The sequence below is a fragment of the Dysidea avara genome, chromosome 7 (genome assembly GCF_963678975.1).
Source record: "Dysidea avara chromosome 7, odDysAvar1.4, whole genome shotgun sequence".
Taxonomy (NCBI): Eukaryota; Metazoa; Porifera; class Demospongiae; order Dictyoceratida; family Dysideidae; genus Dysidea; species Dysidea avara.
Genome location: NC_089278.1, coordinates 25,872,498 through 25,933,947, shown reverse-complemented (window position 1 = coordinate 25,933,947; position 61,450 = coordinate 25,872,498). Strand labels below are relative to the sequence as shown.

Genomic DNA, 61,450 nt, shown 5'->3' with positions numbered 1-61,450 from the left:
GCATGGTGTGCAGGGCTGCCCAGAGAAATTAAGGGGCCCAGGGCAAAGAGTTAAAGTGGGGCCCTTGACCCAAGTTGTAAGGTGAAGAACAAAAAAAAAAAAAAAAAAAAGGTCACAACCTGCTGGCAATGACAATAACTACCCATCACCAACCATATCTCCTTACCTATAAGCTTGCTATACTGCTCCTCTGAAGAATACTGTGACTGCTCTATTAGAGTATTTAGATCTGACTGCTCTATTAGAGTATATCGATTTTTTAAACAGGTATTCAGAGGGCCTTTCATGGGGCCTCCTGGGGCCCCTTTCAGGCTGGGGCCCAGGGCAAAATGCCCCAGTTGCCCCCCCCCCCCCCTGTGGGCGGCCCTGATGGTGTGCACATTTCTTACACCATTGTGACATTGTCACTGGATGTAGCATTTTCGCGGAGAAATAGGGGGGGCAGGATGGCAACCCCCCCCCCCCCCACCCACACACACACACACACACACACACATTTTTACAAGTGGAGGGGCAGTGCCCCCTCACTTTTCCAATACCCAGTTGCTAAAATAAAGCAATTGTTGTCGTCAGTAGCTAACTTACTTTGCCTTGATTTACTAGAATTTGTGCTAAACGTTATACAAGAATGGAATACTGCATGAATCAGTGCTGGGAGTGCACGAGATCGATATACTCTAATAGAGCAAGTCACCTAACTACTCTAATGGAACATTCAGAAGATTTGGTTCTGCTATGCAAATGATTCAACCTGTCTCCATTAACACATTAAATCCATACATAATCAATAGCATGAGTCTGTCTGAAATGCCTTAATTTATTGCTGTATGTGTCTACAGTAAGTTATCTTAATGATAGTCCTTGTTATAATATTATAGGAATATCCAATTTGAGTGCACATGTATTGCTAAACATACTCTTAGATACAATCTCAAAGCATTCAAATATCATAATTTTCCTGTGGGATATGCCCCCAGTATTGGCATGCTTTGCCTGCTGGTGTGCTTCACGCACTAAGGTACGGTTAATTATTTTAAAACACTTTGTAGCTTAGAGACACTCCACATGACTTGCCCCCCCCACTTTTGAGTACTGTTCTCCGCCCCTGCTAATGTCATCTAATCAAAAACAGCCAAGCTGTAAAAAAAGGTGCGGCCCCCAAAAAGGCCATGGTGAGAAAGATGTGAAATCCAAGGTGGCGGCCAAGAAATGGCTGTGATGGTAGGTAAATGGTTACATTTTAATAACAACAATTCAGGTGAATTTGGTGCCAAGACCAAGCGGCACAAAATTCACCTGAATTGTCGTTATTAAAATGTAACCATTAACCTACCATCACAGCCATTTCTTGGCCGCCACCTTGGATTTCACATCTTTTTTCACCATGGCCTTTTTGGGGGCCGCACCTTTTTTTACAGCTTGGCTGTTTTTGATTAGATATCACTTCTTTTTGTATTTGCATACTGCAAAGCCGGCCTATGGCTGGCTTTGGGGCTTTTTTAACCCATGTGTTTTTTTTCTTTACTACAGGAAGAAGAAAAGAACTTAAAGAAGAATTTTAGTACTTCAATTATTTTTGATTTTATTAGTAATTATACAAATTATATACATATATTTATTACATGCCCATTATTCCCCACAGGATATTTTTTTGCAGCTGGTCTCTCTACAGGGTATTTTGTTTCTAGCTGAACTCTCTACAGGTGATTTGTTTGCAGCTAAACTCTCTACATGGTGGTGTCTTTGTAGCCGAACTCTCTACATGATGGTTTCTTTGTAGCTGAACTCTCTATAAGGTGACTTCGTCTAGCTGAACTCTCTACAGGGTGATTTTTTTGTAGCTGACCTCTCTGCAGGGTGATTTGTTTGCAGCTGAACTCTCTACCTGATGGTTTCTTTGTAGCTGAACTCTCTACAAGGTGACTTCGTCTAGCTGATCTCTCTACGGGGTGATTTGTTTCTAGCTGAACTCTCTACAGGTGATTTGTTTGCAGCTAAACTCTCTACATGGTGGTTTCTTTGTAGCTGAACTCCCTACATGATGGTTTCTTTGTAGCTGAACTCTCTACAAGGTAACTTCTTCTCTACAGGGTGATTTGTTGTAGTTGAATTCTCTACAAGGTGGTTTGTATGAGGCTGAAGTCTCTACATGGCTGTTTCTTTGTAGCTGAACTCTCTACAGAGTGATTTGTTTGCAGCTGAACTCTCTACATGATGGTTTCTTTGTAACTGAACACTCTACAAGGTGACTTCTTCTAGCTGATCTTTCTACAGGGTGAATTGTTGTAGCTGAACTATCTACAAGGTAACTTCTTCTAGCTGATCTCTATACAGGGTAATTTGTTTGTAGTTGAATTCTGTACAGGTGGTTTCTTTGTAGCTGAACTCTGTACATGATGGTTTCTTTGTAGCTGAACTCTTTACAAGGTGACTTCTTCTAGCTGAACTCTCTACGGGGTAATTTCTTTGTAGCTGAACTCTCTACATGATGGTTTCTTTGTAACTGAACTCTCTACAAGGTAACTTCTTCTAGCTGATCTTTCTACTGGGTGATTTGTTTGCAGCTGAATTCTCTACATGGTGGTTTCTTTGTTGCTGAACTCTCTACAAGGTGAATTCTTCTGCCTGATCTCTCTACAGGGTGATTTGTTTGTAACTGAACTCTGTACAAGTGCGTTTTTGTGGGTAATCTCACTGGAGGTTGATTTGTTTGTAGCTGAACTCACTAAAGGGTCATTTTGCTTGTAGCTGAACTCCTTGCATTGTACCTAGTTTCTAGCTGATCTCTCTACAAGTTGATTTGTGTGTAGCTGATCTCTCTGCAGGTTGATTAATTTGCAGCCGATCTCTCTACAAGGTAATTTGTTTGTAGCTGAACTGTCTGTAAAGTGATTTATTTGTAGCTGATCTCTCTGCAGGTTGATTTGTTTTAGCTGAACTCTCTACAGGTTGATTTACTTGTAGCTGAACTCCTTACATTGTGTCTAGTTTCTAGCTGATCTTTCTACAGGGTGATTTGTTTGTAGCTGATCTCTCTACAAGTTGATTTGTGTGTAGCTGATCTTTCTACTGGTTGATTTGTTTGTAGCCGATCTCTCTACAGGGTAATTTGTTTGTAGCTGAACTCTGTACAAGGTGCTTTTTTGTAGGTGATCTCACTGCAGGTTGATTTGTTTGTAGCTGAACTCACTAAAGGGTGATTTGCTTGTAGCTGAACTCCTTACATTGTGTCTAGTTTCTAGCTGATCTCTCTACAGGGTAATTTGTTTGTAGCTGAACTCTCTATAAGGTGATTTGATTGCAGCTGAACTCTCTACATGGTGGTTTCTTTGTTGCTGAACTCTCTACAGGGTGTTTTGCTTGTAGCTACTCTCTACAGGGTGATTTGTTTCTAGCTTATCTCTCTACAGGTTGATTTGTGTGTAACTGATCTCTCTACAAGCTGATTTGTTTGTAGCTGAATTCTCTGCAAAGTGTTTTTTTTGTAGCTGACCTCTCTTCAGGGTGATTTGTTTCTAGCTGATCGCTCTAGAGGTTGGTTTGTTTGTAGCTGAACTCTCTACACGGTGATTTGCTTGTAGCTGAACTCCTTACATTGTGTCTAGTTTCTAGCTGATCTCTCTACAGGGTGATTTGTTTGTAGCTGATCTCTCTACAAGTTGAATTGTGTGTGTAGCTAATCTCTCTGCAGGCTGATTTGTTTGTAGCCGATCTCTCTACAAGGTAATTTATTTGTAGCTGAACTGTCTAAAAGGTGATTTGTTTGTAGCTGATCTCTCTGCAGGTTGATTTGTTTTAGCTGAACTCTCTACAGGGTGATTTATTTGTAGCTGAACTCCTTACATTGTGTGTAGTTTCTAGCTGATCTCTCTACAGGGTGATTTGTTTGTAGTTGATCTCTCTACAAGTTGATTTGTGTGTAGCTGATCTCTCTGCAGGTTGATTTGTTTGTAGCCGATCTCTCTATAGGGTAATTTGTTTGTAGCTGAACTCTCTATAAGGTGATTTGTTTGTAGTTGATCTCTCTGCAGGTTGATTTGTTTTAGCTGAACTCTCTACAGGCTGATTTGTTTGTAGCCGATCTCTCTACAGGGTAATTTGTTTGTTGCTGAACTCTCTACAGGGTGTTTTGCTTGTAGCTGATCTCTCTACAGGGCAATTTGTTTGTAGCTAATCTCTCTACAGGGTGATTTTTTTTGTAGCTGACCTCTCTTCAGGGTGATTTGTTTCTAGCTGATCTCTCTACAGGGTGATTTTTTGTAGCTGACCTCTCTTCAGGGTGATTTGTTTCTAGCTGATTGCTCTACAGGTTGATTTGTTTGTAGATGAACTCTCTACAGGGTAATTTACTTGTAGCTGAACTCCTTACTTTGTGTCTAGTTTGTAGCTGATCTCTCTACAGGGTGATTTGTTTGTAGCTGAGCTCCTTACATTGTGTGTAGTTTCTAGCTGATCTCTCTACAGGGTGATTTGTGTGTAGCTGATCTCTCTGCAGGTTGATTTGTTTGTAGCCGATCTCTCTACAGGTAATCTGTTTGTAGCTGAACTCTCTATAAGGTGATTTGTTTGTAGCTGATCTCTCTGCAGGTTGATTTGTTTTAGCTGAACTCTCTACAGGGTGATTGCTTGTAGCTGAACTCCTTACATTGTGTCTAGTTTCTAGCTGATGTCTCTACAGGGTGATTTTTTGTAGCTGAACTCTCTTCAGGTGATTTGTTTCTAGCTGATCTCTCTACAGGTAGATTTGTGTTGATTTGTTCATTGCTGATCGCTCTAAAGGTTGATTTGTTGCAGCTGAACACCCTGCAAAGTGTTTTGTTTGTAGCTGATCACTCTAAAGGGTAATTTGTTTGTAGCTGAACTCTCTCCACAGTGACTTGTGTGTAGCTGAATTCTGTGTAACTGAATTCTCTAGAGAGTGACTTAATTGTAGCTGAATTCTCTACACAGTGCATGACTTGTTCATAGCTGAACTTTCTTCAGTGTGACTTGTAATGTTCTGAATCTCTATAGTGATATATTTGCTTAACTCTCCACATGGTGACTGTCTTCTTGCTGAACTGTCTATAAGATTAACTGTTTGCAGCTGAACTCCCTACAAAATAACTTGTGATGTAATAAAATTCTATAATGGAGTAAATAAATTAGCCGAATACTCTATTAGGGTGACTGTTCTATTAGAGTATCTCGATCTCGCATTTGCTACACCGAGTTGGCTTTCGAATCATAACTCAGTGGTTTGCAATCCGATTCTTCTGTACTACTGCAAGGACTTTCTATGAAGATTATTCCAGCTATACACCGATTTTCAGCTCATTGCTCTAAGCGGTTTGCCTAGTAGGCGTGAAAACTAATACTTTTTTATTCATAAAAATCGATCGCGTAATTGTGACACAGGTTGGGTTTTGTGTCATATCTCCGTGGTCTTTATCTCGATTCCTTTCAAACCACCAAAAGGCACTCCTACGATGGTTACTCCATCTACATAGCAATTTTCAACTCATTCCATGAAGCGGTTTATCCTGTAGGCGTGACAACAAATCGATCTTGTTTTACGCGAATAATCGGTCATAACTCCTGAACCATTCATCGGATTTGTACCACATTTGATGCTAGGGTTCACCTTTGGACTCCCTTGCTGTGTGCCAAATTTCAAGGCGATCGGAGTACGCGTTTGCTTGTTATAGCAATTTTTGCAAGTGTGCGAAAAGACGAAGAAGAAGAAGAAAAAAAAAAAAACGAAGAAAAAAAAACGAAACTTTGGCAGCTCGTATCTCGGAAATGGCTGGAGCGATTTCCTTCAAATTTGGAATGTAGACTCCCTTGGCTGGCGGGCAACTGTGTAGCAAATTTGGTTCCAATCAGATAAGTGATCACCGCGATACAAAGGTGTGAAAATGACGTTTTCGTTCTTCCTGTCAATATACTCACGGTGTGGCGCGCCGGCTTCTTGGGCCGCACGACACACTATCGTGTGTCTTGATATAGATGAGTAGTTTTGTACATTGAAAATTGGTTGTACAAAGACAGTGGCATAGCTACCATTGAGACAACTGAAGCAGCTGCCTCGGAAAATTGAGCGGTGTAGTACTGCAAGGATCATAATACTCTAACAGAGCAGTCACTTGTGGTCAATTTTACCATGCTACCACATTATTATTAATTTGTTTGCATATTTAAAAGTTTTTGTAACACTTATTTGGTACTCTTCTAAGACAAGTGCAGCAGTGACATAGTGTTGATATATATTCCCTTCAAAAAGTCAACATTGGTGGGTTTTGACAGTGAAAGTCACATACCATTAAAAGCTTGTATTCCTTTATCTTGGAGTGTCCCATCTGACTATATAGATGCATCTCTAAATCTGAGATGGTGGACATACCAAAGCAAAGATGATCCCATGTCAACTGCATGTATGCAAATAGTTGAATGTTGCATGGGAGTAGTTGTAAATTTGTCATTATTTTGTTTACATCAAAAAATCAGATGACTATTAATGCTCATAATGAGAGTGAGTGGCTACAGGAATTTTTATGCCTGGTTTCCAATCCAGACGTTTAGTGATGGCTGGACCTAGCTACATAGCATTACAGCTAAAATTATGTAGAAGGGAATGTATACTTTAAAGTGAGAAATGTGCAGAGGATGTCAATTTAGTAAGCCTAAACCCTCTCGAGTTTAAGAGCAATTCAAGCATGCAGTTTATCTAAATATTGGGTGACTGTTATATTAGGGTATTATGATCTCACTTGAAAAAGTTCTGGAAACCTCAGTAATGCGCTGGAGTCTTCTCTGATTATCTACAGGACTGAAACATCGTACAACAGATGACCTGTGTACATGGGTGTGTTGCATAGCAAGTGCACATACTAATTGAATAGCAATTTTGAATTTATTTTTACATTAATAATACATGCATGAATTTATACTGAAAACTATCCTAGCGGCCACCTGTATAGAAAGGCCACCTCTCTAAAAGGGCTAACTTTAAATTCTGGTGAAAAATAAGTCTTAGGGAAAAGTTGTATTGATTAGCATTACTTTCATGTTTTAGCATTGCTTTAAAGCCATTTTGAAGTTCAAAACTCCTGTAGTGTCTGGGGGTGTGCCCCAGACCCTTCTGAAATTACACATGTCCCCATACATCAGGTCTAGGAATCACTACAGTGACTGGAGAGTACTATTGACTAATTCGTGATTGCTACCTGGGCTTCTTCAACCTACATGTGGATGTATCACTGAATAAATTCTAACTTCTGTCACAAAACAAAACAGTACATACATATTAAGTGCATGTGTAAATTATTTAATAACAATAGCTAATGCAATCATTATGCTATAATTTATACTTAGGCTGGTACCCTGCTATTCCATGGTCATGTAGACATCCTAATAACATCAAAACATGCTCTCTTGTGTGAATAGCTGATAATGTAACCCTTAATCGGGATGTACCCTTAGGCACTGCTGGAGGACGTAATGTCTTGACAAAAAATCCCTTTAATGCTAAGTCATGTGAGACCTCTAAGGCTTTATCTTCATGATTAAGAATTATGGGTATTATTGGAGATCTATCTATAGGCTTGTACTCTGGATTTAGACCATCCACAAACAAATCTACCAGCTGCCAAAGCTTCTTCCGCAGTGATGTTCCTTCAGAACTTAAACCAACTTTGATGCTAGCTATTGCAGATGCTACCACAGGAATGGGCAATGCAGTTGAAAACATTAATAGACGTGCTCGATTTATTATTAGTTTTGAAAGGTTTTGGGAGCAACATACAAAGCCTCCTAGCAAACCAACTGCTTTGCTCAAGGTACCAACACGACAATCAGCATAGTTGTAAAGGGATTGATCAGTCCTCCCTCCATCTCCTTCCCCTGTAACTAAAGTATCATGAGCTTCATCTAGAATTAGCAGTAAACGATCTCCATATGTCTGCTTTAATGTGGCCAACTCTGGCAAAGGGCAAAAGTCACCATCTACAGAGAAAAGCGAATCACTGAAGACCACAAACATGACATCATCATTTATGTAACGAGAAACATTTTCCTCGACTACGGAAATATTTTTGTGTGGGTACACAATGAGTCGTACTTGATGCCGTCCCATTTGCTTGCTTAAACGACAACCATCAATGATGCTGGCATGATTATACTCATCTGAGAATATGATTAGCTTCATAGAGGATTGTTCCAAAATAGCACTGGTCAAACTTTGTAAAACTGCTAAATTGGCAGAAAATCCTGTTGGAAATAGAACGCAATTCTCCTTATTCTTCACTCTTGCTAGTAACTCACACAATTCCGCATGGTACGACGTGTAACCACAAGCTAAAGGAGACCCACGTGATCCTATTCCGTAAGTTGACATTGCAGCTTTCTGCGTAGCAGCGCGAACATCAGGATGGCCTGAAAGACCCAAGTAATCATTTCCCGAAAACATGAAGAGTTTGTTTGCTATCGATGGTGTTGTTACTTCAGAAGAAGATGGTTGACTCATCGGCCACAGTTTCATTTCGACATTCCTTCGCTTGACAAGTTCTATGTCTTCACTTATCAGATTTTTCCAATTCATGAGCAGTTTTGTTGAGGAGCAAACACAGAACGACTAAGCAGAGATGATTGTTAACTCCACTGCCACGATAATGGAGCCTCAAGATGAATCTCCGTAAATATCCGATGCTTGATGTAATGCTTTTTTGCCATACATGTGACGAGTATATAATGCTATCGCAAAATTCTTACTGAGAGCAGTGAAAGAGTTTAGAAACAGTGGTTGCTGGTAGTAGCAGTATAAGAGTGTAGTCACAAATCAGCACTCCAGAATGGATAACGATATATCTAGGCTGCTCCAGAGCAGTTCCATGGTCAAAGTTATATCTATTTTAATGATTTTCTTAGTAGCATATCTACTGTTTTGTGTGCTGAAGAATGCAGTCTGTTATTACTGGACAATGCATTGTACCTTTAAAGGATTACCACGTTATCCCAAGATGCACTGGCTATGGGGACATTTGGTATGAATATCTGTATAGAGTATTATCATACAATATATACCTCCATACATGGCTATGTACGTACCTGTGGAAAGCTTTCTTACCTGTGTGCGCACTTGTATTAGCATAGCCTGTTATTGTAAATTGCAGTTAATCTATAGTATTGCAGCCATTGTATATTTGTGGTTATAATTGTAAGCTAGCTAGCATTATTCCTTATTCATGTGACCAGTGTTTAAGTTGATTCCTATATATAGATTCCCATTTTAAACATTTTCATACAGGCGGGCAGTCGTTATTCATTATGGCTAAAACCTCGAGCAAAATCCTGGAACAAGTCCACTAATACAACAATGAACATTAATTTTGTGAATATTTGAAAAACTGGAATAGCAGTATAATGAAACTTTTGTGGCACTGTGTTGTTTACTGTAATGCACTTTAGATGCAATTTTTACTGTGCAAATGTGGTATTGATTATCAGGGTATATTAAACATTTTATTCATTACATGCTTGCATGTGCTAACATGTAGCAGTGCTGGTGGTGATTATTCATTATGTAATCTCCTATTACAGACAAGTTGATGAGGTAAAGTACCTTGTAATTTCCCTTTATGTATACACTGACTGTTATGTGGCTTTTGTGGCAACTATTTTTATTTCATTTAATGTGTTGCCTCTGTAAACTGAAACCTGATCAGAGTGGCCTGCATCTTATAAACAGAAAGTTCATTTTTATCATAGCAGTACGTATATCCCAGACCAGCTAATTTGCCAAACTGTTTGTTGCTGTTTGTGAATTGTTAGTGTTGTGTACCTGTGTCAACAGTGGACACAATGGCTAATAGTTTTTTTTTGTTCAGTTTAAATATTGAGAACTAAGTAGGACCACTCATCCAATGATGCTACAATGCTGTACACTCCAGATGGAACAGCTATATGGAGAAGATCACATGGTATACTATAGCAACTACCACTATATGTTTTATAGGCAAAACCCAGGGATACCATTACCAATCCTCCTGTGAATTATTACATGCTGGTGGGTTCAATCTATCCATCCATTCTATATTACTGAAAATCCATAAGAAAATACAGAATCACTTCGACCATACATTTCCATTGGCATAGCCCAGCTTAGGGATACCTTATACTCATTCCTTGTGGACGAGGGGCCATACCTCACATGCCTAGGGCCAGTCATCATGACCTACCTACACATGTAGAAACTGTACTTGCTTATAGATGTGCGCACACGCGTGTGCACACACACAGAGCCTACAGCAGCCGTGTAACACAGCTATTGTTGCCCAGCGAATGAGCACTTGGATGCCTGTGCCACTCAGGCACTTGAGTCTTGTGCAGGTAAATCCTCCTGGAGCAGGGCTAGTAAGGACTGTCCAGGTTTCATGGAGGGAGGTCGCAGAACCCTAAGTTCCACAACAACCCCAACACTGCTAAGCAACACCACATTGGCATAACCAGGCACTGAACCTGAAACCTTACAGACACAGACACACACACACACACACAGATGCGTGCAGATGCACACCACTCCAGAACTGTACAAACAAGCACAAGTGAGCTGGGACAATTAAGGTATCCCATACATCCAGCCACCAAAAATTAAGTAACTAAAGTAGTAACATGAGTCATTGTTATGGCTCTGAGTCAGCAGTTGCCAAGCCAATCAACAGTAGCCAGGGTTAATATTTTAATAAACATGTGGTAAACATTATTAAGCTGCTACAATTCTTGGAAACTGTGGCAGCCATAATAGTGCTATTGAGAGCCCATTGAATAAGTATGCTCCCTCACAAAATATAGCATACTTAGGTGTGTACTTAAAAACTATTTTGATACTTAGGAATTGGACCTGTGCAGTCACTCTAGTTATTGCTATGATGGTCTAGAGTATAATCAAGAGTTAAGGATTGATGATTATTTGTATGGGAGAGAGTATTCAACTGTCAGTGTTGATAAAGTCAAGCTTTAATCTTTGTACAGACTCATGTGTTACCTTAACTCAGAGTGGATGTACTGTATAGCGGGAAATTTTTGAAAGGTTAAATGTTTGGAAATTAAAGGGTGCTTGAGTTTGAAAAAAACATTTTCGAAACAGTTCCTCTTTATACCGCGCTGCACGTAGATAATTAACTAGAAAGATACGGGAAGTTAATTGGAGGAAGCTATCAATGGTTGTATTGATCACGTACGTATTTAGAATTTGCTGCTTTCATTGTTCAGCATAGATATTGATAAAGGCCTATCTGGCTTTGGTAGAATCGGATCTAGCTACCTCTTCCTCCTTCGTCACTTGAACCATGCGGACTTTGCATGGTCTTAATTCATCAAGTGGCCTGCAGATTAAGCCTTGACTGGTTAGCTTTTTTCAGCCCCCTAGATATTTGCTATCATTTTAGAATAATGATTTTCTCAAGGTCTTAGGCTTCAAGACTCATGATGTCACTAGTACTTGTGGTACAGCTTACATCGTGTTCGCCTTAATTCCAATGGCCCAGTGCCATGCCTATAGAAGTAGAAAACATGTGCTCAAACTTTGATATTTTCTATTGTCATACACTTTGGCTAATATAGGTCCTATAGCTAGCTATTTCTGATAAATTACAAAGTAAATGCATTGTTATTTTCAAAAATTTAACCTTTTGAAAATTTCCCGCTATACTATAGTTCAGTTAAATACTCTAAGGGAACACAGGGTAGTAGTAATATAGGGGCCACTGGGCAGTTATGGAAGTTTGCTATGCCATCCTAAAAATGGACATACTCATATCTGTAATAATTTTATGGTAAGTGCTATGCCATTGTAGGAACGTGTGAGAAGGCTAAAAAGCCTGTAATACATGGAATCAAGAATTTAGCTGGAATCTTTTTCTGGGCCATTTTATTTGTGCATACAAAGTTTACACATTTAACTGTTTGTACTCAAGCAGATCCCACACATTAGCCTTCTCACAGGTCCTATCCTTAACTGTAATGGAATTATGCTTGGCTGAAGCATCAGTCAGCTAGTTAGTCAGCAGGAAATCAGTTAATTAAAAAAAAACATTCTACAGAAAATTGCACCCTTTAATTTCCAAACATTTAACCTTTCAAAAATTTCCCGCTATACAGTACATCCACTCTGAGTTAAGGTAACACATGAGTCTGTACAAAGATTAAAGGCTTGACTTTATCAACACTGACAGTTGAATACTCTCTCCCATACAAATAATCATCAATCCTTAACTCTTGATTATACTCTAGACCATCATAGCAATAACTAGAGTGACTGCACAGGTCCAATTCCTAAGTATCAAAATAGTTTTTTAAGTACACACCTAAGTATGCTATATTTTGTGAGGGAGCATACTTATTCAATGGGCTCTCAATAGCACTATTATGGCTGCCACAGTTTCCAAGAATTGTAGCAGCTTAATAATGTTTACCACATGTTTATTAAAATATTAACCCTGACTACTGTTGATTGGCTTGGCAACTGCTGACTCAGAGCCATAACAATGACTCATGTTACTACTTTAGTTACTTAATTTTTGGTGGCTGGATGCTGATTGTTGGAAGAGTTTAGAATCACTCTGTGAGCATTTTTGGGCTTGGTTATACCTAACCAACTACCAAGCTGTCATGAAGGGAGAATGAGGCTAGTTTTAGGTTGGTGAGAAAAGCCCAAACCTTCATGATCCCTACTATACAGTACTACCATATTGTATGATGTGCTGCTTCATCCATTATAACTTTTTAAGTTACTTGTAAATATCTCATTTCAGATTTTCAGGAATCAAGATGAGGGTTTGCAGTGGATGGTGGAATGTACTAAACTACACCCCAAAATGCATGTTGCTCATCTCGGTCATCTCTTCTATGTGCTGTTTGTTCATCATCCTGACACTGCTAAGGAATTTTTCGGATCAGGTTGTGTAGGGTGTGGGCGTGTAGGGTGTGGGCATGTACATGTGTGTGTTTGTATGTTTGTGTGTGCACGCTGTATGTTGAACCCATTTTCTTTTTCTTTGGGCTTGCAACCCAAAGAAAATTTTGTACTAGAGAGTGACTAGATTTGTTAACTAGGGGTTTACATGGCTGTTGAACAAACGTCTTAGATAACAATGTGATTTTATCTGTACTTATGGAAGATGTTTTAAGCAATTGAGAGATAATATTGTCACATAATATGTGTGCGTGCATGTGTGGGTGTGTTTGGCCTTGATTGATTCATGTCTGATATATAGCTAGAGCTCATCTATTGTGTATACAGAATTCTGTCCAAGACTTTCTGGCTGATAAACATAGTTTTTAGGTATTCAGAGCACCACTTTAAATGTATGTATATCAGTTGTACTGGGCATAAATTATATAGTCACTTTCAAGTATATAGTGCAAAGATTTTTGGCCAAATATACTGACCAACTTTCGCAGAACCCTGCATGTGTATAACTTTATGAAAGGTACACATTTAAATCGTTGTATATATTTCCCTCTTATATAGAGCCAAAACTTACTCTGTTTTACTACCCACTGTTGCCTTGGCTAGGTAAGTGTATGCAGAAGATTTGACATTATTATTGCAGTTTGAAAACAATAGGGCATTCACTATTAACTAGCAATGGAGCAAAGTGGCATCGCAAGCGACACTTGTTGACTCCAGCATTTCATTTTGACATACTAAAGCCATATGTTGCTGTGTATTGTCAGTGTGTGGACATTTTGTTGGTAAGCAGGTACACAGCTTATTCAGTGCCTCTTGTGTTATTCTAAGGAAAAATTAGAAATTAGGGATCAAAGAATAAAACAATAGTGAAACAAGGGAATAGCAAAAAAAAGTAATGAAACAAGAGGGGTTGCCTATACCTGCAGATATACTAATGGACGTATTCCTCTATGTACTTCAGTCTATAAATCATGACTGAATTAGGGATTAGATGTCCATTAGCATATCTGTAGGTATAGGCAACCTCTCTTGTTTCACACATTTTTGTCATTCCCTTGTTTCACTACTTTTTTTATTCTTTGATCCCTAATCCAACTTTTAAAAAAATTCTAATTTTTCCTTCTACTTGTTCATTTACTTTTAATAACATAGTTTTGACCAATGAATCTGCGCATACTCTAAAGAATAGTGATAAAATTAATTTTGCATTTGAACATGCACCTCAACAATCAATTAAGTGCAGTGGCCATTACTTCAGCTATGTTCTGTACATTCCACAGCAATATAAATTGAGAACAGCATGAGAAAGATTTTCTGCAATCACTTTGGAAATACAGGCAATAAGCGTAATAGCTGCCACCACAGCCATAGGGAAGCCATATCACAGTACCGTGAATTGACACCTTGCAGAACTGGGACACAAAGGAGGATAAAGGTAAGTCCATGATGTGTGTATTGTACATACTGTGGTTGGCAAAAAGAGATAAAATCAAGCCCGTAGCCTTATGAATTGTCTAGTTATGCTTGGCTGAAGGTATCAGTTAGTTACAGAACTTGCTAGGGTCACTCTGAAGGAAATTTTGGGCTTGGTTATGCTTAACCAAGCTGTTTTGAAGGAATATTGAGGCTTTTTTTAGTGATTTTGAAGACAAGAAAATCGAAAACTTTATGATTCCTAATATACAGTACTGTACTACTGTACTGTATGATTCCTTAGTCTTTCACTTGCAAATAAAGTAGTGCATGAGGATATTTTAAATGAATGGTATATATAATATGCTTGGATATGTGTGTAAATATCAGACAGTTCCTACTGTATAGTAGGGACCACAAGTGGGTGTTGCCCATGAAAAAACATCATCCAAAACCAGCCTTACCTTTCCCAGACAAATGATGAGGTAGTATTAATTAGGCAAAACTAAGCCGAAACAAGCGTTCAGATCAACCTGAAATGCTTTCAACAAGTTGCTATGGAATTTTAAAAATTTATATATTTAATGGAATTTTCTAGTGACTGATTCACTGACTGATGCCTTCAGACAAGCGTAACTCGATAACGGCTAGGGCTACGGGCTTGACTTTTTCACTGTTCAACGTCACTTCAGCCCGAGAGGTGCCTTTTGGCATATCGCAGTACATACAATACATTCTTCATGGACTTACCACTGTCCTCCTTTGTGTCGTCCCATTTATCTTTGCTGACAGAGAAAAGTGTCGATTTGGTGGTAGCACGTGTGTGATTGCTTCCCTTTGTAATGGAAATCGTCCATATTTTTCATAGTGGCTACTTTGATTGCAGATGTGCTTTTTAAACAGTTCTTGATTCGTACTGCTGTGTAATGAGTTGAACATAGCTGACAATGAAGCATAATGGATGCTTCACGTTTTAGATGATAATTGATATAACTGGGGTGAGCAGCAACATTTCTTTCTTTTGAGGTGGTATATGCGTGGGTTCACCAGTCATAATAATTATTACAAAATATGTTAACAAACAAGTACACAGAAAAAATTTGGAATTTTCAACTAGAGTAGGGACCATAGCACATTGATAAAAAGTACTGAAACAAGCTGGAGTAGTGCACAATATAAATCACAGTAAAACAAGAAGTGTTATATCCCTACTGTGCATTTCCGTTACTTCTTATTGTTTTACTGTGATTTAATATCATGCACTGCTCCAGCTTGTTTCACTACTTTTGTATCGATATGCTATGGTCCCTACACTGGTTGAAAATTCCAAGTTTTTTGTATACTAGATACAATTAGTGACCTGAATAATAAATTAAGAGATAGCCATTTCACTATGAAATTGTGCTACAGTATACAATTTGGTTAACAGTTACTCAACCAGTCTAAAGCACTATTATTATATCATATGTGTGATTGATTTGGTGTTACAGACTGACAGACCTTCACTATACATCTGATTGTACAATTTAAAATGCATTGTGCATGAGTATAACCTCTTGTCCAGCTGAACTCTTATCTATCACATCATCAACATCTATATATTGAGGAGCAATTAGGTGATAAGTTAGTATTGGATGGGACTCGATATTAAATAGATAATAATATTTTTTTGTAGTTATAGTTAGTAATTACATGTATCATATTTATGTGTTTGTAGTCCAAGTGGGCATCGGTACACGATAGTGAGGGAGTAGAGCTGTTTTCATCATTCAATATGCTAACACTTGATGTAATGCTACAGTGTACCTGTAGCTATGAGAGTAACTGCCAGACAGCAAAGTAAGTTCAATACTAGATTACAAATCATATGCAATGCAAAGTTTTCAATGTATGGTGTGTATTTGTACCACGCACCAAAATATTCTACGTATCAGTAAGGCCTCATGTGGCCTCTAGACTCTAGCACTCTGGAAATTATATTTACTAATCTAGTGGCACTGTATTATGTGTATCTGCTGTATTATGTGTATCTGCTGTATTATGTGTATCTGCTGTATTATGTGTATCTGCTGTATTATGTGTATCTGCTGTATTATGTGTATCTGCTGTATTATGTGTATCTGCTGTATTATGTGTATCTGCTGTATTATGTGTATCTGTGAATAATTCACTTGCTATTCCAGGGAACATGTTCCGTATATAACAGCTGTTTATGATTTATCAAGACTGGTAATGGAGAGAATACTGTGAGTTTGTAAAAGGTTTTTTACATCAGGATATCATATCAGTATTCTACAGGTATTTCCCCTACTACTTTGACTTTATTTATAGCCATACTTCATCCAGTCATGACTATAAGAAAGCTACTAAAGTAGTTCATGAATTTGCTATGGATATTATAACCAAACGAAGAAAGCAATTACAGGGAAAGGTACAGTATGTGCCGCTCTAATGTAATGTTGCCTCACAAGAGTGTGAATAATTAAACACTCACTAATTAAAGGGTGTGGCACCCAATTTCATTCATGGGTATTCATCCTAAATGAAATGGGATGAAACTCATGAGTGAAATGGGTGCCACGTCCTTCAAGCTTTTTAATTGCCTGCACTCTCGCAAAATAACGTTGCATTTGAGCGGTACCGTATAGCAATATCACCACAAACGTTTTATTTCGTTTAACCTGCAGTATGTAGTCATCTTTACTAACAGTGTAGTGCTTGATCAATACACAAATTTGTATATGTAAAACTTCCTGTCACATTATGGCATATAACTTATAGTTGTATCCATAATATAATACTTGTGATTGGATTTGTGAAAAGGTACCTTTTTCACACACAAAATTTAACCTGCATTTTGAACTTCAAAACTTTATGTACCACTCTGCATGGGCAGTTCAAAGGCGCGCCAGTGTTGTAATTTGTTTATGGCACGGTTGCAAACTGCAACGAGTGAATTATAACTTATAATGCATTGGTTGCGGTTTTGCAGACTGCAACGGGTGCATTATAAATTATAATGCATTGGTTGCGGTTTTGCAGACTGCAATGGGTGCATTATAAATTATAATGCACCGACCGCAGTGCAGTTTTGTGTAGCATTGCACAAGTTCCGGCAGCCGAGACTACTACGACACCTCACCTAATAGGTGGAAAGACACCTCACAGATCACTCGAATTTTTTTATAGCCTGACATGTAAAAGTTGATTGTGGGCCATAACGTCACCAATACGTATAACATTTACCAAGCAGCCAATGGCGATCGAAAAAGCCAATGCGGCGGCCACAACTCTAGTCTACATACGTATATAAAAACGTACTTATACACCTTACTAGTCTGATGCCATCTGAGCCCAGATTAAACCGTAGTCCACTTCTACAATGACTCAATAAAACCAAAGAATAGTCACCATTACATTTGATCGTGGCAACCAGTTTTTGTCATACTACTAGATTTGAGTTTAGTCAGTGTGGATAGTAAGAATTAGACTAGTATCATTTAGTAGTTAGGTTTTGTTTACTTAAACCATCTATTGGCTGCTTTTTTTTTGCTCGAGAGAATCACTACAGGCAATTAAGTGATCACTTATGCTAAGCACTACATGGTGAGAGTCGAACAGCGAATGCAGGTTAGTGATATAGTCCTACCTTTCAATATCTCAGGTAGTTGCAGTTCTGTAGAGGGATGTCACCGCAACATTCAGCTCTGTCAGCCACAATCTATGTTAGAAACTTGGCCTTTATAAGAGTTGCAGCTGTGTTGTGAGACTCTCCCCACCTATTGGGTGAGTGGTACATATCAATTATACAACATGCACTCATGCTCTGCCTGTATAAACACACTCACCTTTGGGCCCGATGGCCCTCAGGCTCGTGCGTTTATATCAGGCGGAGCACTCATGCCTATTATATATAACTTTTTTTATCACTGCGTATAACTGTTTGCAATTTTCCATGAGTGATGCTACAGTATCTGGCTATATTTTGATACACAAAGCAGCTTAATCCGTGTAAGGAGTCAACTGGTATAACCTTTTGTTTGCTCGTATATTGTGTGGAAATGGTACCTTTTCGCAATGCGGTCACAAATATTATTAGTAAAGTGACTTTTTAAAATTGATATTTCAGTGATATATTTTTCTTTCATTCCTAATAGACTGAGAATGATTTACCTACTTATTCAAAGAGAAGAAAGTACCTTGATTTTATTGATGTATTATTAAAAGCTAAGGTATGTATGTACAAATAGCATAGTTATACTATGCATATGTAGCTATAGAAATCTGTCTGTGTATTGCCAATCATTTATCAACTATACTTTGCACTAAACCAGGTAGCAACTGTTCACTAACCCAATGCATCGTGATACCCTAAGTGTACGCCTAAGGCCCTAGTATATTACCATTATGATAGTATACTGTAACCAACTTCCGAAACTGTTGGCTGCATCAGGGCCACAGACAATGGTGTAGGGCCTCAATTATCATCTTTCGATGTCCACTATCTTCTGCTCAATAACTTGTGGCCAATTTAACTTATTTTGTTTGGCATCTCCATCTTTTGTCGTTTATACAGAAGAATCTATTGTACAGTACTATTGGTACTGCATATTAGGTATCATGAAGGTTTGGACTTTTCTGGCCAAAACTGTCACCCTGAAACCAGCCTCACAATACCTTCATAGCATCTTGGTAGTATTGGTTCAAGTCCCAAAAGTGCCTTCAGTGCGACCTGAAACAATTCCAAAATGTTGGTATGAATTAAAAATATAGGTTTAGTGGGAATTTCTACTGACTGGACTGCCTGACTGACTGACTGATTGACTGATGTCTTCAGACAAGCGTAACTCGATAATGGCTAAGGCTACAGGCTTGATATTTTCACTGTTCGATGTTGCTTCAGCCCAATTGGTGCTTTTTGGCATACCACCGTACGTACAATGCATGCTTCATGGATTTACCTGTGTCCTCCTTTGCGTCCCATTTATCTTTGCTGACAGCACAAGGTGTTGATTTATGGTAGCACCACATGATGGCTCCCCTACATTTGATGTGAATTGTCCAAATTTTCCGTTATTACTGATTGACTGTAGTGGTCCTTCTCCTAGTATTTCGTTGTTCGTAATGCTGCATAATGGGCTGAACATAGCTGAAAATGAGATGGCTACTTTGCTATTTCAGTAATTGATATTTAGGGTGCATGTTCAGGTGAAAAAATAAGCCTGCAGCTGGTACCATTCTTTCAGTTCTATGAATGGTCATAATACAAAAAAGTAAACAAACAAATATAAGGAAAAAATTAAGAATATTAAGCTCAATTAGGGATCATAGAAATAAAAGTAGGTTGAAGATATCCCTTGTCTCACTTTCTAAGATCCCTAATCAACTTTTAATTCTTATTTTTTCCTTATAGTTGTACAAATACTAACTGTAACAGTTTCTAATTCCACCAAAATTTCAAGGAAAATTTTTTGCTAGATAAAAATAACATAGCACTTAATGAAGATCAGCAATTGCTTGCACTCTCGTGAGATGATGTTGCGTTTGCGTGGTACTGTATATCTCCAGTACCTGGGCCAGTGTAACAACATGTGACAAAGTTTCACACTTCTCATAGCTAAAATATTGTGCAGTGGTAATCCTTTCTTAATCATCTCTTGTAATCTACTTGTCTATTTTCTATGCAAACAGAATTATAATTAATGCATCCTAGACTATAATACATAATAACTGCATGCCTTTATCCTTGCGGATGCCTGTAATGAAGAAGATTCCTTCTCTTTGATTATGTTTTGCACCAGTAGCTTGAGTTGCTAAAAGCAGTGAAACCATTTTCATGAGAAAATTTGTGCTATATACTGTGCACTGGTTCTACTTTTAGGATGAAAATGGAGTTGGTTTATCTGATGAAGAGATCCGAGCAGAAGTAGATACATTTGTGTTTGAAGGACATGGAAGTGCAGCTGCTGGCTTATCGTGGACCCTGTATAATCTGGCTATTTACCCTGAACATCAACAGCAGTGCAGAGAAGAAATTGATGCCATCTTTGCTCAGAAAGATTCAGAAGAACTAGTTTGGTAATGTGAATTGAAATTAGTATATAATTGATATAATCCTTGTAATGTATAGGGATGATATTGGTAAAATGGAGTATGTTGGAATGTGTATCAAGGAGTCACTACGGCTGTACCCACCAGTGCCGGTTGTTGGAAGAGAAATGTCTCAGGACATTATATTTGATGGTCATGTGATGCCAAAAGGTGAATGCATGCATACGTAACTGATGTGTCGTGCACACTGCATCATATATGGTATTCCATTTGTAGGTACAAAAGTGGCCTTTAGTGTTTATGCTCTTCATCGTCATGCTGGTGTGTGGGGAGATGATGCTGAGGTATAGACAGTAGTAGAGACATACGTACTGAAGCTTGCAATGTTTACCAATAACAGGAATTTAAACCTTTAAGATTTAGTACAAAGGACTGCAAGAAGAGGGGAGCCTATTGCTTTGTTCCATTTTCTGCTGGCCCAAGGTATGTCAAATATACCCCCATGACCCTGTGTAACAGAATAATAATGAGTATCTGATATGTGTAAGTGTCTGCCACTGCTATATATCTGTGTAATTTTATTGCCTATGCATGTATATATGTGTAGGAATTGCATAGGACAACAATTTGCTATGAATGAAATGAAGGTAGCAGTTGCCAAAATACTACGCAGGTTAGCTTTCATGTTTTTGTATAGTTACGTGCATACTTGTACCAGCGTTGAAATCGGGTCGGGTCATCCGGGTCAACTGGGTCACATTTTCTCCGGGTCATCCGGGTCTGACCCGGTTTACAAATTATCCCGGTCTGACCCGGATTGGATCACGTGAGAAACGAAATTGATCGTTTGGCGACGTGGAACCTATAAACGCTAGTCGCGTAGCTCTTTCATGAGCCACGCCCACTTATTGTGTTACAAACATACGCTCAGCCACGCCCATTTATTAGTAAGTGCAGTCTGTAGCATGAAACTGTGTCCGTTTCAGTCTGCAAGCTTACGTGGAGCCACGCCCACTAATCGATTAATGTATGAGTTGTATATAGTCTAGGTCTAGTCTTGCAGCAGGATATTAAGTACTTTTGTGAGCCACACCCATTTTAATATATTGGGAAATTGCAATACTAAGTATGTATGAAGCCACACCCAATTGCTGTCTGTAAACTCACAGTAACTACATGGAACCAAACCCACTGACTGATTTTAAATTATAAACTTACCGGCTTAGTTATCACATAACTACTCGTTTACTCAACACGAATCGAACGCTCAAAACGTAGTCTCGCTCGCTCGAGAATACCCGAAACATAGCTCTTATCGCGGGCCTCGGCTTAATTTAATCCGGGTCAGTGGGTCATCCGGGTCAGCAGTAGTGACCCGGTTTCAACGCTGACTTGTACTATACAAAATTACAAAAATTTGCTGTGGCATTACTGACAGTAGTCCACCTCATCATGCTTCATATAGATAGAAAGAAGCTGCCATATATTTGTTATATTATATGATTTGATATTAGAAATTAGCAATTGTACAATCACTGGCCCTTTGGCTCTATATTACAGAGCTCGAAATAAGATGATTGCATGACTGTTATTAAAAATTTACTGAGTACCAGTGTAGTATTGCACTGTAAACGTGGCCACCTTTATGTGGCAGTTTCTCTATAAATTGTACAGAAAATGGCCAACAGCCATCTATTATTTTAACACTGATGCTAGAATGAATATATGTATACACTTATGTCTATAGGGATCTGCAGTACATATTGATATGGCAATATATCGATACAGCAAATAAGTATCACAATACGATACTGCGCTTATAAAATATCAACGTATCAAACTTTTCTAGTAGTACAAACAGCGATTGCTCTACTACTGTAACAGTGATCTCATTCTTAGAGATATTCAAATAGAAAACCTCCCCATTACCAGTACAGCAGCTACGAGAAGCCATAAAACACATGTAGAAAAGTGCCATCTTGACAACTCATCAAAATGCTGAGTAATCCGGACAAGCCTTTGTGGGAGTTTGCATTAAAATGTTTGTGGTAGCTAATTGTCTGGGTAGAGATGTTACAGGCTTTAAGCACCTCCACACTAAAAAAAGTCTTATCAGAAATACTAGCTAATTGTCACATCAACATATAATACTGTAGTTTATTTACATTCACCGAATAAGAAATTTGTATATAGACGGATTGCCTTTTTAAGGCGTGGTCATTTTACTGTAAATTTTCCACATATTTTCCGAGTTCGCTAAGTCAAAAATGTATTACGGCTAATGGAGAAAATGATTGTTTCGGTTAACTGTAGCAATCAGGAGTTAGCCAGCCTTCAGAACAGAAAGTATGTTATAGAGAAAGGTTCGAGCTATAACATATCCAGTGTGTAAGGTGAAGGCTGAATGAGAAGATGATTTTCTCTCAATCTCGGGTTTTTGGAAAGCGATAAAACTCGCTGAAAACATTCTTTGTAAGACTTTGCTACTACTTAGAATGATAGACTGGATGATTTTAACTCACCTTGTACCTTTGAAGAATCAAAAACGTTTGTCAAACTATTTAAAAAAATGGGACTTCTTGACCAACATTGTAATCATGCATAAAACGGAAAGTCGCGTTTGCTCACGTTACGCAAGGGACACGCCCTAAATAGGCAACCCGTCTATACAGTGAATGTAGAATCAGTGTCAGCTCTTTAGGTACAGATAAAATGGATATTGTTGCAACTATTAGTGGATATGCTAGCTAATACCAGTCATAACTAGCCATGACTACTCATTATACACAGTATCATATCGAACGGTTTATTGATGCATGGTGATATGTGATACACAGTATCACAGAACACTACTTTTATCTGGATGTTAATCGTGCATGCTTCATAACATGAAAGATGGTTGCATTGACCATATTCTGTTCATAAACGAGATATCACTAGACTCTGTAACAAGTTAAGCAACCAGTTGAGCTACACACAATGTAGTGACCTGTTACTAATTTCTATTGATTATACTCTGATGGATCTGATGTGTAAGTGAACCATAAGTGGCTAAATAACTTGCATAATTATGACTGTAATTATATTCAATGTCAGAATAGCTATAATCTAACTCTAATATGAGTCGCACCTTGTATGTGTTATTCCATAGGTTTACCCTTATGCCAGCAGTAGAGGGATTGAAGCCTAGAAAAGAATTAAGCATCAACCTCAGAGCCAAGAAAGGAATATACCTGAAGATAATGCCAAGATATTAGCAATATAATTTCATTTTTTGAGTATGCATTAGTGTGTTACTACACTGCAAAACATGTACAGATATGAGCATGATTGTTTTAAACAATTTGAAGTTCACATAATCTACCAGTGCAGGCATAGCTAATATGTATCTGTATAGCTAGCACATTTCTGAAATTGATTTATTTGTTTAATAATTTTATGTATCTTTAATTTGCTCTTCTTGATAGCTGGCACATTCAATGTTTCGTATCTCAGCACTGTGTTAGGCAGTTTATACTTGGTATATACCCAACAGCCAATAGTGTGATGATGTTACATTATCACTGCCTGTACATGTTGTAGCTATTATATTGTAAATGATCAAAAGCAAGCAATACTGCATGTAATTATTACAGATATGTTTCTGGCTCCAACTCCCCATGTAAAATTGACCAGGTATAGTAGTGTATTACATAGTGCACAGAGTACAAGAAGTTTGCAAAACCAAAGAATGTTTAGGTAGCATGGCAATTGTTGCATAATAGTTACTGCAATTCCTTTACAATGATGCTGGAGGCCAGAAAGTCATGGTGGCATTGATTCTAATTCAGGTAGACAAGAAATTGTTAAAGCACTCTGCTGCAGCTAACTATATGTACGCACACTGTCACATACTCAAGTAAAGTAGCTAGTTATCTTTATATTGCCTATAAAATGATGGTACTATGATATATTTATGGTGTATACTTGAATAGTATAGCTAACTATAGATTGTCTGTGGTCAGTATTCCAATAGAATTCAACATCAGTCTTGTACTTTGAACATATATTAATTGTGTCTATACCAGTACACTTATTGTCATTGCCCTGACCATCCAGGTGTAGCTGCAGAAATCCTTCATGGCAGATTGGACATTCTTTTGTATATATGAACAGTATTATCAAGGCCACAGAGCATGCACTGCCTTCTGGTCTGCTTCCAGGATATATAGGAACTAGGAAACTCAACCAGAGTTGAGAAGACACCACGGCTGGTACATAGTAGCAAGAGACCTTGGCATCTTTCACTGTTGTCATAGTAACCTTAATCATGTGACAAGTGTACATGTAGGACACTGTCAAAAGTCACAATAAATATTATCAAGAGTCCATAATAAAGAGGAGAGTGTCCAACTCAGTATTGTACTATCAAAAATGAGCCCGGTAAGTACATATTGATAATTGTTCCTGTTTGGCCACATTATATCCAAATTCATTTCAAAGAAGCCTCTCCATGAATGGGTGTCAAAGTGTTTAAAGGGCTTCTATCAAAACTCCCTAGGCTTCTTTAATATGAATATGGCTAAAATATGGTCACACGGGGACAATTACCACTATGTACTTACTGGGCTCATTTTTGATGGACCATGCAATACTGAGTTAGACACTCTCTTCTTTATTATGGGTCCTTGATATTATCCATGCACTTTGTCCGGCAAGGCTAGTATAAGGCTTGGTTTTCTGGTAGCCAATTAGCTAAATTGGTGTGTGATGATGCTGCAAAATGTTCCCACTTGATTGTATAAATAGTTATATATGCAAAGGTAGATCATGCAACCGTCCAAAGTAGATAGACTTTGAGTCTCAGTGGGAATCGGTCTCTCAAAATAGCAGGGTGATTCAAGCGGCCGCGCGCGGCCCCCGGCACTATTCCAAAATCACGTGGAAACCTCATCATCGAAGTAAACAGCATGCAGTGTCACCGAAGAGACGAAGTAAACAGCAGCGAAACCAAAGCTTCTGAGCCAACTGGATAGATGTTGAATGGTTACCGCTACAGTAGAGTAGCCAATGTAAGCGATTTTTGCATTCGTTTCTGAGACAGTATACAACCTGTGGCTGTACATGTGTACTCAGTCCTGAGTCTATTTAAAGCGCCCTGGCTGTATACTGCAGGCGTGTATTAAACGCCGCCGTGTTCCATAAATACATGAGATATAGCAATAGGGGATTTCCCTAGCCTTCCATTAATGACTCGTACCATCATGCGGCTGGCTAGGAGTGGTTTGTGGCCACAACTACCGCTGACTGCCGAATAATCAACGTGGTATAGCTATATATACAACTACTTTGTTGCTGAGAGTTGTTATGCTGAACCTCACTCCTATAGTCTAGTCTACTGACCAGGTTTCTCTGCTTACATGTGGTAGAGTCAGTGTGTTGAGAGTTTTCTGTTTAGAGCATCAAGTTAATATTGTTGTGTGTACTGTATGAGTTAATGAATTAGGTCAGGCAAACTTGATTACTTGTTTCTCATCCACCAAGAATTGGATTTCCATGCAGGCAGCAGGTCATTTTTCATTATTCATTATTAAAGAAAATACTCCAAATCAAGATGTCTGTTACTATACTTATATAAAGGTTAGCTAAAGCCTTTTAAGCACCGGTACTCACATTTTATCACCATTTCTGAGGCGCAGTGACATTTACTGTGCTGTAAAATAATAGCCATCCTCCTTAGCATCAAAATAAGTGTGCCCATGATTGATAACAGCAATAATGAAATTAAAGGCAGTGGGGTAAAAAGTGATGTGGGCGGGAATGAGAAACAATCAAGTTTGCCTGGTCATATGAATCATTTTAAAATCATATGACATAGGGAAGGTTTACTGTCACAAATTGTGACCGGATTTGCAAAAAGGGGTCTTCCACACACATCCAATTCCATAAATGTTAGAGACCATATCTTGGTATTCAAGTAACATGTAAACCTGACATTTTCACCATTTATTAACCCGTGTTGGTACTCACTTGTGACCAAATTTCAAATCAATAGCCTTTTCCAATCTGAAGTTACAAATCGTCAAAGTTCATAAATTGGATGTGTGTGGGAGACCCCTTTTCGCAAATCCAGTCACAATTGTTGTATGAATTTCATTATAGTTAGATAAACAACTCCATCGTCCATCAACTTCATGTGATTAGCACTCAGTTTATATACTTTCCTGTTAGCTATATATATATAATCGAGGTAATTTTTGAAGAGCAGTGGTTCTACAAAAATTTAACTGTTTAAAAATTGCTCATCAACACAACTGATTTGAAGTTTTATATAACTAAGTCTGGGACTCACTCATTGCTCAGGTGTGTAACTGTTGATTGCAATGGCATATATGTCATGGCTTTTCAAGCTAACTGCTAGTAAACAACTGGACCCTAACTTGAAGCTTCTTGAGAGTTCCTTCTGCATGTGGACATGTGGAATGGTTTGCATATTCTCGCCATTTCAGTCTCATTTGCAAAACAAAATTTACCCTAGTGTAATGGTCCATATATCCCCTTATCATTTGTATTGTTACACGTGGTTGTCATCTCAATAACAATCCATTTGGATAAACACACACCAAGGTCCATTATTGAGTCTATAGCCTCCAGATGTATGTAATATGTGAAAACTAATTAGTAATCCCTGTAGCAACAGTTACCATGGATTACAGTGGAATCCTGTTTTTAAAAGTCTGGATCCTGTACCCTCTTACTACTCTTGCTGGCTATATATTGTTGCTTATTTGGTCAAGTATATAATGTATGGTAGCAGACAGCAGTACTTGTTTACTCTGTGATATTATTTTTAAACCAGGCGCACGCCCACAGCCGGCCTTCGGCCGGCTGTGGGCGTGCGCCTGGTTTACTGTAATTGTTTCCGTAAAAGTGTGTGTGTGTACCTATCTATCTACCTATGTACCTATCTACCTATGTTTGTCCGTACGCACCCACGTGAGCAAAATCGTTTAATAACGGTAAAAGCAGCTTTTACGTAAGAAGTAAAAGTGAAATGAAGTCTATTAAACTTCTGCACAGGTGAACTTTGCTCTGAGGTGATTTCTTTTCGGCGGACTGAAATACGGGTGTGGTGACTTTCCTCAGACTACCTTCCCCTTGCGGTTTTCAGGCATTTAGCAACTGAAAAACAACGGTGCAGGCCTTGTACACTGCCAGGAATAGCTTATCGCTTCGAGTTGAAAGGGGGCGTATCCCTTACGTACGCGAACGAAAATGAAGAGCAGCTTTGAGGCTTTGTCGAGAGAATTTGTGGGAAAAAACACGTTAGTCACACTATAAAACAGTTTAGAAGATAGTCTTGTGCGTAATATGTTGGTTAAAGCGGTTTATTTAACAAACGCTTCCTTAGCAGTGCATAGCAACGTAATTGAACGAATTACGAATATTTCATGAATTACGAAATACGAGAAATAGCTAATTATATTATCAAACTACCCTATTGTAAAGTAGTAATACATAGTTGGTTAATTCATAGTAGTATATACTAGAGGTGTACCGATATAAGAAAACTAAACCGATCCGATACTGATACGATATGGATTAATCATTTTCAAACCGATACCGATACGATACCGATACGATATACCGATATAACTAAGTGTAGCTATTTATGTTTGAGGAACCACATATGCCATGTTTTAGCTACTGAAGAAACTACTGAAGACAGTCTTAAGATCTTTGGCTATGCTTGGTTACCCATGGTGGTGTGGCCTCTATTGACAGCTCAGACTATAAGGTACCCACAAATATTTTAATACATGCCCCTGCCAAGATTAGTCCGGATTACTCCGCATTTTAATGGCTTGTAGAGATGGCTGATTGTTTTATGCTGCTCTTGGTTCATCTTTTTACTGTTTCCCCAGGCCCACCACTATGAGTGTTTGTTGTATGATTGGTAAGCTTTGTGACAACCAAACAGTAATTATCCACCACTTAGATGGCTTCGCGTAGCGTACTGCTTTTAGACAAGGAAGAGAACTACTGTTTCCCGCCCTTGTTAGCTAAATAATACGGTTTATAATATGGCTTGATCATTGGACAGTGTCCTCAAGATAGTTCAGTTGTATATCGGTGTATCGTATCGGTTTTTAGCAGCAATATCGGCTCCCACCGATATAGTAGAAACGTCTATATCGGCCACCGATACGATATGTATCGGTATATCGGTACACCTCTAGTATATACTGTCTATAGTTATTCCAGATGAGTTAGCTAGCTGCTTGGCTCCTGGTTTTTAGAAGTAGCACAACATCAACTTGTTATCTGAATAATGTGGTTTGTACTTACTGGGGGTTAATGATATGGGCAAGAATTCATTTTAATGGTTGTTGACATATTGCTGACACATGATATGAAAGCTTCGTGATACACATGAAAGTTTATAGCTTATTGACTGTGCTGCTAAAATTAGTACATATGTGCTGTTGTTGCTTACAAATTGTAATTCTGCAGAATGCTGAGCTCCCAAAACATACTTCTTTTAATACTAGCTACTTCCATCACATCCTTGCATCATGATTTTAAAATTTGGATCATGTAATAATGCTATACATTGAAAGGAGAATTAAGGCTGTGGAGACTACCTTGGATTTTTACTTAGCAAACTTTTACCACGAGTATATAATGGGGGTGTATACTCTTGCTTTTACTTAGCAAACTGAAAATGTAGTAGCATGTTAAGCACTATTCTGCTTCTGTTCATTACACCAATGGTACTGCCATCTTTGAGTGGACACATTCCGCGTGCCCATCCAGGCTCACCCTTGGATGTGTTACTGCTAATAAAATGTAACTCGTTACATATTACTCATTGCTTCTATATTCAGTGTAATACATTATGGCTACATAAAAATATATATATTAGGCCACTTATTGTTAATTTATGTTTCAGACCCCCTGCCTGCATTGCTATATCTCACCTCCACTATTATGAGTTTCACCATTATTTCATCATCTTAACGTTTACTGATTGTAGAAGTTATATATAAACAAACTTGCTTAGGTAGCTAGGCATAGAGAAAGAAAGGCTAGATAGGCTGAAGATCAATGCCGATGTCAGTACAGAGACTTTAAGTAATCCATTCACTTCTCAATAATGATTAATGATCATAATACTCTAATAATAGAGCATTTAGCTAACTCTAATAAAACAGTCAGGTTCATGTAAGATTGTAATGAATAACAAGCAGCCTGCCCACATTAAGTTTCTGATCTGAAACATAAAAGTAACAATAATTTATTTATTTATTTTTATTCATTAAGGCTTTACAGCACAAGTGCTGAAGGTAAGTGGCCTTACACGTTACTCTGAGGGCAGTAACTAGTAATACAACTACAAGTGAAATGAGTGAGACACACATTTCTCTGGTGTATTTCAGCCACAAAACATACTTTGTTGTAGTAGTATCTTGGTATCAAGGGCATTCCATCACTCTTTGTTCTTGCCTGTAAGGCCGTCTCCAGTACTGTCAGGGTCAATATGCAACCAATCACATACTGTACGTACTGCTACTACTGCACATTAAAAAGAAGCAATGCATTACAATTTCCAGATGTAATATCCATTATATATTACTTGTTATGTAATGCGTTATATTACTTGTTACTACAAAAGTAATATTATTACATAATGCGATTTGTAATGCATTACCCCCAACTCTGCCCAAAACTTCTCCATTACTGCTAAGCACCTTTAAAAATTAACACTGTAATTCTTATAGCTAAAGACTTTATTTAGCTAATATTCTCTGGCTATGATAAAACCAACTGTCTGTGGTTAAGGGAGGATTATCAGGACACACAAGAGTGTTTCTGTAACCAAGCAAAGCCAATGTTTATGGGTACACGACAGACAAGTGTGTGTATATGTATAGAGGAACGAAGAAAACATGGTTTTCATGCGTTCATACCTTGGTAATGGCTAAGCAGAAATGGCCTGTGAAACATCTCTTGGACAGGCACATCTTCCATGCCAAATTTGAGCTAAATCAGTCCAGCTGTATTGGAGATACCTGTCTTCATTTGTGTAGTGTTTGTCTTATTTTCTTCATCTTCTCCCTTCATTTTGTACCACTTACAAAAATCCCTATAACTATTTGTGCAAACTTTAGTGAATTCTTGTCAAATTTGAAGGGTATAGAGAGTATAATATCCTATTTGTGTACAGACTGTCCCAAATTACAATCAATTTTAAAATTGCAAGATTAGTGCAATTTTCTGTTTTACCTGCAAAGTAGACTGCTTACAGAAAGAAGTTAAAAATTCAGCTGCAGTTAGGTTAATCATTGTAGCGATGAACTTTTGTGATTTGAAAAAAGTGAACTGACTGAGAGATTAGCTAAGGAGATATAAAGCAAAACCCAAATACGTATGTGAAACAAGCTTGATTGATATACTCTAATAGAACAGTCACAGAGAAGAGAACATCGACAAAACCATGTTGATAAAAATTGTCCAGGTTTTGAATCAGGGACCTCCACATCTATACGCCAAATCCTTTACCACTCTGCTAGTGCTGTCAGTTGCTCACCTCATTTAATTTCTACCTTATAAATATGGAAGGTCTACTTTACTACACCATTGCATAGATCTATAATGGAAATTCAGTGTATGTTTTATTAGAAGTACTCAGAAAAATGTGTGCTCCATGTTATAGTTAAAGCACTGTCGCGTGTGTGTATGAAAAATACAGGAATGTTGAGAGGCTAATACAGCACAAGGTGAAGCCGAGTGTTATATTTGTGCTGTATTTTCATACACACAAGCATAGGCGGTGCTTTAAGTGTTATATTTTACTTCCTGGTTGTCTTGCTTTGAGCAATTTTCTTGAGTACCCGAATTGCTTCAAGTTTCGGTGATCAGACTATCAGTATGTTGTCATATAATCTATTTGTAGTTGTAGAACAAACTGGCAGGATTAGTTTGGCTGGTTTTAGTATTTGACAGTGTTACGCACATGATCTATCATGCCATCTGTATGGGATTGCTGCTTCAATTTTCTGTATCAGATTATCAGTAAGTGTTCATGTAATGTTGGGAGTAAGTTACGTAATATTATTACTTTTGTGGTAACTAAGTAATATAACGAAATACGCTATAAAAACAGGTAATATAACTCAAGTGCTTTACTTACAAATGTAACGTGTTACCTAAGTAAAATAGTTATTGTAACGAGTATAATATTATGTAATATTATTACTACAAGTAACGAAGTTACTAATCTCGTTAGTTATCGTATGAGTAACGTCTAGCCACAACGAAGTAACGAAGCCTACTGAATGAAGCTTATTACTTATAACCAAGATTTCCACATTATCCAACAACGCAATCATGTCACGTGATAAGGTGGTAGTTTCACACGTGACAGCTTAAGGCTATGGACACAAAGTAATATAATATGTAATATTATTATAGTTACTTTATTTTATGGGTAATATGTAACTGTAACTAAACAGTTCAGTTGCAAGTAATATGTAATATGTAACTAGTTACTTTTACAAAGTAACTTGCCCAACACTGGTAATCTATTTCTAGTCACAGAACCAACTGGTAGGATTAGTCTGGTTAGTTATAGTATTTTACAATATGCATGTGATCAATCATGCTGGTTGTTTTCGTAACATTCCTTACATAACTGTACTGTATTTGCCCATTTAGCCACAAAACTGTGCTGTATGACTCATACAGTACAGTTATGCAGCTAATTGGTACAATTAAAATATGGAAAATACAGTACATGATAGCACTTTGATCCTCCCACACAAAATACAATAATAGAATAAAATAGACTACACAGTATATATCAAACATACATGAAAATCACATGATTGAGATACTCTAATAGAGCAGTTGGTCACCTATTTCCTACTTCAGTACATCTCTAGATAATATACCTGAAAAGTATGGGTAGAAATAAATCTGACCGATTATTCATTTGGGCGGCATACAATGCTATTTGTCATCCACACCCAATCTTGCATATGAGAGTACTTTGAATAAAGCTTTCTGTATTACTGTTTGGTTAATATGTTGTGACTATGGTACGATTCATCTGCCATTTCATTGACTGTATTTTTCTTAATTAACAACACGCGCATGCGCAAACACTATAATAACAAACTCTATACTACATATGCATCTGCACAAAAATAGCCAAGCTGTGAAAAAAGATGCAGCCTTTAAAAGCCTGGGTGAAGAAGTTGTCATTGCAGCTATTTGTTGGCCGCCACCTTTGATTTCACAACTTTTGCACCCAGGCCTTTTAAGGCTGCACCTTTTTTCACAGTTTGGCTGCTTTTTGTGCAGATGTCACTTCTTTTCATAATTGCAAGTTCCAAAGCCAGTCTATGGTTGGCCTTGAAACTTACTTTTTACTTACCTTTGAACTTTCCCCCCTTACTACAGGAACCGTTGAAGACTGCGTGGCTATATGTATTTACAAAGAACTGAATCTTGAAGGTGCGAAAACAGCTGGGAAAATTTGACTCATGGGAGATGTCCTACCCTAAGGAAGTTTCCACAGCAAAAATGATTAATTACCGTTCAAGCACTATCGAGCTACGGATACATGAAAACAGCATTTTCTTGGTTCCATAAAACGAGTATGTCACCTGCCCAGCTGTACTTGGCTGCACGACACACTTGATATAGGCTATTTTCATAATTTTTGTAGTACTCTAATAGAGCACACATTTTTCTGAGCACTTCAATACAACGCATACAGAATGTTCTAGAATTCCACTGATAGATCTATACGAGTTATCATTCTAGTGTACTAAATCAGAACTTTCATTTATAAGGTAGAAATTAAGTGAGGTGAGCAAGTGAGCAACTGACAGTGGTGGCAGAGTGGTAAGAGCTTGGGTATAAAGGTGTGGAGGTCCCTGGTTCGAATCCTGGAGAATTTTTTTGACATTTTTTGCACACATTTTTACATCTCAGTGACTGTTATATTAAAGTATCTCAATTGCACTATTTTTCACATGTTTGGTTTTGCCTTATATCTGCTTAGTTAATACTCTCAGTACTTTCAAACCAGAAAAGGTTTGCACTACAAATGCATGAAAACAGCATTTTCTTTGTTCCTGTAAAATGCACACTTGTCTGTTGTGCATCCGCTCTAGCTGTACTTAGCCACACAACACGCTATTGTGTGTCCTGAATCTGCATACATAAATATTTTCTTGTCTCACAAAAATTCTTTGTTAAAACTCAGAGCCAATCAATAGCACCCAAAATATGTTATAACAGACACAGCTGTACTTTAATTAAACCAGCCTGGATTATTGCCCGACCTGGTTAAATATAACCCTACCATGTATACAACATGGCATAATAGTGTGTGCATGTGCGTGTGTGTGTGTGGAAACTAATAGAAGACTGGTAAGTCTTTTATCTTATTGACTGCTGTGAAAGCTCTACCCTGCTTTTCCTGCTATTTGACTGTTCTACTAGAGTATACCAATTCTAGCACCTTTTCAACCCTACTAGAAATCTTATTTCAAATTTGGTAAAGCCAAAAATGGGTTTAGCAAAGAAATGCTAACATTTAGAGCAATTTACTCACTTTCATTGCAACCCCTCACCCCTGCATGTTTCAACTAATTACCATGTTAATAATTTTAATATCTTATAGAGTTTTGTAAGTGCTTGCTTTAGTCTCTAAGTCCCTTTGCAAAGGCTAAGTATCAACAGTAAAACACGTACTGTTGAGAAGTAACTGGAGGGGTCAGTGGAAAAAGGGGACATGTGCCATTTCAATTTTTAAAGATTGGAATGACTTGTTTTAGTGATATGAATAATGTTGTCATTAAGTTAACAACAGAATTTAAAAGTTCATGGCAGTCCTTTTTTACCAAATATTACAGTAATTCAATTATGTCTCAAACTTCTGTTTAATGCCGATCATGTGGTCACCTAAATTTTCAAATGGGACTTGTCCCCTTTTGCCGCTGACCCCTTCATTTATTTATCATGACATACACACTACAACTACAGTGAAACCTGTCTTAGTGGCCACCTGTTTAGAAAGGCCACCTCTCTTAAGACCACTTGTAAATTTACCAGGTGAGCTATTTATACAATGATTCACCTGTTTAAAGCAACCACCTGCCTGGTAAAACCAAAAAATCTTGACCCAAAGGTGACCATCTTAGACAGGCTCCACTGTATACGTAGGTAGTTATACTGTTTGTATAGCTGTGATTACCAATGTACTAGGAGAACCTACACTCCAAACTCTATGTAGTCAAATGTTTTAATGGAGTGCTAAAATGTTCTTTTCAAATTAAAGTAGATACATAGTTAGTTACATTGTTTTAATTGCGCAGTACACACATGGCATCATTCAGAGATATATGCACTGTTCAGTCATTTAAATACCAGACTGTAGAGTGTTTATATATACATGTAATCTTTTAGTACCATACGGTGCATCTGGCAAGTTGATTTTTATGTACATCAATTGGTATTTACTGTAGCACTTAATGGATGGCACCCAACTAAAAGAATGTATTGTACTCAGAACACACTACTCCAAGCTATGCAACACCTTAGTAGATGTTGATAATTTATTATCACATTTTGTGCAAGAAGGCATTATTAGTGCAAACGATTTACAAGAGTTGAAGGCCATGACAAGAATTGACAGTAAAGTTCAAAAACTGCTACACCATGTATCTGGACCCTTACAAAGTGGTAATGTGAAGAACTTTAATGCTATGCTAACTATCATGGAGGAACATGGTACAATAGCCACAAAGGATCTAGCCATCACAATGAGAAATGTTGTTAGCACTGATACACCTGTTGATGACTCCACAAAATTAGATGGTCAGTTGTCATAAAACCATACGTTTTGTATTCTATGTGATTGATGCAAGACTTTTGGGATTATAAATAATGTATCTTGCTTAAAATTGTGCATCATTCTATTCTATATAGTATACTGCTTAGCCGACATCTTTTGATTTTACAACTTTAGCCCTGGCTCTTTCTAAAGCTGCACCCTTTATTACAACATTTCTATTTAAACATGGATAGCTGCAGAGATGTTAACACCATTCAATATTAATATTGGCAGGTTTTGCAATGTTGATGTTGTTGACATTATCTTAATTGCAGCTATTTCTTGGCGGCCATCTTTGATCTTACAACAATTAACCCTAGTAATCCACATCCCTTTTTCACAGTATTGATGTGGTGGAATGAAGATTACTTCATTTTGAAAGTGACATTCAGTCCCAAAACTGCCTGTGGGCTAGCTTTGGGGTTTGCATTCTTCGAAATATCTACACTTTTTATCTACTTCATTAGTAATGTATGACTGTCTTTGGGAATACTGCTCTTATTGTCAATGTGCTTTTTGTATGTATGAATAAAACACTAAAATAATTTAGCATAGCTGAAGAAAGGTTTTAGCTTCAGCTCACATGTAATGTGGATGGAACTGTTCAAACAGAACTGAAACTGGGATTGACACTTTTAATGATGTTTTTCATTTGCAACACAGTGTAATGGGCCGTACTTAGCTGAAAACAAAGTGTAATGGTTACTTCACTTTTCTGTATGGGGTATGATGTTATTCTTGCTTGATGCGTATACGTTGGTTCACCAGTCATAATTATGTTACAAAAAGGTAAACAAACAAAAATTAAGGATCATAGACATAAAATGGAACAAGGAAGGTCGCCTATACTTGCAGACATGCTAGTGGTCATTTATTCACTAATTCAGTCATGGGTATAGACTGAATTAGGGATTAAATTTCCACTAGTATATCTGCAGATGTAGGCGACCTCCTACTTTTTGTGGTAGCTGGTCAGCCCTACATTTTTTGCACTATAAAAATTGTCTGCAAGAAGTGAGTAGCTACGTATTATCAAGTGGGTGTGGCTCCATGTACGTATTATCAAATGGGAGTGGCTCCACGTAAGTTTACATGCAGCTACAGAATTTCCAGAAGTTAGTTACCTACATTTCAAGTAGCAACACGGATTTGGTGATGCATGTATGCCTACGGAGCACAGCTGGTACAATTCCGATAAGTGGGCATGGCTCTACATACCCCATACAGACAGCAAAGCATATTCCTGAATGGTGGGTGTGGCTCCATGTAAGTTTCTTGAGTGTTTACAACTGCATTTCCATCAATACAATCAAGCTTGTTAACTATTAGTCACACGTGATCTCATCCGGGTCAGACCCAGATATTCAGTGAAGTGGATAAGACCCACTTGACCCGGACAAAATGTGGCCCAAATGACCCGGCCCAGCCCACTTACAACGCTGTTATCAACACTTGCATCAGTATATTCAGATACAAGCCACAGCTCTTATTCAAGGGCGGCTCTTATCCAAAAATGGCTCTTATGACAATAATTCCAGGCTATGGAGTGGCTACTATCCAGGGGCAACTATTATATGAGCCACGGCTATCGACTGGTCAAATACGGTATATGATAATTGAAACATCTTAAAGAGCTTAACATCCAGTATAATAACAACTTCAGACAAAAAATGACCATCAGAATTGAACTCAGCACCATCAATTACACACCCCAGAAACACACTAACATTACAAAAACTTTCTTAAGGATAAACTTAATTATTAGTTTCTCACCCTCAAAATACCAGTGTGGGAGGGCAGATTTTTATATTTATTTTTCACTAACTAGATAGCTGAATTAGAGCAAGGTGCCAACTTTGAAAGGTGCTGGTTGGCTGCACTAAGCCACCAGTGGTGCAAAAAATCCTTGATGAGGTAAGAAAAACAGCAATGCGGATGGGGATGAGAAACTAATAATTAAGTTTATTTGGCCTAAAACACCACATATGTATTGAGCAAAAGTTGATGGTGCCATTTTTTTCCACAGAAAATTCTAGTTTCTATCAGAAATGTATGGAATTAAGTTTTAGTAAACTTTGATGCATGGTAGAATAACATGCACAAAATCCTTTGTGGCTACAAAAAGTACATAAAATTCATAAGCTTATCGAATATCCATATACTGGTACAATGATAGGCCTGAAATCATTACTACTACAGTGCTCCCGATAACGGTTGGACAGCGGACAATTTCCGGACAAATTTGCCAATGTCTGACCATAATTGTATTTGGCAGGACATAATGTCCTATCAAAGGAGCCCAAAAAGCCCAGGGTGTGCATATTTGGTTTACTGTTTACTTTACTACTAACTCTTGGTTGCTAGGAGATTAAACATTCAAACCACCCAAGAGACTGACCACTAATGTACCAATGCCAACCCCTCTGCTATACAGAAACCTCACAAAAATCGGGTAGTTGGAAAGGGCGGATACGGTCGGACGCGGACATGGACGCAGACATGGACGCGGACATGGACGCGGACATTTTCAAAAAGCACTTTTACATTTATTTAACAGTTATTTTTCATACCTAATGCTGTTTTTACAGCAGTCTTCGCTTCGAGACCCAGGCGTCGATCCTTTCATAGCGCTTATCCATTTATAAGCGCACGTGCGAAGGACTAGACCAGCACTCCACAGCATGCCAAAGACCATAATGGTGTTGTACACATGTTCTAAAGTCTAATACGGAGTTATATAGTTGTAGAGATTAGCTTGTATGCCCCATGCAACTTAGCTTAGCAGGCCAAATCCACAATCTTACGCCTTTTAGTATAAGGCGCAGGCGCTTATACCAAGTGTTGAGGATTTCAAGGACCTGGCCTACGAGATTAAGTTGAGACATGCTAGATTAATCTCTGTGACTCTGAATCAGATTTCTAGAGCACGTATACAACACTATAATGGTCTTTAGAGTGCTAGTCTATCCTTCGCACGTGCGTTTATAAATGGATAAGCGCTATGAAAAGATCGACTCCTGGGTCTGGAGGTGAAGACTGCTGTAAAAACAGCGTTAGGTATGAAAAATAACTGTTATATAAATGTAAAAGTCCTTTTTGAAAATGTCTGCGTCCGTGTCCGCGTCCGACCGTACCCGCCTTTTCCAACTACCCACAAAAATCACTTGTAATAGTATCTCAGACATAAAAGAATGTCTATCCTCAGCACAACAAAGGGAATGCCTACAGCCAGAGTGCCTTACATCAGAGAATGCTTACTACAGGCAGTGTTATAGGCCACTTGTGTCGTTGCAAAGTATACATTTGTCCGGACAAGTTTGGACATTTTGTCCGGACAAGTTTGGACATTTTGTCCTGGCGCTTAAGAATTCTTATCGGGAGCACTGTACTAATACAGAAATATGTGCAGTTTGTGGTAACATAATGCTAGGATATGTGCCCTATTGTGATAAAGGACTATACATGCAGCATATAATCTTATACAATGCTTTTTATGATTTTATTAAAGGTTGTAAAGTGATAGGAGAACAAGGGCTCACAGTACAGACTGAACCAGCCTTACATAAACCTGACAATACAAAGGATGTCAATTTAGGGGTGTTTGATATTAATGACAGAGTAGAAGATATCTTTATCACATTTGTTTCTGAACTAAGTGATATTCTCAAAGCTAGCAAATGTGAATTTACTCTTTTACGTAGCTCTTGTATCAAGTCTGATATGCCACTTGCTAGGGTAAACAAGCTGCCAAGTGATTTTGTTGACAAAGTCGATGCAACAAGTAATTTGAATGAACTTTTAGAGCTGTTAAATAAATCCTCTCATTGTAACTGGATGAATATACGTGTGTTTGAGAGGATGGCTGCTGCTTCAAAACAGTCCAAAGCTAAAACACTTGTCACTAATTACAAAAAAATCATATTTTCTAAGAAGATTAATGACATTTTGGAAGAATTGCCAGACTTGGAAATTACTGATGATTACTACACCAAGGTAAAGGATAAGTGGAGCAAAGATTTAAAAGATATCACTATCAGTGATGTTGTTGACCGCTGGTGTAAATTGCAAAAGATTTTTGATGTTGAAGATCTTGAAATTTTACTACAAAACATAATAAAAGGCTCTATTATTTTTCACTGGTTGATCCCAGCTTGCCTAGTGACTCAAGTCAGATATTCTGTGTTTAGAAACTGGTATAATTTAGAAGATTTTGCATATCTTTGTATTGGTAGTCACATGATCAAAGATGATCAATTCGATTTTAATGAAGATTGCCTATCTGCTACCACTGGTATGAAAAATGTATGGTATGCTGTACTTGTGATTTGTATTTACAGCAACTCCTCAACAAGTGATAGATCACTTTACTGATTTTCTATTGGTCAGTTTGAATGATCAGTTACTACTACCTCTGATGCAGTCCCATGGTCTACTAACTGATTATGATCTCGAGCTGATCGATAGTGGTCCTACTGGTTATCACAAGAACCAGTTAATACTGACCTGTGTACAACTTATGGATGACACCAGTTTGAGTGTTTTTAGTAAACTGTTACAAGACAGTCACCCAGATGTTAAAATTCCCCTACAAGATGGTTAGTACATATAGTATGCATGTAAGTGTACTGCTTAACCTACTAAGAATATTTCAAAATCTTTTCATTCAAATGTCTGACAGCAATATTTGATACCTTTGCTATCCCCATTAATTATATGGTTGGCTGAATTTTTTTCTCTTGAGAAAGAATCCATTTTTCGTTTTTAGCTGTTAATATCTCAGGACTCAGTTCATGATAACTTGTACATACTATATAGTACATAGCAATGCGTGTATATCTGGTATAGTTCTTTAACTTCAATACCAATTTGTATGTACAGATATGCATGTGGCATTATTGTGTTTCACATATTTTATTATTGCTGTAGCACTAAGTGCAAAGGGAATTCTTCTTAGCAAGCAGGTAACAGAAGAACAATCTTCTGATTCTCAATTTCACCAATCTACTGTAAGTACTGAAATAAAGTCCAGGAAAAGACAATTATCACTAGAACTGTCATATAATGCTAAGCACATTAAATGCTCAATAGTAAGTAAAGAATTTCTTAAGCTTGTTGACAAGCTAAATGAAGTATTGAAATCCTGTGATCCTAAGATGATAATAGATCAGTGTAGTAGTCTAATGGCCAGTGACATTCACAACATTTCAGTGTTTCCTGATGAGTTTATAAAGAACCTACAAAGATACAATTACACTCCATCACTGCTGAAGATCCTGGGATCATTTTGGACCTGGAGTGATCACTCCATACTTAGAACACTACTGAGGGATAATGATGAAGCTTTAAAACTGCTAGATGAGTATGACTCCCAGTTAGACCCGCTACAAAAGATCTCCTCCTACCCATTACCACCTCCGTCACCTTGTATGACACCTTGTGATGGTAGTACTCACACTGTAATGGCCATTAAATGTGCTCAACAATATCATCAGTGTCATCTTAAAAATGTGTTTGACGTGCGTTCATCAATAATTAGCAAGTGTGACATCACTCCACACTGCCCACAGCTATTAGCAACTAATGCTGGCTCAACTGTGTTATACTGGTTAATTCCAAAGAGTGTGGCAAAATTAATTGGTACGAAATTATTAGAGTGTAGTACTTCTTTTTACGATGTTGGCATCCTGGAAGTATCCATCTTCCCAGGAACACGAATCACAACTAATACTGTCAATTTGGCAAGTCCACTTGCCTTCTTGTCTCCAATTGCACATTTTGGTGGGGAGGTAAGAGTATTATATGTTGTGTATTGCACTAGCTAGGTGGAATTTAAAGTTACTAACATGCTTAGTTTGTACATATGCTGTATTGGCTATGTATTATCAGTGATATCTTTCATAATGTACTTGTGTAATAAAAATCATAAATGTAAATAGATGAAAATACATTAGTACAAGTAGTTTCAGGTACATTTCCCTAAATCAGGTAAGTATTTTTCTGTATGCATTCAAGTAGTTTTGCATCTCCTAAAATTATGAATCAACTTCTCTTACAGTGTTTCTTTACTTACCTATGTATGTGACAATTCCACTATTGCAGTAAAATTTTAAATACGTTAAATAAATGATTACTGAAGTTTTATTCACTGTGAACGTATAGTTTGTAAACTTATGTATCTATTTGTAGGGGACCAGGGATAAAGCTTTTGCAGAACTGATGAGTCATCCTGAGGTTACTTGTTATTTGCATGCTTACTACTTATAGTATTTTGTGTTTAGGAGATACCAGTAGTGGTGGACAATCTGATGTCTGAACTTGAAGAAAAAAGTGTTTCTGAAAATGATGTTGAAGCCAGCCAAAAGTTTAAAGTATTATGGCAATATGTGTGCATGTTCTAAAGGGTGATAGTGATTATGTCCAGAATTGGTATGCTAATGATTAAGCATCTACAGGGATGTTTGTTCCTGGTTTGATTGTTTGGCTATACTTGGTCCAAGTATGGCTATTTTCCAGGTGGGTTTCCACTTCTGCTACTCCCGTAGCTAGGATAGTTCAGGTGTGCCTATTACAACTGCATGGCCATGCCTTCCAGGGTACGGTGATTGGCTGTGATGAGTTTCATAATAAGTATGTTGAGGGTAAGGTGCAGAAGTGCCTGGGGTAACTCAGTTTGCTGGCTATTGCTGCTGTGCAGTCCCTGCAAGTAACCTTTTTGACGCTAACCAAATCCCTTTAGTGCATGTGAGTAGGTTTATCTTCAGCATGTAGTACACAACTGTAGTGTTGTGTTTTGTTCATTTTTAAATGTAATTGTGAAGATATTCTTCCCTGCTTTGTGTAATGGTGCCATCTCAAATACAGAAGCATCACTGTTCTTCCTCCCTACTCAATGTGGTGATCTTGGAGTTCATGATCGTTTTCAATTTTCTGCAGCCATGTTTTCATCCACCAAGCAGATTGTGAGTGTGATCATATACACAACAGTCAGAAATGGAATGATATGACCACGTCATAAACAACATACTGTCTCTTTTGCTTCCTGCTCACCAGAGGACTGTTAAGGGTGGAACTTCCCTTTGGCTCAATGCGTTACCACTAAGAAATGTCATTTTGACCCTGCTAAAATGGAGTTTTGGGATGGGCTTGTACATTGCAGGTTCCTTCTAGATGTGATGGCTGTGAGAAAGCATTCTCCTTGCAGTATGGTCTGAAAGGGAGGCTTGGTGATAAGACAGCACAACAAGATATGGGATTGCATTGGTGACATGGCTGCTGAAGTATGGACACCAAGTTGTGTGTGAGCCGGTTATTAGAAAAACTGCATGATTCAATTGACCTAGGCCTCAAAGTGGACTTTGTGTCGGGGTGTTTGGCAATTTCAGATGGAGGTGCATGTTATTTGACATTCATGCATGTTAATGGAATTGTTGCCCCTATCTTATTTCCTCCATTATCCAGATCAGGAGGCTCCCATTTTGCTAAGATGCCTCTCTGCATACTTAGCCACTAAGTTGTAGTAGTCAATGTCCAATACACTGCTGTTTGTCCAGTCCCGTCTTTAATTTGCAGTCACTTGATCGGCCAGCTTGTGTCTCTCCAGGGCTCAGACAAAATAGAGAAATGGGCTTGGACTGGATGATGGAGCCACTTCATGTGCTCTTGCAATAGGACTCTAATTTTACCTGTGAATGGTAGTTATCTTTTCAAATTAGGCTATATTTTCCTTATAGAGACATGGAGGTGGAAAGGAGGGCCATTAGGACCAGCATAATTAAAATAAAGTATAGGGAAAGCTTCTAAAAGTACTGCATTTCTACGAAAGCGATGATCTTTACCTGCCGTCGAGCAATGCGCTACCGTACTATTTTCCCTGTGTTCATGTATTCATTTACTACGATTCAAAATTGTGACCACTAAATTTCACCATTAATGCAACTTTTTCCTATTTACTTTTCAAACCATTCAATGTGTAAGGAACTGCCTTTAGATATTTATACCACTTCAAATATTTTGTTTAGTGCATGGTGTTACTATGCTACAAGCATTCTCATACAGATGCAGGGAGAGTGGGGGTAATTGGTGGGTTGTTTACAAGACAAATGTATGGAAGTATAACATGTTGGAATGCACAAAACCAAAAACCTAAGCTACCCATGGTTTTTAAATGCTTCAAGGTCTAGTCAAAATTATATGGAAACTATTTTGCCAGTTCACCTATAGAAGCAAACTCCAGAGTCATTTGAAGACCTCAGACTGCCACTTATCACACAGTAAGGTTTGTGCCTTCTCGTGATCAGAAACTAGCCTCACAATTATCTTGATGGTACCTCAGCTGCATATTGGTTAGGTGTAGTCAAGCCCAAAAATACCTTCAGTGCAACCCACGATGCTTCCAATAAGTTGCTAAGAAACTTTTATTTAGAGGAATGTTTTTTCTGACTGACTATAATTATCCAGCTGATTCCTGTAACTCAGTAATGGCTAAGGCTATGGGATCATTGTTAAATGACTGTCCAACAGGTGCCTTTTAGCATACTGTAGTACATACATCAAGGACTTACTTTTGTCCTCCTTTATGTTCCATTTCTTTTGGTTATCAGCACGAGATTTTAATTTCATGTTGCCTATCACTTTCATACAGTACGGTAGAGTAGGGATCGCGGAGGTTTGGGTTTTTTTGCCCAAAAATATCACCCAAGAACCAGCCTCACATTCCCTTTACAACAGCTTGGCAGTATTGGTTAGGTATAACCAAACCAATCATAAATGTCTTCAGAGTGATCTCAAACCTTCCGATAAGTTTCTAAATAAAATCTAATTGAACTGAATTCTACTAACTGAGCGTCTGACTGACCGACCAATTAAATGATGCCATAACTCAACTATGATAAAGCTACAGGCTTGATTTCTTTACTGTTCGACATCGCTTCAGCCTGAAACATACCTTCTAGTCATCCACAGATGCTATAATACATACATCATGGACTTACTTTTGTCCTCCTTTGTGTCCCATTTCTTTTTTCACTGCTGCTTAGGTGTTGATTAGGCAGTAACATGACATGGCTTCAGTGCTTGGATTGATTGTAGAGGCACTTCTTAATTGTATTGTTCTTCGTTTGTAATGCTGTATATATAACAGGTGAAACATAGCTGAAACTGAAGTGGAATGGCCATACCACTTCATATTTTAATGCTGTATCCCCAGAAATTTTTGCAGTATGTATATTTCATAGTTGTGCACTTTGTCAGGATTTTCATGTTTTAAATTTCATGGTTGTCTCTTAGTCCAGGATTTTCGCATTTTAAATTTCACATAAAAATCATGGATCACTGTTGCTCGATTCGAAGATTTTCATTCTCAACCACACTGGGTCTGGATTGATTTAAGCATCATGTCGATTGCTAAAGCATGTCTGAATCAAGTAGCACAGTAGTGGCAATCTCTGTGAGGCATAGCTTGCAGCTTCTTTTGTGAGCCATGCCTACTTTAATAATGCTAATTCAGTAAGGTGAGTTAAAGCTTTTAGGTATGCACAAAGCCACACCCACTTACAGGGAATGTATCTTGCTGTCTGTAAACTGTAAACGTGAGCAGTGATTATCAAAGTGACTGACACCGAGAGAGCCAAACATCCTTGTACTAGTAAATGGATATCTGCTAGCATCAAGATTAAACGTTGCGCTGATTTCTTCGCTGCATGTGTTGACACACATAAATTTTCATATAATAAAATTTCTTGGTAGCTGTACTAATCACGAAAACTATGAAATTACGTACCATGAAAAGTTCCAAGTAATTGCAATTTGGAGCACATGTTCACTTGTAATTCCCATAGAGACTGGATTTATTGCAGAGGAGTAGGGATCATAGAAGTAAAAAGCAATGAAACAAGGTAGGTCATTTACACCTGCAGTACTACTATATGGTAGACATTTAATTCTTACTTCAGTCATGACTATATTATTGACAAGTTGTATATGACTGAAGTAGGAATTGAATGTCCACCAGTATAGCTGCAGGTGTAAATGACCTCCCTTGTTTCATAGCTTTTTATTTCTATGGTCCCTACTCAAATGTAAAATTGCTCCTAATACATGTACTTGTCGACTGTAACTTTCATGCTATGCCTCCAATATTCCAAGTAAACATATTGTTGTAGGTTAGCTTCACGTAACATTTTCTGCATGTAGTGACAGAACATAGTGAAAAACTATGCAAAACAGTGACATTGCTTATTATTAATTAGTACAGTGGTGCACATTAATTTTTGTCATGTAATTATACCCTCATATGTCTGGCACCCAGTATTCCTTCCTTTGATGTGGTTTCACTAATGATGAATCATAATATAACAAAATAGTTAGTGTAAGGAAAATTTGGATATGTTTGACACTATTTCATATAAATAACTTTAGTAGTTTTTGGTGCACTTTCATATTTACATCTTTTTTTTTTTACAAATAAAAATTCCCAACTTCATGTGATAGTATGTTTAGAAATACGTATAATTTGTTATTGAACATAATTAGGTGCATATTATTGTCTTTTATGTGTATGTCATACCTTTGTATTGTCTTACAGGATTCACACTCTCAGACACTCCCAGATACTGAGCGTGATACTCTGTTAAAACAAATTTCAGAACTGCAATTTGCAATAAAAAACAAAGATATGGTAAATAATGATTGTTTGCTATCATGTTATAATATATACCTCATAATAAGGAGTACACCAAATTAAAGTTCAATAATACTCAACTGTTTGACGAAAAATCAAATGCAGAAATCGTATTAGACAGAAAGCAGAAAGAATTAGACAGGTCAAAAGAAGATTACAAATCTCTTGTTACTAAACACTGGGAACTGAGATCACACCATGCAACGCTGGTATGTATGTGGCAGTGATCTGTTATATAGTGTACAGATGTAAATATTGCTGTTTGTATAACTATTGTCCTGGTTAGATGGTTTGTTTTATAAGTATTTATGAATGTAAATGGGTTGAAATACAGCACTTATCACATATTTTACTGCATTGTATGGGCATAGCTTACTTGTTACCATCGTGAAAAGCAGGAGTGAAACCGTAGAAACTACAATGTATATGTACAGTGACTTTAAGTATATGTTAAAGCATAGCCTTGCTCATGCTATATAAAAAATAAAGTACTCGGCGCTTGGCCAAGATGCTAATAAAGCACGAGGCGAAGCCGAGTGCTTTATTATCATCTTGGCCAAGCGCCGAGTACTTTATTTTTCATATAGCATGAGCAAGGCTATGCTTTAAATGATTTATGGAACTTTCTAGTCGTGTAGCTTCACCATACACTAGGACTCGTAATTAACACACGTTGCACGAACTATTAGCAGCCTGAACGCACACGAACTAGTTTAACAAAGTAACTCACACGTATTTCACCATAGTTTGGCATGGTAGACGTTCATTGCGTCTTTTGGCAGGTTTTGCTCGCAACCCACAATCGATTCTATTGTGAGTCACAGTGAAATAATTCCATGATATCTCCAGGACTTGTCCGTTTACATTAACAAACGTAACAGCAACGTTACCTTCTCCCACCCATCATCAAAGCATTTAGGTATGTCTATAAAAGCAATTCAGTGGTAAAACTCGTATTGGCTGGGGTGATTGATCACTCAGCACGGCGAGGCTATCAGCCTTTACCGGCGTGGGTGATTAGTTGTTCTGGCGCGAGTCCCGCAGGCTATTAGCCTGCACTAAGGCACGTGGGCAACTGTGCTTTACTGCCCACAAAGTGTGCTTTATTGCACCGCAAAGAGTGCTTTATGTAATAGTTATACCATTATCACTGATCACTCAGCACTCACTGATCACTGATCACTCACTGATCACTCACTGATCACTCACTGATCACTCACTGATCACTCAGTGCTGCGAGGGATTTTGCTGATATATACACCCAAAGCCCGAGGGCCGCAGGCCCGAGGGCTGCGGGTGTATATGTTAGCAAAATCCCAAGCAGCTATGGTACAAGTGATATATATCACTTGGGGCGCACTCACCTAATAGGTGAAAGAACTAACGAGAACTCATCCCATTTGTTTTATACAGTAGCATCTGAAGATCGATTGTGGTTTTAATAGCGTGGGCTAATAGCCATCAAAACATTGTCCATACGTTAAAACGTCATTAATACGTTACTATGCTTCAACACACAATGTTAGAAAACTTGCGATTGTTGGGATGGAGTTTATATTGTTATCATTTTTGTACTAAGTTAAGCCAACTAGCTTCGCTATTGGGACAGTAAGTAAGTTATTATATTAAGTTAAGTACTTAGAACTGTAAGTTACTAACCTATTTCAATGTAGCAGTAGTAGCTTTGCTGTTCCGTGGTCTGTTCAAAGGCTGATACGCGGTGGGTAGAAATACGCATCCACAACTGCCCAAACAATTATTTTGTGCCTTCATTATCCTTTAGTAACAACCCTACTCTATCTTAGCCTATGTACTAAGCTTAGCAACCTCTACAAAAACAAATCCCACAATACAAAGCTCTATGTCGCTCAATATAACGAGTCAAAGCGCATCAATTCTTTGAACTGGCTGGGTATCAAAGTCATTGGCAAACCGTTTTCCCATGATATTGCCCGGGAAATATGCGAGTTAAACACTGAGCGGCGCCTTTGAACGTCCACGCTAAAGTGGTATATTGAACGAATAAAGCACTCTTTGCGATGCAATAAAGTACTCTTTGTGGTCGATGAAGCTGTTGGCCGGCTGAGAGTGTACTTTATGAAGTTTAAAGTACACTTTTACCTTTGATCTCACCCACGCAAAGTTCTATAATAAATGTTATGTATACACAATCGTTACATAATTGACTAATGTTATGACTCATGGGACAGCAACTGTTACAGTGACTTTTTACATACTTTTTATAGACTGAAGAACTAGAAAAAGTGAAAATGGCATACAAGGAATTGATGGAAAAGGTAGTGAAATCTACAGTAAGTGAACCGTAATTCTCTGTCTGTTAAAGATTTGGCTTTGTATTGTAATTACACAGTAATTGTGACCCAGTTTGGGAAAACCGGGTTTATCGCCTATTTAAAAGTATCGAGAAGCGCCGGTTTAAGTATTTAGTGTGTTGTAGCTCGCTTGTTGTGTACCAAATTTTTACACGCTTTATACCTATTCTTTACCTTCCACAGCACCCACTGTGCAAGTAGCCAGCAACTAAGTTTCTCGCCATTTTAGATGGTTTTTAAACCGAGGTTGACTGTATCAGGCGAGCTGCAAAATGGGTGGGAGGTGGGCAAGGTGGTGTTCAAAAATTGAAAAGGAAGACGTAGGGATGAATTAGACCAAGTTTTTGGCCATTGAGGTCTCAAAATTGGCTAAAACGAAAGAAAATTCACAGCAGAGGTACTTATTCAACACCACAAAGCTGTACAGCCACATATAGTCATCCCCAGGCTGACCAGAGCTCCATTATGGCCCCACACCGCATGTACGGATTGCCACTGGGCTTGCGAAAAGCAGCCAGCAAAACCAGACCACTCAAGTCTAGCTGATTTTGATTGTGGAATTAGATAGTTTATTCATGTAGCTTGTGTCCTGGGTAAAAAATCGAATCTGCTGACATGGGCGATAAGACCAGTTTTCTCAGACTGGGTCACAATTGTATTTAATAAATATTTTCCTGTAGTTTTGTCTTTTGTGAGCATCATAACATTAATTAAACACTTGTGTTTTTAGGACATCATACACAAGGAACCAAAAGAGGATCAGGTGTCTAAATTAGAAGATGCACAGGTGTGTTTTGAATCACTATTTTTTTTTTTAAATGTTATGCCATTACTCATGCTAACTGGTAACTTTGTAAGTGACCATTAAATGCTTACAAATGAATTGAAAATTGTACCTCAGCCATGGCCCAACATTAAGGTACTAATGCAATTAAACAATAGTTAATTAATTTTAAAATGAAGTAGGGTTCCAGTAATAAAAAGCAGTGAAACAAGAGATAAGAATGATGACAGCATTATGAGAAATTCCCTACATTGGCATGTTATCACCATGTGTTCAATACCAAGGTAGGGATTTTCCCATTATAGCTGCCATCAATATCTCTTGTTTTACTACTTTTTATTGCTGGGATCCTTAAATTAATTGCACTAGTTTATTAACTTTTTGCTACAGCATACTGTACCTATGGTGGCTGCGACTACTTTATTGATCTTGCTGCTGAGCTACACAATAAACTAATGGGCATCACAGTGGTTCACTCATAGCCTCTAAAATCTATGGGTCTATTTCCTACAGCAAATCTGCAGGTAGATTATTAAGTAGTGTGGTTGCATGTTCTGGCCATTCAGGAGTGTGGATGTTTTATAAGTGCAGCTACAGATGTCTACTCCCTCTTAGAGTAGCTTAAGTGCTTCAAATAGTTTGTGGAGTCTAATTGCACTCCTCTAAGGAAATTGACGATACAGAAAATTGATGGTTTCCTTGCACGACTATGTAATTGAAGATGAAAGGAAAAGCGCAGAAGGCAGACACTCACTAGAACCAGAAATGGAACATGCCACCCATGAGTTTGTCATTGTGGTGTGAAATGGTGGCTGTATGCTGCTTTGTTTGGCCTCTAGCCTTGTAACTATGTGGTCATGCAAGCAGGTGGGTGGGCAGGAGATGAAAAATCAGGTTTGGCGTTTTTAAAATACCCAGTTGTTTGTAGATGTTTTCTTAAAGACTATTCTGTAAAGGTCATGTATGATACTGCTATGATGGATTTTTGTAACCACAGCATTTTGGTGGATGCCATTTATTATAGGGGAGAACCCTACTAAACAGAACTACCTTACTTTTCTAGCTCATAATGTACAATCTCCATCAGATCTTATAATTGTTTAGCGGTTTTCCATTCTCTATGCAGTATCATAGCATTGGTTATAATGGCACATTACTGCTTCAATTTTGTGCCTTCCATAATGATCTTTGCATTTGGGGATGGAGTAAGTTGTGATGTGATGGAGTTGACCAGCCTCTGGGAGTAAGGGGTTGGTGTCACAGCTGTATTGTTGCCAATGTAGTTTTATAGAATATAATACAAAAAAAAGTTTTAGTGTAAAAAGCAACTGGACATGCAGCATAACTTACCACATATAAACAAGGAGAGAAAGATGCTGTAAACATGTAGGCCAACTATATTATGTTGTAGACAGACAGGCAAGACAGTTGTAATCTACACAGGGCACTTGAGTGCTTTACACTTAAGTGGTGTTGATTAGTAAGCAGCCTCAAAATGGTGACAATTTTAAAGCGCTGAGTTCTTAACTATGTTGTTTAACCATTAAAATCAGTACTGAGCTATACACTCCAAGAATACATGCATGTGCTCCAAAATATTTAATTATGTGGGCAAGTTTCCTTTTTATTGTGGGAGAATTCATTATTTTCAAAGAATAGAGCCTCTTTGAAACATCCAAAAATACAAAAAATGTACAGTAGATAATTATAGCCATACAAATAAGGTATGTAACCACAAAGTAAGGTGGTATACTTGCAACTAGTTAACTATGAACCAACTGACTAGACAGTGCTACATACCATAGGTTGTTCTCCCTATTCCACACCAATGGAATGCAGCATTTGACTGCTATCAATCTTTTCCTAGTTTTTGACTACAGTAGAGATATAGTTTTGACCAGATGTTATAATTGAGAGGGGCCACAGAAGGAGAACCTTTTCCTAACCATCTATGGTTGTAAGATAGAATACACCTTACCAATCGACCACCATGCAAGTTTGGCAAATCACAGACATGGCTTTAGACACTTACATGCTGGGAAACTATCTATATAGAAAGCCCTGAATACATAAGTGTCTTTAGTTCTCCGTAAATGTAACATTTAAATGTTCTGACTACCTTCAATCCTTGACAGCAACTATATAAAGATTAGTACATATACTGAACAGTGGGTGTTCTGTGCGGTTATCTTGTATGTGCTTTGTATGATCATTTCTATATTATTTTGTTGTGAAATCATTGTAGCAAAATATTGAGAAACTTCTTACAGCTGCTAAGGAGGGCAATGTGGAGGTTCTGGACAGTTTACTAACTATGAAAAAATATAATGTTAATGACATTTTTGATGATAAAAGTGCAGTAAGTTACTATACTATGAATTCCTATGTACGAAGTTAGCATAATTTATGGAATGATACACCATATGGATGAGATTAACAAAAAGAAACTTTTAGGAAAACTTTTTTGAAAAATCTAGTAACTCCAGTTGTGGCCGAAATTTTAGCAACATAATACATACGTACTATAGCTAACAGAAAAGGGAATCTGTAACTATCTAAGTAACCATGCAAGAAATACCCATGCATGTACATGTACACAGTTACTTATACATTGTTAATATGTTGTACACAATATTACATAGCTATGTTCTTTTGAATATCTACACCATGTAAATCATGAGACAGAATATTAGTTCATCTATCAGCATTTCATTTCTTAAGTTCAATATGTGACAGTAGAAACTCCACACACAAAGTTAGGTTGAGTTAACTATTCAACTACACTCATGCACATTCCATATTGGCTATAAAACTTAGTGCTCTACCGCTCAGTCTACTTTTCTTGTACAAACCTGTGGTGACATGTGAGAGTGATCTATGGCCGTGAGAGTGATCTATGGCCCTGAAACCTGGTGAGGTGAGAATGGCAGAGTGATTCTGAATTTTTCATTAGTGCATTTTCAACTGTTTTACTGGCTATGTGAACCAACCTGGAAGGCTGGATTTCGGTACTGTGCCTCATTGTTTTTCTCTTGCATTTTTATAGTGCCATATATTGTCCACCTACTGCCCCTCCCTCCATCCCTATGTGTCCACTCATAATATAACAACACCACTAATAAACGTTGAAAACTATCATTGGTACTTGCCCTACATGCAGAACCATCTTCGCATTAACTAAAATTCCTTATGGGAACCAAGCGTCAAACATCAGTGCCATTAATGTCAAGCCTCATAGTTTGTGATGCGATTTTGCATGCCAGTGCACACTTAACAGTTGGTTGTATAAGCAATTATAATAATTAATACTTACTACTACAGTGAAACCTGTCTATTCTGGTCATCATAGGGACAAAATTTTCTGACCTCATTACGGAGGTGGCTGCATTAAGCAGGTCACTTTGTACACAGTTGGCACATGTAGGGATTTTTATAATGGCCAGTTTAGACAGGTGACCTCTTTATGCAGTGACCTGATTAGACAGGTTTCACTGTTACAGTACATTAATAATTGTTTTGACTCTACATTCATTTGTAATTTTAGTTGTTATTGTAATGTACTGTAGTTCAAAGCACCATTGTTACATGTCGCTGCAAGAAGGGGGCAAGTAAAAATTGTCAAGAAACTTTTGGATGAAAATGCTAATGTTGATGTGGTTGACACTGTAAGTCATTCTATAAGTAAGCATGTCTTTTGTGTATATGTACAGAATATGTAATAGAAATATTGTCTCACTGCATCCTCTGATTGCAATACAATTATATGTACATGTACGTGTGTAGCTCACAAATATCCTTTGAGGTTTGCATCACATTTTGAAGCTAGAGCTAATAGAAAATTTGTCATTCTTGTAGTATGGACAAACTGCACTCCATATGGCTGCAAGGAAGGGGCACAGGGAAGTAATTCAAGTTCTTTTGGAAGCCAATGCATCAGTAAATGCTGCTAGCAATGTGAGTTGACAGCACATCAATTGTACTTAATTCACATGTAAATAAGAGAGAAGTCTGAGTGAAAACCTGCCAATTGCAAATTTGCACTTTGTCAAAATTCCTTTTAATGCTTTTCTGTTATAAAGGAATGGACTGCCCAGGTTTTAGCCTACTTAGCACTAGACAGTTGGAACAGCAAGAAATTTGATTTTTACATCACTAAGTGCCAAATGAATTACAGGAGCTTATTTATAATTAATCAATCTTAACTAACTGAGTAAGGATTTGGCTCAGTGCTAGAAATCTATCACGGTATAGTGCTTTGTCTATATTCCTCCATGTGCACAAACAAGGTGTGGGCTATTCCTACAAGTATAAGGAAAATAGGAATTTTAAGAATCATAGAAAAAAGTAGGAATACAAGGGAGGTCACCTACACCTGCAGATACAGTAGTGGACATTTAATCCCTACTTCAGTCTATACCCACGACTGACTTAGGGATTAAATGTCCACTAGTACATCTGCAAGTATAAGTGACCTTCCTTGTTTCTGGACTTCCTTTTCTATGATCCCTGATCGAATTTAAAATTCCTATTTTTTCCTCCTCATTTGTTTACTGTACTTTTTTGTAACATTATTATGACTGGTAAACCTGCACATACCGCATCAAAAGAAAGAATGGTGTCTGAGTTATGTAAAGCATTCGTCTGAACACATACCCCAACTATCAATTACTGACTTGAAAATGATGCTTCACTTTCAGCTGTTCAGCCCGTTACACAGCACTACGAACAGAGAATAGTAGGAGAAGTGCTTTTGCCAGACACCATGAAAAATACAGACGATTTGTGCACCCCGACTATCAATTACTGACTTGAAGTGAAGTGGCCATGCTTTTCAGCTATGTTTAGCCCGTTACACAGTGTTAAACACGAAGAGAAGCACTTCTTCAATCAATCCAGTCACTACAGAAAATATGGACGATTCCCGTATATAAACATAGGGAAACCATTGTGCTACCATGAATCAACACCTTGGCTGTCAGCAAAAAGAAATGGGACACAGAGGAGGGACAAAGAGAAGTCCATGATGTGCACATTGACATGCTGCATTATGCCAAAAGGTACCTGTCAGGTTGAAGCAATGTTGAACAGTGAGAATTTCAAGCCCATATCCTTAGCCATTTATCAAATTACGCTTGCCTGAAGGTATTACAAGCAGTTAGTTACATAGAATTAAAAAATAAAATAAAATTTCACAGTCTATTGGAAGCATATAGGGTTGTACTGAAGGTACTTTTGGGCTTGGTTCTACCTAACAGCCTGTTTACACTACAGGTCGCTCTGGATGAGATCGCTTCAGTTCGATCCAGATCGATTTTTTTTACACCATTTATACTACGAAGGCCAAACCCGCTCCAATCACCAAAAAATTTTAAACCCACAATCATAATTTTTATCAAAGTAGAGATTGTTGATGGAGTTAAAGGACTAGACTAGTGTGCTCTGTTATCGTAAGGTTAGTAGGCACGATAAAGTTTTCAGTGTTGGCGGCAACCTCTCAATTCTATGGAGTTGGTTAACTGTTCATTCGCAGGCGTACCTGTTTGTTTTTGAGTCCTTTCGTTGCTCTTGAGGCTGTCCTTCTGTATCGTCCCCTAAATACTTCGCTGTTGCTTCATTTCATTTTTTCAGTCACCATTTTAGCTGTAGTTCTCCATATCTTTATCCCGCTTATTAGAGCTAAATCGAACTGCAGATTCGCAACTGGTTATACTGGGTGAGTAGAGCGAGCTAGTTCGAACCAGACCCACATCCCTAGCAGGTCCATTTCAGAGCGGTTCGACACGGTTTGGTTCGACACAGTACGCGTTTACACTGACTTGGAAGTTTTGTAAACAAATGCTGTGTTTCCTTTACTGTGTGGAAATAAAACAATTACTCTTCAGTCATGAACAGTCATATATTTAGGTATTATTGACTCCCAGTGTATATCAGTAACAAAACAGAAGTGTGCACACATGACTGGTTTCACTCAGTCTGTCTATTACGTATGCTACAATGTATAAATGGATTCATAATGGATAATGTTTGATTGCTTTTTATGATTTCTAATGTATTTTCTACTGTATACTGTAGCACTCTGTCACAGAGTTTAGATGATTGTACATATATATGCACATACATAGATTGGAACTACCCCACTCCATGCTGTTGCATATGGTGACCCTACGTTTTCTGAGGAGATCATTGAATTGCTGATAAATAGCGGTGCAAATATTGATGTTGTAGATAATGTACGTAAGCGATGCTATAATATTCTAAATTTCTAATCATACGTAATGCATATAGGATGGGGATAGTGCATTAAACAAAGCTGCCTTTTGTGGAAATTTAGAGGCAGCTAAAGCACTTATGAAGTTTGGTCCCAATGTGTCCCTCGCCAATCAAGTAAGTGATGTGTCATTTGCCGTGCTATTTATTACTATATACTATATACGTAGGTAAATGGTAGTATTTATAATACAGTAGGGGCCTCTAAAGATTTTTTTGAAAGTCTAATAGACCATTTAAATACCTAACAACATACATGACAAGCAAGTAAATTGTTTCCATGTTCTCACAGTAATAGAACATAATAATAAGAGTTTTGCAATAACTCCTTAAGTTTTCATACCATACTACACTTAAGATATTGATACTACACATGTATGACTTACATGATATAACCAAGCTAAGGTGCACATTAAATTTGGCCTTTTCATAATTTAGTATTTACAAGTATAGATGCAAACTATGTGTCACATTATTAATAGGATCTATGCAAAAATTTTGACTCAAAATAATCAATATGATCAATTATCTAGTTGTTAATCAATACCTACGATACCAAATCTTGGAGTAAAATGTATTGCCACTTGGTATCACGATACCTGGTATAGTATTGATAGTATTGCATAGCTCTAATATCAATTAAGACAAGGCTTCATTGTGTGCACTATTGTTATCTTCTTGTACAATTAGTTGACCAAGTTTAAAGGCTGCAGAAACACTCTTCACTCTTAGATCAACTTTTTGCGTATTATACTACTGGTCTTTCTAGACAAAAGATGATTGGATATGAGAAGATATCCAAATGTATACTGTCTTGCCACAAGTTTTAGAGCTAGGAGATTAGTAATAAATACCACTTATACTCATTGTAATGATTTCCATAAAGCATTCCCCTTTTGCATATAGCTACAAAACGAGTAGATAGACTGAGGGTTTGGGCATGCACATATATTGTACTATTTGTAAACAGCGTAATTTGCATAGAATGCAAAATCATTTAATTAATAAAAACATTTGGTGTCTGAACTGTCTGTAAGTGTTTAGGTTAATGTTATTGTTGTAATAAATAATGGTTGGTTAAAAATCTATGCAGGTTTATGTATGTAAAAAAAAAAAATTTTTAATGATGTTTGTATTTTCTTAATTGTTTAGAATGGTACTACTCCTCTTACAATGGCAGTCAAGCATAAACGTGGCACCGTGGTATGGTACTTTGTGAAGGAATGCAAAATGGATATTACACAATTTGATCAGGTAAACTTGTAGTGAATCGTCTTTCCACTAAGTTATTTAACTTTAGATGTTGATCAAGGCATACATGTTGGGGATTGTAAATCACAATTGGCAGTTTAGCTTAAGCATTTTGTTGTGAATATACAACAAGCATACAAATTAGCATCAATTTGTTTCTATAGCTGCTAGCTGAAGTGTATGCAGATAATAATTATCACTGTTGCATTTATCTTAATCTTAGCAAATAGTACTTTTAGATAGAGTGGCTTATGCTTACAGTAGTAATTGAACTTGAATTTTATTAAACAGATCAATCATATTGTATTGTTCAACAAGGCTTGAGGCATGTGCCGAAATTGGATTTGAAAGATAGTGTGAATGTTTGTATGTGTGCATGCATGTCTTTCAGTACAAGCAAGCTCCATGCACTACCCCTCTCCGGGCATACACCAGGGAAACAGTGAGAGATTAATCCAATTTGGCCTTACAATCATCCCATCACATTAAGCGCATGACTAAGTTTTGCAAGTACCATAGGCCACGCTTTTTGGTTAACCCATGATTAACATTTACTGAGATAAAACTAATGGGGTAAATGTAGGTTTGTCTTTACACCTATTACTGAGGAGAACATGCCTAACATACCATGGCCACTTGGAATTCACCTGATAATATATGCCTATGCCCTGGGGCCTGCGAATATGTCTCAGTCCTCATGGCCATGGTAACAATTAGATAACTACGTAAAGGAGTTTTTATTCTGTATCAATAAAGCTATCATTTATGGATGTATTGCACATCTGTAAAGGTTAACTTTCCTTTATATCATTTCACCATGATTACTTGCACAGGGTGTTTACCATACGCTAAAAACAAGAGTTTCGTCTCTTAAAATACCTATACAGCGCACATATTGAGAACCCCATTCATTTGTATTTGAGATGAGCCACAACAGAAACAATGAATTAGTTTTGAAGAAGTAATGTTTGTGATAATGTTGTGGTACATACTAGCTACTTGGTGTCATATACATATGTACATCCCATTGATATTTATAGGAAGTGCAAGATGGCATTCACCACTTAGTGAAAATGGAAGACGATAAACAGACTAAACAATGAGGATGAGACTGAATCTTACTTAATAATAATAAGATATTTATGACAACCTCTATATATACATGTGTATGTATATAAGGTATATATTATCTATGGTGTAAGTTAACGGAGAGTGTTTGTTATATTGAGATTGCACTGAGTACTACTGTACAATAACTAACAGTATACGTAACAATTATGACTCTATTATGGATATATGTACTTGAAATTGACAAGGAGAAAACACCCTGACCGCCTGGCAGACTCTTGTAAGCGTTCAAGCGTTATTATGATTATGTACTCCTTTATTATATGTCGAGGCTATTGACGCTGACAGGAAAAAACTAGCTAGCCAAAGCATAGAAAATAATGAAAAAGTGTTGACTAAAGCAGATCCCTGACCCATGCCCTCGGGTCCAGGATCCTTACCATTCAACCACTGGTATCAGCTACCCACTCCCCTTCTTTTCTACCTTACAAATGCGAGTTGAGAAAAATGCTTTATTGGGAACCATGTCCTGTTAAGAAGAAACCAAGGCTGAACCAACTATTTGAGGTTTACCTTTTAAGCATAATGATTTCACTGTCTAAGTTTTTGGTGAGTTTGAGATAGGTTGACAGGCTTCGCTGGGACAGTCGCTTCACAACCTCCAACTCTAGCTTGCCTCAAACTCACCAAAAACTTACCTTCATACAACTATGCATAGTGTGCTTGATAGAGTTGTTCTGGTCAGTGATAATAATAGCTTTTGGTGGTGCTTATTGACACCGATGGTTGGCACCACTGCATTTATAACATGTTTATACAAAACATTATTCGTACATGTTTATTCACTCTCTCACTCACTCATGTTTATTCTTGTTTCTCACTCTCTCTGCTCGCACATACACACACACCTTCTTCCTTCCTTCTCCGCTACCCTAGCTTTCAGGTCACGTGGCCTTCCTAATTGGAAGGGACAGACAACAGCAAAAGTGGATAGTTATGCCACCAGTGCACACCTGGTTTACTGCCAATGGTCATGGCACAGCCACATGGAAACCAGAGGACCCATTGAACTCCAGCAGCAGCATAACCCCATGGCATTATGACAATGTCCACCAAGCTGTGCCTGTCCTAAGTACAGACTTCAGTTTCCCCCTGGGAGACTTGCAAAACCTCCACAGGAGGTGCTGACCGACATGGTGTTAAAAATACTGATACACACACACACACACACTATAGACCATAGCCGATTTTTAAAAACCCTGTATGTGGGCTTCTGCAACCTGCAATGGGAGCCTCAACAACTGGACAGCACAAGCTGGACCACCATATATACAAATTATTGCAGAACACAACAAAGAAAAACTTAGCTTGCAACAAATCCACCCCATCACCAGTGGGAGGGGGGTGGGCACAGGACACATGCCCCCCAAGAACATTATACAAGTACTTTAATAGAATAGACAAATACTTTGATTGACAAATACTTTAATAGAATAGTCAAACATTATACAAGATTGAGATACCCTAAAACAGTCAGTCAAATACTTTAATAGAATAGTCACTACAAATAACACTATTGAGAATATTCTCTATAGTTGCTGAATATGAAAACTAGCATCTGCAGCATTATCCCATGCATTCGCCTGCTATGAAATGCACATGGTCTTGTGTATGCCATTCTTTAGGTCCATAATCTGTAGCTAGCCGACTTTCACTTATCTCTATACACAATGTATATATTCCACTTAGAAAGCAGTATGATTTACATTTATTTTACAGCACAAGTGCTGAAGGTCTGTAGGACACCTGGTCCCATAGCCTGTTTAAAATTGTTATGTTTGAAAAGGTGGAGAAATATAACAGCTTTAGCTTCTCCCCAGACCCCCTATACTTCATATACCTACTACCCTGGTGTATCCCTTGTCAAACCCTGGATCTGACTATGTATACTCTTGAAAAGAAGACCATGTTTAGCACTCAGTAGGTTGGTAAACCTCTTGTGCACTGTTCAATTAGTCTACGACCTGACTAAGTTTTATATGTACTTAATTTAGGAGAGAGTATCTCAACTGTTTCAGGGTAATTTGACCCCCAGGAACAACATGGTAACTGTGCCAAAACTGTATCACTCTGCGAAACATGTGAAAATGACCACGCCTTTCTCAATTATACGTACTTATTATAAAAATCTCTTAAATTGTTAGGGCAACAGATTTTTTGAGACACTCAAAATTATTCAGAATGATCATACTCGTGGGTTGTGATAATGGAGTGGGCATAGGGGCTATGACCCTCCCACTTTTATTGGTCAATACTTGTAACAAATACTCTAATAGAGCAGTCAACCACTCTATTAGTGCAACCAAATTTGATTTCCTGTGGTGGCTACTTAGTTTACAAATAACCTTTATGACCATGGACATATTTAGGCATGCATAGACACTTATTTTAGATCATAGTGTTGTAATAGATTGCTTATTTTTTAACAGGGCTTTTTTTTGCATTTCAATTTCCTTCACCTCATATTATATTGTTATATGTAACACACTGTAATATACCGTCCATAATTGAAAAATGTCCATAATTATAGAAAAGTGATCTCTTGGTGTAGTATCTGGCACTTCTGTTACTGTAGTCATGGAGTTCACTATGTTGGGAGTTGGCTCTGTTGTTGTGATGATGACGGGAGATGCTGCTAGGGATTCTGTTGTTAAGGATGGTAGAACTGCTTCTGAGGCTAGGGCCAATGCAGTATAATCAGATGGAACTTCTGATAAATTGTATTCAGTGGGTATTTCCCCACACTCCTTTACTGTTCCTATACGAACAAGCTGTTGGCATCTGACTTTAGATTGAAATTGTATATACTGAGGTTCGACTTTGAATGGGTCTTTCAGAGATGGCTTCTCTAAATTACCTGAAACATTTTGAAAGAGAGCAAGAATTGTATCATGTGTAGAGCCTATTCCTACTAGGGTGCTTTCATTGCTGTCAAAGTTGTCCGTTGCTCCATTCAACAGACTTGTTGTTTCATAGACAGGAGGAAGAGATACTCCATTGTCACCTGCAGTAGTGACGATCTGCTCAGCAAGGTCCACATCAATTTGCTTCACTGTGTTGTAGCTGACACATATTCCATGATGGTTTAGTGAAGTCACTAGCTCTTTTGACTGTGTTAGACTGCGCACTGCCATGACATGGAAAGGTATATGAAGACAAAACTCGTCTATTTTGATGGTGGGTTATTAATAGATCTTCAGCAAGATCTTGGGAGCTCTGTTGTAGTCCAAAACTATACTCTTTCAGTTCTTGTGCTAGTTCATTTGCAACCTGTTGAATAGGTGACGACTCTATCAAGGTTTCAGGAGAACTTTTTTTTAGTACTAAGTACCATCTGCAACATTCATTTGTTACTTGGGTATGTAAAGCAGACAGTGTCACCATACATCTCAATAATTAACTTCTTTACAACTCTGTTTGAGAATATTTCAGCTGAACCTTTATTTAGCTTCTCCCTAATCGAAGACAGACTGTGTGTTGACTTACTAAAATCAAGATAAAGAGCCAAAAAGCTTTCCTCAAAGAGCCTTTTGTAGCTGATACCAAATCTTCCATTTCAAGATTTCTCAATTTTTGTATGGTATTTATTCATATAGCTTTTACAGCAGTAGTCATGGTACTGTATATCAGCTGCAAAGACATCACCCACATTGTTGCTGTTTTAGTGAACACATACCCTTAAACAACATAGCTGCATTTAAGTTTTTGA

General features: G+C 37.8%; 3 protein-coding genes across 6 annotated transcripts; 2 read left to right on the top strand and 1 right to left on the bottom strand.

Annotated features, from left to right (window-relative positions):
• Window positions 1–7,233: 7,233 nt before the first annotated feature.
• On the bottom strand, window positions 7,234–8,691 carry LOC136260146 (uncharacterized). The gene has a single exon (XM_066053774.1). It carries the CDS (start codon window positions 8,576–8,578, stop codon window positions 7,337–7,339), a length of 1,242 nt encoding a protein of 413 aa, XP_065909846.1. The 5' UTR covers window positions 8,579–8,691; the 3' UTR covers window positions 7,234–7,336.
• LOC136260145 (cytochrome P450 4F4-like) lies at window positions 8,344–23,863 on the top strand. 2 transcript variants are annotated; one of them, XM_066053771.1, is made up of 14 exons: window positions 8,344–9,020; window positions 12,789–12,933; window positions 13,508–13,552; window positions 13,604–13,731; window positions 16,080–16,201; window positions 16,546–16,608; window positions 16,661–16,793; window positions 18,520–18,594; window positions 20,244–20,440; window positions 20,493–20,623; window positions 20,690–20,757; window positions 20,814–20,896; window positions 21,021–21,086; window positions 23,565–23,863. In XM_066053771.1, exons 1-14 carry the CDS (start codon window positions 8,829–8,831, stop codon window positions 23,668–23,670), a joined length of 1,554 nt encoding a protein of 517 aa, XP_065909843.1. In that variant the 5' UTR covers window positions 8,344–8,828; the 3' UTR covers window positions 23,671–23,863. The 2 variants fall into 2 exon arrangements, with proteins under 2 accessions (XP_065909843.1, XP_065909845.1); XM_066053773.1 differs by lacking the exons at window positions 8,344–9,020; window positions 12,789–12,933; window positions 13,508–13,552; window positions 13,604–13,731 and adding an exon at window positions 14,194–14,384.
• Window positions 23,864–25,330: 1,467 nt separating this feature from the next.
• Window positions 25,331–57,929, top strand: LOC136260367 (uncharacterized). Of its 3 annotated transcripts, none has more exons than XM_066054080.1 (18): window positions 25,331–25,464; window positions 34,933–35,284; window positions 38,809–39,591; window positions 39,638–39,895; window positions 40,227–41,086; window positions 41,487–41,531; window positions 41,579–41,668; window positions 45,883–45,975; window positions 46,026–46,187; window positions 48,225–48,275; window positions 49,042–49,098; window positions 51,341–51,454; window positions 52,662–52,760; window positions 52,951–53,049; window positions 55,218–55,325; window positions 55,381–55,479; window positions 56,515–56,616; window positions 57,654–57,929. In XM_066054080.1, the coding sequence occupies exons 1-18, from the start codon at window positions 25,429–25,431 to the stop codon at window positions 57,714–57,716; spliced, it is 3,471 nt and encodes a 1,156-aa protein (XP_065910152.1). In that variant the 5' UTR covers window positions 25,331–25,428; the 3' UTR covers window positions 57,717–57,929. The 3 variants fall into 3 exon arrangements, 2 of the variants coding, with proteins under 2 accessions (XP_065910152.1, XP_065910151.1); XM_066054079.1 differs by having other exon boundaries at window positions 48,225–48,290; XR_010703515.1 differs by lacking the exon at window positions 57,654–57,929 and having other exon boundaries at window positions 48,225–48,290; window positions 55,218–55,329; window positions 56,515–56,559.
• Window positions 57,930–61,450: the final 3,521 nt, after the last annotated feature.

Bases quoted from the DNA above. Each gene is read 5' to 3' on its own strand.
- LOC136260367 (XM_066054079.1), top strand. From the start codon at position 25,429: ATGTTGAATGGTTACCGCTACAGTAGAGTAGCCAAT. The intron at 41,532-41,578 runs GTTACTTGTTAT...TTTTGTGTTTAG, and splicing joins AACTGATGAGTCATCCTGAG to GAGATACCAGTAGTGGTGGA. The intron at 55,326-55,380 runs GTACGTAAGCGA...TAATGCATATAG, and splicing joins ATATTGATGTTGTAGATAAT to GATGGGGATAGTGCATTAAA.
- LOC136260145 (XM_066053771.1), top strand. From the start codon at position 8,829: ATGGATAACGATATATCTAGGCTGCTCCAGAGCAGTTCCATGGTCAAA. The intron at 13,553-13,603 runs GTAAGTGTATGC...TGAAAACAATAG, and splicing joins CCCACTGTTGCCTTGGCTAG to GGCATTCACTATTAACTAGC. The intron at 20,441-20,492 runs GTAATGTGAATT...TGTAATGTATAG, and splicing joins GATTCAGAAGAACTAGTTTG to GGATGATATTGGTAAAATGG.
- LOC136260146 (XM_066053774.1), bottom strand. From the start codon at position 8,578: ATGAATTGGAAAAATCTGATAAGTGAAGACATAGAACTTGTCAAGCGA.